This window comes from Papaver somniferum, chromosome 4 (assembly GCF_003573695.1).
Source record: "Papaver somniferum cultivar HN1 chromosome 4, ASM357369v1, whole genome shotgun sequence".
Taxonomy (NCBI): Eukaryota; Viridiplantae; Streptophyta; class Magnoliopsida; order Ranunculales; family Papaveraceae; genus Papaver; species Papaver somniferum.
Genome location: NC_039361.1, coordinates 7,176,869 through 7,248,252, shown reverse-complemented (window position 1 = coordinate 7,248,252; position 71,384 = coordinate 7,176,869). Strand labels below are relative to the sequence as shown.

At 36.6% G+C, this 71,384-nt stretch overlaps 8 protein-coding genes across 8 annotated transcripts; 1 reads left to right on the top strand and 7 right to left on the bottom strand.

Moving 5' to 3' along the window:
- Positions 1-12,118: 12,118 nt before the first annotated feature.
- On the bottom strand, positions 12,119-13,032 carry LOC113271913. Its single transcript, XM_026521837.1, has 2 exons — positions 12,390-13,032; positions 12,119-12,153 (listed from the first exon to the last, which is right to left on the bottom strand). The coding sequence occupies exons 1-2, from the start codon at positions 13,030-13,032 to the stop codon at positions 12,119-12,121; spliced, it is 678 nt and encodes a 225-aa protein (XP_026377622.1).
- A 12,413-nt stretch (positions 13,033-25,445) lies between these two features.
- LOC113274682 lies at positions 25,446-27,495 on the bottom strand. The gene is made up of 6 exons (XM_026524077.1): positions 27,489-27,495; positions 27,294-27,392; positions 26,945-27,190; positions 26,703-26,852; positions 26,555-26,610; positions 25,446-26,453 (listed from the first exon to the last, which is right to left on the bottom strand). Exons 2-5 carry the CDS (start codon positions 27,351-27,353, stop codon positions 26,578-26,580), a joined length of 489 nt encoding a protein of 162 aa, XP_026379862.1. The 5' UTR covers positions 27,354-27,392; positions 27,489-27,495; the 3' UTR covers positions 25,446-26,453; positions 26,555-26,577.
- A 9,078-nt stretch (positions 27,496-36,573) lies between these two features.
- LOC113271912 lies at positions 36,574-38,585 on the bottom strand. The gene is made up of 8 exons (XM_026521836.1): positions 38,509-38,585; positions 38,173-38,290; positions 37,978-38,076; positions 37,629-37,874; positions 37,387-37,536; positions 37,239-37,294; positions 37,082-37,136; positions 36,574-36,729 (listed from the first exon to the last, which is right to left on the bottom strand). The coding sequence occupies exons 1-6, from the start codon at positions 38,583-38,585 to the stop codon at positions 37,262-37,264; spliced, it is 723 nt and encodes a 240-aa protein (XP_026377621.1). The 3' UTR covers positions 36,574-36,729; positions 37,082-37,136; positions 37,239-37,261.
- Positions 38,586-46,869: 8,284 nt separating this feature from the next.
- Positions 46,870-49,324, bottom strand: LOC113271911. The gene is made up of 8 exons (XM_026521835.1): positions 49,248-49,324; positions 48,912-49,029; positions 48,718-48,816; positions 48,369-48,614; positions 48,127-48,276; positions 47,979-48,034; positions 47,823-47,877; positions 46,870-47,470 (listed from the first exon to the last, which is right to left on the bottom strand). The coding sequence occupies exons 1-6, from the start codon at positions 49,322-49,324 to the stop codon at positions 48,002-48,004; spliced, it is 723 nt and encodes a 240-aa protein (XP_026377620.1). The 3' UTR covers positions 46,870-47,470; positions 47,823-47,877; positions 47,979-48,001.
- Positions 49,325-56,869: 7,545 nt separating this feature from the next.
- On the bottom strand, positions 56,870-58,776 carry LOC113273486. Its single transcript, XM_026523191.1, has 4 exons — positions 58,665-58,776; positions 58,344-58,433; positions 57,769-58,140; positions 56,870-57,633 (listed from the first exon to the last, which is right to left on the bottom strand). The coding sequence occupies exons 3-4, from the start codon at positions 58,138-58,140 to the stop codon at positions 57,154-57,156; spliced, it is 852 nt and encodes a 283-aa protein (XP_026378976.1). The 5' UTR covers positions 58,344-58,433; positions 58,665-58,776; the 3' UTR covers positions 56,870-57,153.
- Positions 58,777-63,618: 4,842 nt separating this feature from the next.
- On the top strand, positions 63,619-65,033 carry LOC113271910. The gene is made up of 3 exons (XM_026521834.1): positions 63,619-63,714; positions 63,833-64,144; positions 64,987-65,033. The coding sequence occupies exons 1-3, from the start codon at positions 63,657-63,659 to the stop codon at positions 65,031-65,033; spliced, it is 417 nt and encodes a 138-aa protein (XP_026377619.1). The 5' UTR covers positions 63,619-63,656.
- Positions 65,034-68,136: 3,103 nt separating this feature from the next.
- LOC113271909 lies at positions 68,137-68,553 on the bottom strand. The gene has a single exon (XM_026521833.1). It carries the CDS (start codon positions 68,551-68,553, stop codon positions 68,137-68,139), a length of 417 nt encoding a protein of 138 aa, XP_026377618.1.
- Positions 68,554-68,671: 118 nt separating this feature from the next.
- On the bottom strand, positions 68,672-69,130 carry LOC113271908. Its single transcript, XM_026521832.1, has one exon. The coding sequence runs from the start codon at positions 69,128-69,130 to the stop codon at positions 68,672-68,674; it is 459 nt and encodes a 152-aa protein (XP_026377617.1).
- Positions 69,131-71,384: the final 2,254 nt, after the last annotated feature.

The window sequence follows — 71,384 nt, the reverse complement described above, 5'->3', positions numbered from 1 at the left end:
ACTTGTATTTCGCTTGAGATTAATAAATAAATTTAAATTTTTGTGTTATCATGTCTTAGACCTTATTCACTTTCCATTTGGGTGTGTTGCTGGATTTCGAGTAATCACAATAATTTTGTTGTAACTCATTTTAATGTTGGTTTTAAAAAGAGTAGCCCATGATAGGAGAAGAACTTTTGCATTTTGGCATAGTTGTTCCACATTATTCTCCTCAAATGTTGTTGCATTCCTTTTGTTCCAATTTATTCAGAGCGCATACTGCAGGGATAAGAAACCATATTTTCTTGTCTATCACGGGAGATCCGTAAGCGCCCCATGATTGCAGCAAAACCAAGATAGAAGATGGCCCATATATTGTTAATTCCAGAAGATGGCAGAAGGCAGTTCCAGATCCTTTTAGATAGGGGACAATCGAAAAACAGGTGCTTGATACATTCTTCAGCATTGTTACCAGGAAGACAGTTGTTTACGTGATGAAAACCCCACTCTACGAGCTTGTCAATTGTAATTAATCTATCATGTGCAACAAGACATAAGAAAAAACAAATTTTGATAGGGACTTTATTGTTCCAAAATGTTTCATGTCGGAATTGTGTGATAAACAGTAACTATTAGTATTCAGTTTACTCCAGCATCTTATCACTTCCTTTCCTATAAAGATTTAGCCATTACCTCAGTAAATCAATGCAATAAATGATGAAAGGTCTCTTGTGTCGGGCCATGGCCAAGAAATCGCTCACCAATAGGGTATATCTTCCATACACATCATAATCAATAATACTTGTGGAACCACTGGTGCCATCGACTTCAATTGGTAAACTAATGAAGTGCCTAAGGAAGCTAGGGAGGCTTAATCTCTGCCTAACGTTGGTAATAGGTCCGTGGAACGTTGGAATTTTTGGTGGGGATTTTATTGTTCCAAATCTAGTTTACTCCAACATCTTATCACTCCCTTCCCTGTAAAGATTTATGCATGAACTATGTTACTATGGTAAAGTCCAACGTTGTTGTTCCTATATTCTAAAACCAAAACCGATAAAATCAGTATTTCGCATGCTATACCGACAAATGAAGTATCACATAATGTTCATGAAAATTGAGTAGCACGTTTTTATGGTTGATTCTGTTAGCCACACAAATTCTTCACCCGACACCCCGGTTCAAAGAGTAAGTGATATTTCAAAAGATATTTTAGCCCGATTTGAATGTTATAGTGTTGCATTAATTACCGATTCAACAACGAAATTTACTCTCTTCAGGTCACAGTTTGCTTTCTCTCTATTAGAAATCAAATCAAAGAATTAATTTACAATCTCAGTTAAAAACTGAGAAAATGTCAACAGTCAACTGTGTTGATCATAGTCAAGTGAGAGAGTGGTTGGCATGTATCGGCAGTCATCCTCAAAATTTGCTCAAAATCATAATAGCCAGATTACGAAAGTGACACGGCAATAATATATAGTACAGTGTTTAACGGTATGAATGTTTCCATGTGATCACCATTGTGAGGCTCTTAGATATTCCTCCGTAAATAAAAATAATGATTTATTCTATTTATGGAACATATTTATCTTTTTGGTACGTACGGCTTTGCTTAAGTACCACAAACATGAAGGCCTTCCAAAATCTATCAACATAAGAAGCAGCAGCCTTTCCTGTAACCAATCAAAAACAATCAATCATATCTGTACTTGAAATCTCGATACATATTTATCTGTGCTGCGAAGCTACAAACTTTCGATGTATCATCTGTTTGTCATTGTTTGGGCAATGTCCATTATGGCTGCAAGTAACCCAAAATTTCCAAAGTTCATTCTACTGATGATATTTTACACTTAAAGTACCATCGGGATATTCATTTTCTTCGTTCTTGAAATTCTTGGTTTCGTCAAATTTGCTGATTCCGAAGACATAGTATTTTCTCATACGTACCCGCGTATAGAACCTCATCATGCGGTTGCAGCTTCGGAGAAACTTATCAGAAGAACTCTACCGGTTGTGAAATTTGAGGACTTGATTCTAGCAAGTGAATATAATGTGCGTTGTCAAGATTGTTGTGCAATTTGTCTATGCGAGTATGAAGGTCAAGATGAAATAAGACCCTTGATGAATTGTCGTCATATTTTCCATGGAAGTTGTTTAGATCGTTGGATGATTAATAATCAAAGAAGTTGTCCACTCTGTAGATCGTCTTCAGTACCGGTTCAAATGAATGGGGATTTTAAAGAGATCGATTTGAATGAATCATCACTAGACTTGTGAACTGTTAGCTATCATTTTATTTGTAGCACAAAGTGAAGGGTTTAAAGTTAAGTTCAAATACTGGGATGTTTCTTACTCACCAGGTGTGAATAAGGCCATACAAGTCTATCTCATTCTGAATTTCATTGATAGAGCGAGTATATTTTGCTCGTGGGTTGAGAATTCTTGAACGAGCAGCAACCTATCATTTTTGAAAGGTTCTATTGATTATACTTTCAAACAAAGATTTTAAAAAAAAAAAAAAGTTCATACACATCGAAAAATATTCCTGAAATTTGTTTCTGTTGAACTTTACGTGTTAAAGTGCCAGAACATCATCTAGGTGAAGTACAAAAAATCTGCATTTGTGATTTTCTCTAGTTTAGTTAACCATCCAGGGTTACATAAATTTGATTGACAGACAAATTGCTTAGGGGCTGGGTTGCACAGACGCGGACACGACACGGCGCGGACGCGGACACTACAAAATTCTCAAAAAATTAGGACGCGGACACGTATATACATATTTTATTTATATATTATTTATATATATAATCATGTATTTATACAGCAAAGTCAAGCATTTCGATTCTAAAAATTAGAAAATGATGCTCCATGTGTATAAATTTCAAAAGAAAAGAAAATATCGTTTGTTTATACACGCCGAAGGTCAAACAATCAGTCACTATTAAACACATGGTACAATCAAAATGCATTCTTAGAACAACACATGTCGTGCTAAGGGTATAGGTGATGTCATTTCCAATTACAAAACCCTAATAAAGACCTAAATTATTGATCTAAATGTTTGTCTTTCTTCATTTGGTTAATAATAGTAAAAATAAAGGAAGAAGTTTAAATGAAAATGAAAAAAATGCGTCGGACACGCATCATCACTGCGTCCAAACCAGACGCGTGCAGGACGCGCAAATTGGTGCGTCTTCAAAAAATGGAGCGTCCGTGCAACCCAGCTTAGGAGCATATTGCTTGATTGTACAAAATAAATGATGTTTTGTCTTATGTGGATCTGGTAGACCCCAAGTAAGCAATGTTGATGTTTTTGCAAGATACATATACAGTTTTTAAAGTTTTCACTATTGTATTCGACATTTTTTTTTGTTATATACCGAAGGAGTATATAATAAGTTCAAAACATCATTCATTCATTCGGCTGAATTTAAGAGGCCACGCTGAATCTACTATTCAATTTTTGTGTTGTCTTTCAAGGATAGAAAACTCTATCTTAAGCATAATCCTATAAATTCACAAATCGGAGAATAAATACTGTAACTATTAATATTTAGTTTACTCTAACATTTTATCAATTCCTATAGAGATTTACTCATGAACTACGGAAAGTTCAACGTTGCTGTTTCCTTGAACCGGAGGCGGAGTCAGTGTATAGCAATTGCACACCCTACTCAACTGGTTCCAGAGCCCAAAATTCTTAATATGTTGGGGTTTTAAGCCCATTTTATCATGCTTGCACCCCTAAAATATTTTTCTACCCCTTAGATTTCTGGCTTCTCCCCTTGAGCTGAGTTGAGGCAAGTAATCACTAATAAGGGTATTTATATTCTAAAACCAAAACCAAAAAATCAGTATTTCGCATCCTATACCGACAACTAAAGTATCACATAATGCCCATAAAAATTGAGTAAGCACATTTTTATGGTTAATTCTGTTAGCCACACAAATTTTTCATCCTCGCTCAAAGAGTGAGTGATTTTTATGGTTAATTCAAGAGATAATTTAGCCCCATTTGAATAAACATAGAGCTGCATCAGTTGCGGATTCAACAACGAAATTTTCTCTCTCCAGATCATATATATTTTGCTCTCTCTATTTTAAATCAGAGAATTAGTTTACAATATCAGTTAAAAACTAATCAAGAGTATTTTAATTAGTTTACAATCTCAGTTAAAAACAAATTAAGAATATTTTAATTAACACTCCCTCCGTCCTAGTTTACTTGTCAAAATTGGGGATTTTTTTTGTCCTAAATTACTTGCCAAGTTTTATATTTTTCCATTTTTTATCCTAATTTACCCCTCTGTTGGAATCAGGTCATATTATTGAGAATTGTGTAATTCTATTTCCTGTACACAATTTTAAATTCTCCTCTCTATATATCCTTTATTTTTATTTATTTTTTTGAATTCTTCAAGTAAAGACCAGAAAACTAGATATGTAAAAATTATGTATCTTAAATACTAGCTTGGGGTAATTTTGGAAAAAAATCTACTCTCTCTACATTTCTTAATCTGTGTGCAAAAACCAATTTTGGCAAGTAAAATAGGACGGAGGGAGTATACACTGCGTATATGTCAACAGTCAACATTGTTGACCATAGTCAAGTGACAGAGTTGTTGGAATGTGTCAGCAGTTATCCTCAAATTGTCACACTAGACTAGACTCACTAGACCAATCCTATTTGCTCACAAACATAATAGCCAGATTCCGACAGCGACCGGGCAGTAAGGCTAACCCTTATGGGCTAGATTGGATTGATAGATTGGTCAAAAAGTGTTGTAAATCAAGAAAAAAGTGTGGGAAAAAAGTTAACAATCTATCTGGCTACTTCTCTCTCCTAGCATTTGCTCGCAGTTTAACTATCAGCGAGATTGAAACGCTGAATAGTGCGGCGCTCAAAAAGTGACAGAAACGCTGGATGATTCGGCGTTATGCGAATATTCCAGAGAATCAACGCCGAACTGTTAGGCGCTAGTTTGGAAGTTGTTCCATTCGGCGTTCGTCTCTGACGCCGTACCATCCAGCGCTTGACTCTTTTTTTAACCAACGACTATTTTTCCCAGAATTCTATTTCTACATGTTTTGCAATTTCTTTCAATCATACTTTGTTTCAAAATTTGAACATTTATCAAAGTAAATGTAGCCGTTTGAGAATTTGTAATCTTCCATTACATTGCAAAACAAAATTACAATGTTTAGAAGAAATTTAAAAAATACATTAAATTAAAATAACTTAAAACATAAAAAGCTACATTGAAATCGAAATCCTACTTCTAAATAACTTAAAACATAAAAAAATATATTGAAATTGAAATCCTACTTCTAAATAACTTAAAACATTATCACTTTAGTTTAGGGGATAGGGTCCAATCCATAACGGGCTAAAATCTCGTTCTTCCATAATTTGTAGACGGGTCTCTCACATTCTTGTAATTCATCCAAGGGTTGTCGTAGGATCTTCATGTCCGATTCTCTTTGTTGCGTTTGTGCCAAGATTGAAGTGTTTTCCATGTTCTTTTTTAGATACTCTTCCTCTTTTTCATACTTTGCTTCTCTTTGTGCTTGTGCGTTTTCAAGAAGTTCGATGAGTTTGTCCATTTTTTCATCTGATTTCTACGATGCTTTAGCCTCACGAGCCCTTTTCTTTGCTTGATCTCTACCTTCACTTCTAACATCACCGGTTTGTTCGAAATAGCGTCTTGTCTTTGATATATCCGAGGTTTCAGAATTATGAGTAGATGAAGTGCTACCAAACCTTGCCATATTTTCCAAATCATCATCCATATTATCATCTTCATCATTATTCACCGTCGGGTTGTAATCGGGTTGATAAGTCTTCAGGATTTGGAAAATCGATTCGTACCTCCATTGTTTTCCAGTCGATGCTTCATATTTCTGTTTTCCACGATGATACTGGGGAAAAAATAAAAGGAAAAATTTAGAGAAAGAAAGAAAGAGAGGAAAATGGAAGAAAGAAAACATTAAAAAAAATTGAGGTACTTACATAATCCGCCTCGGTCATCCCCGTAGGTTTGTTTCGGAAGTAGGGCCTAACAAATGAAATATATTTCTTCACTTTGGTTCTCATTGTGTTTCACTTTGTTCGCAATGCTTTTTTATCTCTTTCGACACCATTGAGACCTTTTCTTTTATTGTATTCTTCAATGATCTTAATCCAAAACATTGCACCTTTTTTATCTTTTCCATGAATTGGATCGTTGCTTGCTATGACCCAACCATAAAAAAAGAACTCTCTTTTTGGATACCTCTAGTGCATACTCATATTGGTCTCCCGCAGCATACTGACTCTCTGCCCATGGTTGCCAAATACATTATTCCCTTGTTCTAGTGTCAATCTGTATTCTTGCGCTTTTGACTGAGTGTTTCATCGTATCCTTTTGGCCTTCTCGATGTCCTATCTTCCTTGATGCAATCCTAATCTTTTTGAAGAGACTAATCTTTGGGAAAACATCATGATGTCCTTCAGGTGACTGACAAAGCAAGGGTTGCATGTTGCGGAAGTAGTAATAGTACCAATACCCAAGTACCACAACCATGCCAACTAAATATGTACACTTGGTTGACCAATCGTCGACATATCTATAGGTATTACCTAACAAAGCTAAACCCCAATCATACTCCCCAACTCTATCTAAGTCGGCCAATAACATAACCCAACGTTTATCTACTTTTCCAGTAGAATGCGCTAGAAGAAAATGACCAAAACACCATATAAAGAATGCTCGTGTCAATGTCATTGCACATTCAATATTATTATGGTCTTTTCTACTTTAAATGTACTTTTTCAAGACAATTAAGGAAATTGTATTAGTCTTAGAGTCCCATGTACCATGATTTTTGATATCCGAAAAATACAAATCATCCAAAGCAGGATACGTTAGTTCATTACCCAACATCGGCATAACTACTGGTCGTTTACTAGGGTCACCGGTGAGAATTCCCGTTAACATGTACCAATCTAAAGGAAGGAGGCCAATCTCAAACTCCCGAAAATGAAAGCTCCTGATACTTTTCCACCATCTCTCAGCTATATATGGCTTCAACTAAGGCGCTATCCCCATTGGCGAAATCAAACTCAAAAACGGAGGAAAAGTCACAATTATCACAAAATTGTTTTGCTACCGGATTATCTTGCACTACAATTTTATAATACTTTTCAATATCTTTGAAACTACCTCTAAAGCTTACACTGCGAGACTCTTTCGTAACATCTTGACATACATGTCTATCACATTTCTTTGTCGAAACTATATCCAACTGGTCTAGCAATTCATCCATACTTGTACTAAAATCAATAACAAAGATGAAAAAATATATCATTATCATTCATTTTCATCCATTTTAATCATACTAATTATCATTATAATTCATTATCATTCATCTCATACAACTAAAATATCATTATCATTCATTTTCATCCATACTCAATTCATCCATATCAAACTATCATACAAATTCATTATCATTCATTTTCATCATATAACTAATCAAATTATCATACAAATTCATTATCATTTATTTTCCTCATACAACTAATCAAATTAGCATACAAATTATAATTCATTTTCATCTCAAAAATCAAAATTTCATTTCTATTCATCACACATAATCAAATTAAATCCCTAAAAAAAAACATCACAAATAATCAAATTAAATCATACACATATCATCTAAATACCAAATATCAATCATCAAATTCATTGAAATCGCACAAAAAATCAAAAATCATAAACTTTAAACCTAAAACTTAAATTTCTTACCTTGAATTATTTCGTGGATGGAATCGCACCAAACCACTTCCAATCAATCACAAATTTGATAATGCACAAACCGACTGGAGGAATTCGTAAACCAACTTCTAGAACTCAAGATCTTTGAGAATCATTTCCGGTAGAGAAAGGGGATATTTTTGTGAGAAGAACTGAGAATGGAGGAAAGGTCGAGTTTCTGTGAATGTATCGACTCTTCTCCATGCCGAACAGAGCGGCGCGACAACTTAGCTGACTATGGTCAAAAGTCACTTGGTTCGGCATTTCTCAAACGCTCTACTGTTAGGCATTTAACGCCGAATTGTTAGGCGTTTCGCTGCTAGATTGGTCATCCGATAGGGGTTAGGAGGTTGCGCATGCTGACGTGGATGGCCAATCTAACAGATGAATATCTAGCCCATAAGACTAAGCCTAATATATAGTACATTGTTTAACGGTATGAATGGTTCCACGCGATCACCATTGTGAGGGCCCAGATATTTCTCTCTAAATGGAAATAATGATTTATTCTATTTATGGAGCATATTTATCTTTTTGTTACGTACGGCTTTGCTAAGTAACACAAACATGGAGGCCTTACAAAATCTATCAACATAAGAAGCAGCAGCATTTCCTGTAGACTATCAAAAATAATCAAGCATATCCATACTTGCAATCCTGATACATATTCATTTGTGCTGCCAAGCTAAAAACTTTCTATGTATCATCTGTTTGTCATTGTTTGCGCAATGTCCAGTGTGGCTGCAAGTAACCCAAAATTTCCAAAGTTTATTTTATTGATTATATTTTACATTCTAAGTACCATCGGAATATTCATTTTCTTCGTTCTTGAAATTCTTGGCTTCGTCAAATTTGCGGATTCAGAAGACATAATTCTTTCTCATACGTATCCGCAGATAGAATCTCATAATGCGGTTGTAGCTTCGGAAAAACTTATCAGAAGAAGTCTACCAATTGTGAAATTTAAGGACTTGATTCTAACAAGTAAAATTGATGTGCGTTGTCAAGATTGTTGTGCAATTTGTCTATGCGAGTATGAAGGTCAAGATGAAATAAGACCCTTAATAAATTATCGTCATATTTTCCATGGAAGGTGTTTAGATCGTTGGATGACTAATAATCATACAAGTTGTCCTCTCCGTAGAACTTCTCTTGGATTATGGTAAAACTCTCGTCCCCTTCCTAGAGGAAAAAGGGGCAATATATATTATTATTATTATTATTATTATTATTCAATGAGAATATTATGGGTCCTATAAATATGGCAAAATATAATCTATTACACCCCCTTAGTCTTAGCGGGAGAGGAACAAACGCTTAGATTAGTACGAAAACGAATAAATAATTGTCTAGGAAGACCTTTTGTAAAAATATCAGCATACTGATTTTCAGATGGAATGTGCAACACTCGAATGTCTCCAATACGTACGCGTTCACGAACAAAATGAATGTCGATTTCCACATGTTTTGTGCGTTGATGTTGAACAGGATCACCAGACATGTAGACAGCACTCACGTTGTCACAATACATGATAGTAGCGCGTCGTAGTGGTATATGTAGCTCAAGAAGTAAATTCCGGAGCCAAGTTGTCTCGGCCATAGCATTGGCCACGCCCCGATATTCAGCTTCAGCACTAGAGCGAGAAACAGTTGCCTGACGTTTGGAAGACCAAGAAACAAGGTTGTCACCCAGAAAGATGCAGAAACCAGAGGTTGATCACCGTGAATCAGGAAAGCCTGCCCAATCAGCATCGGAGTATGCATGGATGCCAGAAATGGTGGATACAGATAAAAACAATCCATGATTGATAGTGCCCTGGAGGTACCGAAGTATACGCCGAAGCGCCTGCATGTGAGGTTCTCTAGGGTCGTGCATGAATAAACATACCTGTTGAACCGCGTAAGATATATCCGGTCGAGTAAAAGTAAGATATTGTAATGCCCCGGCCAAACTTCGGTATAAGGTAGGATCCTTAAGAGATGGTCCAAAGGTAGCGCTAAGCTTGGAGTTGGTGTCGACCGGAGTGGCTACTGGGTTGCAGACAGTCATGGATGCACGAGAGAGGATGTCTTTCGTATAGAGTGACTGAGATAAAAACATCCCGGAAGATGACCGAGTAGAAGTAATTGCCAAAAAATGATGTAATGAGCCAAGATCAGTCATACAGAACTCTCGCTTCATCATGTCAATAAAACGGGTGAGAAGAACATCAGTTGAGGCAGTGAGTATGATATCATCAACATACAGTAATAAGTATGTGGTGTCCTGTCCTGACCGATAAATAAATAGAGATGGATCACATACACTACCCTGGAAACCACAGCTAATGATGAAAGTCGCAAACCGCTGAAACCACGCCCGAGGCGCCTGTTTTAGACCATAAAGAGATCTACGAAGGAGGCAAACATGATCCGGGCGAGTAGGATCAACAAATCCCGGAGGTTTATGCATATAAACTGTCTCATCTAGATCCCCATGGAGAAAAGCATTCTTGTCGTCCAATTGGTGAATGGGCCAATATTTGGAGGTAGCAATGGTGAGGACTGTGCGGATAGTTGCGGGCTTGACGACCGGACTAAACGTCTCAAAGCAATCAACTCCAACTTGTTGTGATTTACCGTTGGCGACAAGACGGGCTTTGTGACGTTCCACGGTACCATCTGCATGAAACTTGTGACGAAATAGCCACATGGAGCGAATGACATGAGAACCAAGAGGTCTCGGCACTAGATCCCAAGTGTGAGTTTTCAACATTGCAATGTATTCATCTATCATGGCTTTCTTCCAGTTTGGGTCCCTAAGGGCATATAGGTGAGACTTTGGGAGTTTGGAAATTTGTTTTTGGATTTGAACATGGAGATTTAGCTTGTGAGAGGGACGGAAAATCCCATGGGACGCCCGAGTGGCAAGGCGAGAAGGAGCAACAGGAGTGTTGCTCGGACTGGAACTGTTGGCAGACATGGAAGGTACAGTGGGACCTGGAATGGAGATGTGTGATGGGGGGAGATGTTGTGCTGGAGTGAATGAAGACCTGGGTGGAGTTGGTTGAGAAGGACCTGGAGTGGTATTTGGGGTGGAGGAAAACTCGGTGTGTTGTGCTTTACGGGACCGGGCAGGAGAATTGGAGGAGATGAAGGGAATGTCCGTGTCCATGAGCGACGGACAGGGAGAGGGAGAACAGGATAGTGGAAGTGGGGAGACAGCGGAAGGAGGTGGTCGTTGACGGCGATGAGGTGGGGTATAGAGTTGGTGAGAGATAGGAGAGGACGGCTGTGTAGTAGGAGGAGATGGGTATACCAGTGGAAGTTGGAACATAGGAGAAATGGATTGGGGAGAGGGATCGAGATTTTGAGAGTGATTATTGGAAGGAGTGCGGAAGGGGAAAACGTTTTCATCAAACGTTACATGTCGAGATAAAATAATTTTGTTAGTGGCTAGGTCGAGACAACGATAGCCACGATGATGGGAAGAAAAACCAAGGAAAACACATCTAGAGGACCGAGGGGAAAGTTTGTGTGGGGTGGTGGCGGAAAGATTAGGATAACAAAGGCAACCAAACGTACGTAGGTGATTATACGTCGGTTGGCGTTGGTAAAGAATTGACACAGGTGAGGCGAAGTGAAGAACGGTTGAGGGGAGGATGTTATGGAGATAGACTGCCATATGGAGTGAATCGGCCCAATATTTGTATGGGATAGAAGCATGGGACATGAGAGTGCGGGTGATGTCGTTAACAAGACGAATCATACGCTCCGCTTTCCCATTTTGAGATGAAGTGTGAGGACAGGAGAAATGAAAGACTAAACTAGCGGTTTGAGAGAAATTGTGAAAAGAAGAGTTATCAAATTCACGTCCCATGTCGGACTGAAAGCATTTAATATCACGCTCAAATTGAGTTTTGACAAAAGACCGAAACTCCAAGAATTTGGAGTAGACTTGAGATTTGAGTTTCAAGGGATATACCCATAGATAATTAGTATAGTCATCCAACAATATAAGATAATAGCGAAAACCAGTATCAATATGTGAAGGACAAGTCCATAAATCACTATGAATAATATCAAAAGGAGTAAAAGTGAAAGAATTTGAGTCATAGAAAGGTAGACGAACATGTTTACTACCTTGACAAGAATGAAAAAGTTTGGTAGACTGTTTCTTATTACATTGAATTAAAGAGTGGGAACGTAAATTATCTAAAATAGCTTGTCAAGGATGGCCAAGACGGCTGTGCCAGACATCAAATGAGCAGGCGGTAAGAGACAGGGGAGGAGACTGGGATGGTTTTGAAGTGGGCACGGCAGAAGCTGTGAGAGGATAAAGTTCCCCAGAGCTATCACAGCGAAGAAGGATCGTCCTCGAATTCAAATCCTTCACAGAAAAACCATATGGATCAAATTCAACAGACACATGATTATCAGTAGTGAATTTACGAACGGAAATAAGGTTTTTGATAATATCAGGAACAACGAGAGTATCTTTGAGGTGAAGAGTTCGGGAAGATAGATTTATAGAGTGGGTACCACTTTCCGTAACTGGGATAGAGTTGTCGTTGCCAACTAAGATGGATTTAACATTGCGAGTGTTGAAAACAGTGTGTGCCGTACCTGGATCCGCAGTAATATGTGAGGTTGCACCAGTGTCCATATAGAACGTGTCGTCCGGTGACTGCAGACTCATGGAGCTGTAAGCTTCCGCAAAGTCCGAAGGATGCAACATCTCTGTGGAAGGAATGGCATATGCTTGGGCATGTCCATAGGAAGCAGCTCGTGGACGCTGTTGGGTTTGGCGGGAGCGAGCTGGAGAAGGCCCGCGGAGAGGAGCAGTGGGATGCCAGTGGGGGACGGTATGGTATGGGCTTGGAGGTGCAGCCCAGTAAGGCATATAGGGTGTTGGGTATGCTGGGTTTCGGTAGACTGTAGCTCGTGGGTTATTGGGCTGACGGAACTGGGCCGGGGTTGGCAGAAGTGGGGGTTCTGCTGAAAGTTGTTGGGTTTGAGGGCGTTGATGGTGCTGATTCCGCTTGTTGTAGCCGGAGCGCTGAGGACGCTGTCCTGGGGAGGAACCGGTGGCTTCTAGGGTTGTATAAGACGCCATGGAGGTTTGTTGCGTATGACGAATTTCTTCGGTGCGCAGTTGTGAACGGGAAGCATCAAACGTTGGCATAGACTGTTGAATGAAGGACGCAACAGTGTTGTATTCCTCCGGAAGACCATTGACAAGTTGGATAACCAACCGTTTGTCATTCATGGGGAAGTCAAGATCAGTCAATCAATCCGACAATGACTTAAGCTTGTCACAGTAGTCATCAATGCTAGCACAATCAACAAACTTTAGATTGAAAATTTTACTTTCAAGGGTTGCAGCACGATTACCTTTGTTATCTTGAAAAAGCTTTTGAAGATAATCTCAAAGTTCTCTAGCGGTTTTTCCGGATTTCAAAACCGTGAGCATCAAGTCCTTGGCCATGGTGGAGAACATCCATTGACGGCACAAAGCGTCGAGTTGAGTCAAGATATTTTTGTCAATCTCCGTTGGTGGTGCGGATCCATCAATGAGGAATAGAATACCGTGAGCTTGAAGATGTAGTTCAAAGAGAAAAACCCATGAAGAATATTCATCCTGTTTGATATCAAGGGGAATAGGGATTAGGGTTTTTATGTTTGTCACAGCAAAGGCTGAATGCAGGAATTTTTTATCACCTGCCATGGATTTTCTAGGATTCTAGGGAAGAAGAAGAAGAAGGAAAAGAAGGAGAAGAAGGATCGGTTTTAGGATCGTGATACCATCTTGATTTATGGTAAAACTCTCACCCCCTTCCTAGAGAGAGAAGGGACAACATATATTATTATTATTATTATTATTATTATTATTATTCAATGAAAATATTCTGGACCCTATAAATATGGCAAAATATAATTATTAACTTCTTTTGTTACGGTTCAAATGAACAGGGATTTTAAAGTGATCAATTTGAATGAATCATCACTAGATGTAGAATCTTGAATTATTCTAATTCGACAAGTTTTTTTGTTGAGATTTATCTAACCAACCAGATTCAATTTGAATTTTTTGTTGAGATTTATTTAACTAACCAGATTCAATTTGAATGCCACATGAAAATGCAGTGGATTACTATGTGGTCTGTTTAATCGGTTAAATGCACTTTTACACTATTATTTCCCTACACAGGTCCTGGTGAAAGAACTAGAGATTTCACTTCTTGGCTAACTGAAGTTTATTTTTTGCCAACGTTTGAGGTCGAGCAACCCATAACCGACGGACAAATGTGAGAATACTAAAAAAGCATACCAAAACCATATTAAATTACTCAAAAGTAAAAGATTGACTCAGATGCCGGATAGCTCGAAATTTATGGATCGTCAAGAGAGGGACTCCCTCCGAGGGCGAGGGAGCATTGAAACTGCATGTGCACATATTCTACACTCAGCTATGTTATGTTTTAGAGGTACCACACCATTCTCATATCTGTGCAGTGTACATTCTATATCCAATCTTGTTTCCTGGAAAGTCCAATTTTGGGCGCTTCTTCTACACTATAAACTACAGAAAATTTTAATTAGGATGTACGTTCTGTACCCATCCATGAATTCAACATTTATTAAAACTTTTCCCTAAACACCTTTTTTTTTTAGTGAAGTGGAATCCAGCCTCAGTACGGCAGGTGGATCCAATTGCCTATCGACTCTCTCGGATGCTATTACTTAGAATGGTCTTTGAGCTTTAGATCAACCCTAGCTTGTGCCATACTGAAATTTACTGATAAACCAATTCATACACTCATTTTTTCCCGAGTATAAGACTAGGCGACTAATAAAATTGATTAAGCACATTCAACAATAAGCTAGAAGAGCTCACATAAAATAATCCCAACAATCCCTCGATCAGATATATGTTACTTGAGATAGTATTTCATAACGTTCCAGATACCAACCAAAAATTAGAACAAAGAAATGATCTTCTAAACACTCATATAAAATTTTATATAAACATAAAGTTTCATTTCTTAAATGAACATAAGCTTAGCACCATAGACATAGTTCTTCTGAATCGAGTAAACAACTTATTGGGTACGTATAGATGTGTTTAATTTGCTCCAACATCTACTAGTTTTCTCCTGTACCCCTGAAATATAAAACTCTGACATAACTGTTTCATTGAGTGAAACAAGTAGTACTTACTCAAAAGAGTATTTTTTGCTTTAAAGGGGGACAATAAATCAATTCTTGGGTGTAGTATGCAAGGAGAATTAAGTGAATTGTTCATTAATATTGAGTTTGCAGCACTTGATTTACTTGATTTTATTGTGGCTCGAAAACCCACAATAAAATACTGCAAGTGCACAGCGTCTAATTAGTAGACAATGACAAGTACAGGTCATTCCCACGAGGAGTATGAAATACGACTACTGACTAAAACCAACAATTAACTAACCGAATAAGATGATGTTTTAACGATGTTTAAGATAATTGGGACGAAATAAAATAATAATGATTCTGACAATACACAAAACATGAAAGGGTTACTAGGGTTTTCGATTTCCATCAATTCAATCATATAAAACTCTACTAATCTCTATTTATTACTCAAGACAAATTTCGAAATCAATCTCATGTCCCGGAAGATGTTATATTAAATTCTAAAGTATACTTTCTCCGCTGTAACTTCCTTCGCTTCATGGGTAGTGATTCTAAAGCATTACCTATCAATCCTTGCATACCTCGTCTAGGGATTTAACCGAAGTACGAAATATCAATTCAAAAGCATAAATAATCTAGAAAATCACATGAACGATAAAACACCAAGTCATATGAAGAGAAATCACTAATCAATGAATCATTATTAGAAATATAATCGTAGAGTTCATATAAATAAATTGGTTTCTATCTAAACCCTACATGGCTCTAGCTAGCCATGGCTTTCTCAAATGCCATAAACAAAATGGAAAAATCAACACTAGCCAAGCAAAAACGAAAATGGGAGAAATTAATCCTCAAACCCTACTCCCTCTTCACGGCTCTGTGCCGCGGCCGTCCACCTTCTCTCTTTCTCCAAGTTGCGGCTCCTCCAGCCTCTGTCACCGGCCTGCCCCTTCTTATGTTTCTTTTCAGTTCATATAGGTGTTGCGATAAATCAGACCTAGCGAATTTCTGCAAGGCCCAGTGAACCGCCGGTCCATTACTAGCTCCAGCACCTAAGCCCAACTTTTGTCTATCCGAACACCACTTCAGCCAACACACAGCGTCATCGCCACGAAGTACTACTGCTGGCTAAACTAATAATTATCACCGAAACAAACCCATCTTGACTGATTCATAATCGAGATCATCTCAGTCCAAAACTCACAGCAGCACTTCGTCTCTTAATCTCGAGAGCTCACCAACGAAACCCATCTTGACTGCTCCACCGTGAACAATCGCTTCAGCTTCTGAGAAATCTACACGAATTCGAGGTCTTACATTACGACCGTCCTGTGGTAAAATTCAGTAACATAATTAAAATACAGTTCTCCTAATTTCATGAAGATTATACGAAGAAACATTCCTGAGAAGACCCTGGAGACGATTTTCGTTTATCACCAGAGAGATACTTCAATCTTGGTCGACCAGAAATCATCTCAGTAGAAAGAGGATCCTTCACTGGAGGCTGACCAGCCATCACGTAATCACGCAATCGCTAAAGTTGTTGATCCCAAAAGTCTACATAACCTGGAGTTACATATGCAAATCTCTCGGAGCAAGGGAACCAGTAATTACTTCCTTCCACATGAGTATGGTCTAAATGGGTTCTAAGTTGTTCAACTGATGGCTTCCTCCTTCGAAAAGTCGGAATACACTGATCCATACCCATTTGTCGAGCTGCTCTGTCAATATCATATTCCTCCACTGAGAGTCCTCCGTATATAGCCGATATCAAATAACCAGGGATGCAACTCAACATGAAAGATCTTTCGTCATCACTCAGATTTGCACCAGACATCAGCATCACACTCTCTCCAGTATTGAAAGTTGTTGGCTGGGAAACATAAGAAGGAACTGACACCCATGGGCGGAAGTTGAACTCATATTCATCATCCAACACATCAATGAGGCGTGCTTTAGACCGAGGCTGCTTTGTAGACCAACGCATGATCCTGGCATTATCTTTTTCAGAGAAAATGTGACGAGCATCAACATTCGCCCTTACAAAATATTACGTGGAATAGGCTCATAATTCTTGAAGTGCTCCCACATAAAAGATTTAAGAAACATCGTATTGGCATAACACTCAATCTTCATAAAGCCATTCGATACACTGGAGTCTATAACCAAGGAGTCTAAGTTATAATACAAAGAACCCAGGAACAGGCTACCTATTGGGAGTTGCTCACCTTGAGCCATCTTGATATCAAAGGGGATCACGAAGGGCTTCAACAAGTTTCCACTGTCTTCAAATATGTCTCTCGACAACCATAAATATAAGAAAGAAGCAATGGGTAACATACCGTCGATGGGTTTATCAGAAATCTCGTCCTTTGGCCACCAGCGTGTCAACCAATGAGCATAGCACCCTTTACTGGCAGATGCCTTATTCACTTCCTCCATTGCAGCTGCCAAAATGTTAGAAACCATAGTCTCCTCATCTGAAAGATCCCCAGGGAGATTTACCGTGATTGGGAGATGCATCAAAGCAGTCACGTCCTCTAAGGTAACGTTAAACTTACCCATCTTCATATAAAGGTGTGAGTGGGAATACACCAACGAGCAAGTAGAGCCACCATACCTCTCGCATGATGGAAAATGAATAAGTCTCCAGAAGCCTGAATATCTCTCGTCACTTGTGCCTGATCAATCATAGCCCTGACATGAGGGAAACCCAGCATATGTTTCGCCCTTCCATAGAATTTTTCCAAAGGTCGCCGAGAAAGCTTAAATTCTATGATTGATGCAAGGAAGATACCTCGTTCAAGACAAAACCGAATCACTGTCTTAGGAGTCACCAATTTCTTCTGAGTAACATTTCTGGTATTTAACAGAAGACGACACGCTGGAGATTTGAGATGTTTTTCAGCTTCCTCCTGAACCTCAAAAAATGCATCATCCACATTAGGAACATTCTTAATTCCAAGGGCTTCATCCTCTTCTTCGCCAACGGAAGTCTCATCCATACATGTCTCATCTCTGGAGATATCATCATCAATACACATTTCATCTCTCGAAGTGTCATTAGCCTGGGAGTTGGACATCTTTGTGAAGTAGCTGTAAAATTCACACTGCATTCTACTTCAGTATATCATCCGGATATGATTCAACAAGATGATGAAGTCATGCAAATGGAAATGCTAGAATCTGAAAAAATGGTAACTCTTAACTCTTACCTTTTACGCTTCCACTAACGATAGTGATAGTAATGCTAGAGTTAACACCTCAAAACTAGTTCGTTTCTTCGAAACCTACAAAAAACGTACGAAGCTCAGATTTTCGTGAAATCATGAACATTTCTACTGTGTGAACATTCACCATGGAATTATGAAAACTAAAACATTATTTCATCATAAATAATTGTTTACTTTGAATATTACTCGAAATCAAACTTGGTTTTTGAAAATACATATTTACGAAAACGGGAACAATAACTCACGTTTTCGTTTTGTGAGTTACAACTCACGCAGAAACAAAAAAAGAACTTTTCCGTGGAGCATGTCACGGTTTTGTTTACAAAAATATTTTCATGGACTTACATAAAAAAAAAATCTTTTCCTTCGTATCGTCATCATTTGTCTTTAAAACGAAGGTTTATTTCAGTTTTGTGAAAGCTCACACATTATAGGATAAAGTTTTGAATTACATGAAAGTTCATAAACAAAATTTTATCACTGGACACAAGTATACATAAAAAAAAAACTTTTTCCTTCGTATTATCGTCATTCTTTAAAACGAGGGTTTATTTCGGTTTTGTGAGAATTTACTCCTTTTACGATAAAACCTTGGTTCTCATGAAACCTCATAAACGAAGTTTTATCACTGTACCTAAGTTTATACAAAAAAAAATCTCTCCTAAATCAGGGATTATTATTAGTTTCTCAAACTAACGATCAAACGAACACACGTTTTCAAAAACGAGGGTTTTCAACGAAACTCACACTCATATATGCACATGTATATAATTTTATTATGATCAAGGCATGAACAACTCATGAAAATCATAAACATCAGCAAAAAAAAAAAAAAAAAAAAAAAAAACGGGCTTACCTGGTCGGTGGCCGGAATTGGCCGGACGGACAATCAGCGGCGGTCGGACGGCGGCGAAGCTCCGGCAATTTTTTTTACTTTCTCTGCTCGGGCGTGAAGGAGTTAGAGGTATTAATTCCTCTAACTCCCAAAAAAGGGATTAATTCCTTTATACCAAATTTTATTTCCAAAAACCTAATTTTACAAGGATTTCCTTATTGGGCCCGGCCCACGAATCCTAAACGACCAAGGTCCCGTCGTCCAAACCAGCGGTTCAACACCAATTTATGCTCATTAAATGATGCTCTATCATGCCACTGATATCTTCATTCAAGTCATGGTTTGCTCGTACTATCAAAATCCGATAACGTCTTAACTTACGACTAAGTTCAATTACTTATATTGTTATGACCGGAAAATCACCATTCAATGCTGACTGAGGAACACGGCTTTCCTCACTAAGCAGGGGACTTAATGTAGATGGTGGATTTTCTACAAAGGCTAAAATCATAACCCATAATTATATGAACTTCTGATCCAGTAATCATACGCAAGTATTGAGACACGAGTCTCTCATCGAATCTCTGACTGAGAATACTTTCTCTCAGAGTACATGCGGATATGTAGTCTCTCGGATGGACAACGGTATATCTCATGAATACTGAACACTTCAGTAATTATTTCTATATAGAATCACGAGATTGACGGCTCCTAGACAGCTTGCGCTGCTAGTATAGAGCGATAACGTCTTCAGGATACAAACAACAAGTTTTCCCTGACTATATAAAGGATATGAAGCTCTAGCAAGCTCATGTCAGAATAATTAATGCTCCTAGATATCTTGCTAGTACAGAGCCATCAGTTAATTATTCTTAAATTCTTGGATTCATCCACTAAATTTCCGAAAATATTCAAATATTTTCGCAATATTTCGTTACTTCAATCTATGGTTCTTCCCAACAGAATTCCATGGGTTAATAATAAATATTCAACGCACGGGTATCTGAGCTACCTCTGAGTAAGCCCCGGCTCAAAAGGTGCAAGTGTACTCAACGATGATACACTAACAATCACCACACGAACGAGTATTTCAAAATACGACGAAACGATGAACCTATGCAAAATACGAAAGAAAACAATAAATAATTAAAATATTGACCAAGGTGCCAGGGGATTGGGCTCATCGACCGGCCGACCGTGATTGTTGGCCAACCGGCCATGCCTTGATCCCGGCCGGCCCCATACCTCATGATTCCTCATTATTTTATTATTATTTCCCTAATCTCATGAAAACTCCTTCATCTCATGGTATTTTCACAAATCCATGAAAAATAATATAAAATTATGACGATCGCATGATCATTATTCTTATTTATTATGCTCGGTTCAACTAGCAGTATACCAATTAATGTTTTATTTTGGTCACGCTACCAATAATTTATCAGACGAGCAATATTTGCTCAAACCAAGGAATATTGGTTCAACTATCAATATTCAACAATTCATCGAATGAGCAATACTTGCTCACCTCAACGTGAGAATTACACCTCTGTCTCAACGGACACGTTCAATTCATGAGTTTCAGAACATTTTGCAGAATCATGTTCAACTCAGCAAATACATGGACTCATCGTCCCATGAAGTCAACAACTGACTAATTTATCACGAGACGTCAATCGTGTCACTTGGGGGATATTAACTAGGATTTTGGTCTGGCGGTTTACGGCACGTGTGTTCATACACACGATGGAATGTGAGCAAGTCGTGCAATCAGTTGAAGGAGTTAACAAAGTAGTGGATGGAAAATCGACCAAGTCTCCGCACGATGAGCAACTGGTTTCAAACACGATTTCCACTTCCCCACTCTTTGATTCCATCAACTGTCACACTTCATTGGATCATAGTGTTTACAATTCCAGCAATATAAATAAGTCTCGGAATCATGATTAAAAACAGTGGAAAAATCTTTTAATTTGTATTTGTAAAGCAACCCGTGCATGGATGTATATATCTTGATTCCTGATGTAAACTAACGAGGTATGTCAATGTCATGTGAAGATTCCGACTTCACAAAATATTAAGATTTTGGTAAAATTTTCTGACTGTCGCCCTATTCAGCACCAGGAGATAATGAGCCAAGTAAAAGTAAATTCGGATCGGTTATCAACGTTGTCAAATTCTAAAATCACTCTAGACTGTCAGTGCAGTTATCTCATCCCTGTACAAGTGTATGTCTTCTTCAGAAGTGTGCACTATTTTATGGAAACTTTGGAATCGTGTGAGAATAGAGAATTTGAGATCACCACTAGCACCGGCCGGTTACTTACATTTCCTCCGTCTGGAAACCCCCACTTCATTAACCCTTGTGCAGTGTGTTTATTTACTTATTCTTGTCAATAGTTAGTTCAGTTACTTCTTCCCTTATAAGAAACTTCGGAGTCGTGAGAATTAAGAATGGAGTCGTGTGGTTATTTACTTATCCTTTTTCAAGAAATCCCCCAACTTCATTAACCCATGTGACCATAACTTAAATAAAAAAATTTAATACTTCTAGAACATGCGTAAAAAAAAAAAAAAAATTAAAAAAGAAGAAAGAGGTAACCCTCTTAATTTTCATTAATATAATAGATTTGCATACATCAGATTCAAGTACATCAAAAGTGAAATCCATGAGAAAATACAAAGATTTTGTATCATAAGAACAACAGTTGACTCATAATACATCTTAAGCATCAAAAACTTGAATTTCGAAGATGTTACTGATTGTATTCGAAGAATGGCTTGTGAATTGAAATTCTACCATTTTGATTTGGGTTCTCCATTGAGATCGAAATGTCCCGAAAGGAGAGTAATATGTGCAAATCATCTTTATCACGATCATTTCCAGTAGCCACTGATCTTCAAAGGATCGTAAAACCACATCATGTTGGAGTAGATTGCCCTTGATGAAATATTTGAAGCGATTGTCGCAATCGATGCCATTAAGGCTACAAGAACCATCTTTGAAAGTGTACCTTGAGTAATCTGATTGCCATGAATAATCTATTGAATCTTCCAAGTATTCACTGACTTCTCATAAAACACAAAAACACAAATAAAAAACTAAAGATGTGATTTTATTCAAACAAAATACTAGATTTATATGCAATAACTAAATTTATGCCCGGATCTTAAGATATAATCAAGATCCAGCCAGTAAATAGATTTGAAACTCTGTTGAAAATCAAAGAATCTAGGTTTGGAAGGAAAAAATTAAGGAAAAGAAAAAAACTGTTTCAACTTGTGACGAACTCCTCCCGAACATCCATAATTACACCACCTTTATTCATTCAATAATCACTTTTGATGTAGATCAAAAGTGTACACAAATTTTGATTCTGAACATGGAGGGTAATGGGCCCAATATTTTATTAATCAACCAATTAAAAGAACATGTCAAATATACACTCTTTAGAGGAGTGTGCATAAAATTGAACTCATTTTGAATCATCGTTCCATTGACCGAAATTAGAGAATTCGCATGCTAAATTTGGTATTCAATTTGTATATATGTGGCCTCCCTTTCAGTATGTGAGAAATTAACATCTTAAAACAAACACTGAGAGGAGCAAACAAGCTCTCCAAAATGTTACTCTATGAACACAACACCCTTGGATTTTGACGATCAAAAAACTCTCACCCTAATATTGTTAAATTGAAGAATAAACTCTCTTGTTTTTCTTTTCTTTTTTTTTGAAGCAATAAACTCTTCTTGTTGGAGAGATACAACAAAGCGTGCTTATTTTACTCCAACGTCTCAATTTCTTTTCTTTCTTTTGTGGATTTATTCATCAATTATACAGTATTGAAAATCCAACGCTGTTGTTTCATTCATCGAGCCGATGAAAGTAATTACTACCGAGAAGTATTTATACTTTAAAATCAAACCAGTATTTGGTGCACTATCGCAGCAAGTAAGTGAATCATGAAAATGCTGTTTACTTTTTTTTTTTATGATTAGCCACAAATACTTATTAGCCGCACTAATTCTTCATGCACGATTCAAAGAGACTCATAGTTTTATGGTTGATTCTAACTTCTACGGTTATATTAGCCAAGTTAGAAAACTATAACTCGTTCGAGTTATAAAATAATTATAGATCGCCCTATTCAGCATCTGGAGGCTGGAGCTGAGCCAAGTAAAAGTAAATTAGGTGACCTCGAATATTTTTCAACTCTATGATCAGCATTGTCAATTCCAGAACAACTTTCTCTAAATTCCTTGGGTGGCCCCCCAAACAATTTTTAACTGTATCAATATCAGCCAATAACCACTACAGAGTGTCAACTTTAGCTTCTTCCCAGACAAGAACAGAAACTTTAAGTGACCATTTTGTGGAAACTAATTATTTACTTTTCCTTCTTCTAGAACCCCCACTTCATTACGAAAATGATATATGGCACCCACTTCATTAGCCCATATCTTAGATTCTAGAGAACCATAAAAAAAAATGTTAGTAGTCAACAGTCTTGATCATATAGTCAAGTGAAGGAGTGGTGGCGTGTAGCCACATTCCGACAGTAATACAGTACAGTATTTTACGGCATGAATGCTTCCACGTGGCCACACTCCATTATGAGGCTCTTAGTTAATCTTCTAGAAAATAGAAAATTTTATCTTCCTTTTCTTTATTCAATTTGGCCATCCCATCACTTTTCTCAACCCTCACAGTTATTAGAAAATTATACCATCGTTTTCTAGTACTTGGCTTTGTTAAACACCACAAACTCGAACCTACAAAAATCTATAAAAATAAATAAGAAGCAGCCTTTAGTTGTTCTCAACTCAAATCAAAAACAATCAATAACCATATATACTTGTTATCTGTGCTGCAAAGATCTAAAGCATACAAACTGTATCTATCTGTTTGTCAATATTGTTTGTGCAATGTTGCCAATGTCCATCATGTCTGCAAGGAACCCGAAAGTTCCACAATGTATTGTTCTGATATGTTATATTTTAAGTATCATCAAAATACTCATCAACTTCTTTCTTCAAATTCTGGGTTTCGGCAAATTCACTGATACAGAAGAAGAAGTTATGTATCAGCAGACAGAATCTGATCAGTTGGTTGTAGCGTCAGCCAATCTCATTATAGCAGCTCTACCGGCTGTCGAATTTGAGGAATTGATTTTAGCAGGTAAAATTGACGTGCATGACCAAGATAGCTGTGCAATTTGTCTATGTGAATATGAGGGTGGAGATGAAATAAAACCATTAGTGAATTGCAGTCATATTTTCCATGGAAGTTGTTTAGATCGTTGGATGATTCATAACCAAACAACTTGTCCTCTTTGTAGAACTTCTTTAACTCCAATACAGATTGAGAAGGATTCTTTTTGAAGAGAGTTATGTACCATCATTAGAGATTTATATTAATCCTGAATCGTTCCGGTGATGCAGTTTTGTATGTAGTTGATACCGGAGAAACCAGTAGTATTCAACTGAGTTAGAAGTCGGAAGATGAATCAGGGATGATGGCTAATAACGTTCATCTCCTGAAACCAGTGTATTTTAGAAAACGTTTAGCATTTTGTTTTGTTGTCGACTGTCGAGCATACTGATAATCTGCAAACTCAAAAGTTTATAATAAATAAAAGCTTTCTATTGTTTACAGCAAGCTCGACTACATTGTGTTTCACCCAGATGAAGATGACTCTCTAGTTTAACTCGGGTACTTTCACTGTCAAGTCTGCATATAAAGTTGCTATTTAAGACCCTACCACTCCTTCATTTGGTCTAGAGATTGGCCTCAAGGTGGGTTTCTTCTTAAGGCAGTGGCAGTGTGTTTTGAACAGGCTCCCTACAACTGATAATCGGCAGATCGGTCAGTCCAAGTGGTAATCCTTTAATTGATCTTTGTTGTGTTTGCAAGATGGTTGCAGAAGGTAATTACCATATCTTCGTTAGTTGTGTGTTCTCGAAACGTATTTGGAATTACTTCTGTTCTGAATTTAACAAGCAGATGAATCTCAATGGTTCAACTAACTTGCCCTGCCTTCCATGTTTCAACGATATTAAGCTAACTGTTTTTCAGTGGGCTAGATACTCGCCTTCCATGTTCTTATTCCAATCAATGAGGTCATTGTAAATTGGAGGGATGTGTTTTTTAAACCTCCTTGGTGTTTTTCTGTTTTGAGGGTCTTAAAACCTGGCGATTAATAGCCGAAAGAGAACCGATCATTACTCATGAAGTGTTTAAGTAATTCCAACAACCCATCTTAATTTTTTTTCTTGCTATCTTTCTTAGAGTGATACAATTATTACGAGAATGGGAAGGCACAAAAGTGTTTTATGTGGTGCAACAATACGCAAATAGTCACCCCTGTGCATCCTCCGAACAGTCGGGGGTTTCTCAATCGAAACGGTGTGCAACTTGAAGACATATCACATGCCGTAGAGGGAAAAAATGCATTTAAGATTTCAAGATATGTAAAGTGGGCCTCGAACAGAAAGTTGGAGATTCACTCACTTGCCCAGCAATCCAAATTTCTCGCGAGTGCAGGAAGGATTGAAGCTGCCAACGCATTCTCCATACTGGGATAAAAACTTTGCTGTGTAGAGACATAAAAACTCTGTGTAGCCTACAATCATTTACATTCAGCAGCACTAAACTTTGCTTGTTCATCTATTTGTCACCAGCTCAGCAAGCAGTAAACATTACTTGTTCGTACATTTTAGTAAAAGAAAGAGAGCGACATCTAATACAGTGATAGATTGTGATAGGCGTGGCGAGGCAACAACTGAATTTTAGCCACTCTCTTATGAAATGAAACTTATAGAGCTACTTTGACATGGGACTTTTTTGGGAATAAAGGCTTGGTTGTTGTTGTTGATGTTTCCACCCATAACTTGCAGCAGAACTGAACTTGAATGACCATTTCAGTGGGACAGGAGGCAAGTAAAATGATCAAACTGGTAATGTTTTTAAGCCAGGCTGTCATTGAGATATACGGAACAAGATTCATACTTATCCGTCACTTGCTACAGCTCCTAAGCAAAATCAAGCATAAAATACACAAGATCAAGTCAAAAAAATCATTCATAGCTAAATCAAACAAAGTTAAAAGTGAACTTATCAGAGATGGAAGATGTAAAGTCACTGGATTGGAGACGGAGTACTTGTCATACAATTAAAGCATATGGAGAGAAGAAGAAACATTCATTGTACATACTCCCAGCATAAATGTTACAGTCACTCCTAGGTTGCAGACTATCAATAAATCGCCTCGCTAAGCTTCTAAGAAGACGTGACATACTCATCAGAGGATAAAGGGTAGTTATCAAACACCAAACGGTATCCAAAGCTTATTAAAGAGCATGCATACTAGATAGCAGAGCTTACCTCCTTTCTTCTTTTTCATAGTAGTCATGTCCAAGTCAGAGGTTCCTCGTGCCCGCTATGGTGGCAAAAAATGATGTAAGGTAAATTTCAATTTCAATCAATAAGCTCCCATTAAAAGTTGATATAAGTAGCAAACATACTGAGAAGAGTAATTACCTTGGCACTACTGACTTCTCGGGTCATAGTCTGATGATCACCATCTCGTTTTCCTCCTACACATACGGTGGGAAGAACTTTTGTTCAGTCAATTAAGCTTCCATTTCAAGATAATATACATGCCTGCAACAGTGAGCAGAATACTTACCTTGATGTTGCCGTTAGGGTTCACCAGATGTCTATATCTCAGTTTGGGCGTAATTCCCTTAATAAGACTACACGCGGTCTGACCACCACCGATACAATCTATATTTTTAAGCGGCATGTTATGAGCAGCCTTTAGTACTTTATGATACACCTGTGATGAGAAGAAGGTGAAGGAAGGAAAATTGAGAATCAGGTATACTCTATGAATGATGATTGATCTAGAAAACATGTGTGAGTTATTACCTCGAGCCGGCTTTTAAATCCATCTTCATCTTGAACCCTGATTGTTTCGGGAGTAATTATTTGTTTCTCGAGCTCAACCCCTTTGGCAGCTGCTGTAAACAGCACATCTCCTTCTCGAGCATTGGCAAAATGAAGGTAATCTTCCCAATCCTCGATATTTAGCTTCTCCATAATCCAAGCCCGGAAGTCAGCATCTGGAGAGATTGTACCTTGTCCCTTTAAGATACCGTCAAGATAGCGGAGCAGCTGTTGTAAAAGCAAAAAAAAAAAAGAAACAGCAGTACAAGAGATTACTTAGTACTACAGGGAGTATTTTAAGGACAAGAGTCTGAGTTATGACAAATCATACCATGCCTATTTTCTTAAGAGCGTAAGCGATTGCAATCTGACATCTAAAATGATTTCTCATGCCTTGAGCAACATCGAGTTCCAATAGAGTGACAAGTTTCTGAAAGTAAGATGCCCATAAACAGTTAAACACAACTCAATTAACAATGAAAACCACCCAAAAATGAAAACCACCCAATATCAGAATGCACATTACCTCTAGCAAATCCAATCGGCAAGTACCTCCGTTCCTTCATGAATTCCTACAGCTCCGTTCTGTCTTCATGAATTTGATAACAGTCATACGCTGATAAGGCGAGAATACGCGCTCCTTCTCTTTAAATGTCATATCATTTTTTTCAATCATCAAGGAGATGTTTCAATTCAACCCTGAAGTTTAAACAAATGAAATTCAATTGGATGTATATCTTAAAATTGTGACTATAAACAATAGCCCTCAACATCCAAACCCTAATTTATACCACAAAACAAAACCCTAATTACAGAGGGGGAAAAACCCAAATTAGATAAGATTTAGTGTTTTCATGAAATACCTTTGTTTCCGAAGTTTACTCCTCCAAATTTCTAAGGGTGAATCGGCTGATTTCACCGTTTCTTTCAAAATTTCCATCGTTTCGTCTCCGGACAATCAATAGAAATTAGGTGAGAGTGAGACCGTGAGACTGGGTTCTAACCTTTATATAGGGGATGGGATTTCCAAACCTGGTGCACCCCAAGCGCTACGTGTTTTTTTTCCGAGTCCTGTTAACAGGAGGGAAACAATGGATTTGAGGAGGGAAGGATTATGAGGAGGAAATACCCTTTGAAAAAACATTAAAATATCCATAATATGCTTGATATCCAATGTTATAGGTTGGAAATTCTGGTTCATATTTGCATATCTGCTATTATTCATATATAGGACACGGTATGCAGCAATTCAATCTGTAAATTGCGAGTTCACGATTTCAGTTTTTGTGAAAAGAAATGGACGTTAATATAAGCACATATATACCAGCTACTTGTACATCGTCAAAAGATAAATTATGTACTTGAATTTGCTCCAAGCATATGGTGGTCTGCTGATCTCGCACTATAATGTATTGTTAAGTTTGAAATGAAAACACGAAGAAAAGGAACAGAGAGATCCACGAAGGGTTAGGACTCTGGTTTTGGATTTATGCACACTTGGAACATATTTGGAGGAATGACTTCCACAAAACTTCTGTGGAGACTTTGGGTTGTATTTATACTCAAAAGAGATTAAATAATTTGTTACAACTCAAACTTATTCAAAACCCAAAGATAACTACTCCTCAGGTTACGTAACAGTTTGATTTGATTCTAAAGACTGGAACTGATTACTCGGTCTCTTGACTAACTCCGTTGATAGTCTTAAGGAAGACTCTCAACTGTATGCTTAACATGCACTGATATACAAATCTTAATAAAGACGAAACATGATTAGAGCCGTAGGATATGGTGTAGCATAGTTCCCAAAACAATATTCTTCAATGGAGATTCATGATTGATTAATGTAGTTGTTTGTCATCATACAAGTTTGGAGGCAAAGAAAAACCTTGCCAGCCCCGTAAGTTGTGTCTTCCATGATTTCTTAAAATAGTGATCATACTTGTAAGGTTGTTTGTTCAATTGCTTTTATGAAAATCTAGGGTTTTGGTTGCACGAAGAAGATGAATAACAATAGATTCTTGGGAGGGAGGCCGGAAATAAGGATCGGTTAAGTTAATAAGGGCGAGATTGGCATTTTATAAATATTTATTTCTTTTTAATAGATTTTTTTTGACCAAATATTGACTTAGATTTAGGAAATTTCCTTCCCTCCTCAAATCCATTATTTCCCTCCTAATAACAGGACTCGTTTTTCCCCTATGAGCATCTCCAAGAGAAGGTGCAAAAAATCTTATGTGGCTTTTCTATTTAGTCCTTTTATTTAGTAGGAAATACCAATTGGTCTTACAAATAATATATTAGAGAGAGTCTGGTCCAATTGACCTAGTCAATTGTCTGTTTGGTATTATTTGGTAATATAATTATATTTTGGTCCTAGAAATCATGGGCGGGAAAGATAATCCAGCCCTCAATTGGCCCACAGTAACGATCATCTTGTCGGCCTTCCAAGTATCCGACTGAATCCATTTATAGTTCAGTTCCATGTCCTGAGTAGCAGTAACATATGGACTCACAGAAGAATCAACAACAGGAGTTAGGGTTAAACCTATCTTTTGAAAATCCGCTTGGAATTGCTCAAAGGATTTGAGTGAGATAGTTGTGGAAAGCTTCTTGGGAGCCATGGTAATGAAAAGAGAGTAGAAGGTTGAGAAGGGTAGCAACAATGGCAGAAGATGGAGAAAGTGCAAAAACCAGATAAACGCAGAGCAAAGGGAGGAAGAAGAGGAAAAGAAACCCCAGACCTAAGTCAAGTTGGATATAAATAGCGCAAAGAAGGTGACTGGCTCAGCGGGTTGACGACACGTTCGAGGTATATTAACCGGCAATAGGCGGTTACCCAGAGAACGTGGTCACGTGGAGGCAGGAAAGTGGAGAACGTGGCGGCTAAGGGATCCAAAGCGGTTCTTATTCCATTCTCGAATGGCTCGAATAGAATAAGAAAATGCAAAATGTGGGTACACGAAATAGTCTCGCCACGTGTCGGACATAAAGGGAAGAAATATAGCTAGAGAATCTCACTTAGAGATCCCAGTCAGGGGCTTGTCAATTCGAATGTCAGAATTACCTCGTCACCGATATAGTTTTCAGGAATGAATATAGCTTTCAGGAATGAACTCTGGTTTGTGATGAAGATTTTGATAGTTTTTCTTGATGGAACGAACTCATCTTCTACTACTGTTGTTGCTGTCAAAGATAGATCTGTTTTGTTGAAGATTTAATTAGGTTTTGTTTTTCTTGATGTTTGCTGCGATTGGTGATGATGATGAAGATGAAGACGAACTCAGATAGATCTGCTGTTGTTGAAGATTTAATTAGGTTTTTTGGGTTTCTTGATGTTGCTGCGATTGGAGATGATGATGAAGATGAACTCGTCAAACCCTAGAAATATGTTGCTGTTGTTGAAGATGAAGATTTATGCGTTTTGTTGTTATTGCTGCTGCTGCTTAAGTTGAACTTCATTCCTGGAATGAACTTCATTACTGAAATGAACTTCATTTTTTGAATGAACCCTGTTGTTGATGAACATAATCGTTTATATAGGTTTTTATCAGGAGTTCATTCCAGAAATGAACTCTGGTTTATACAGGTTTTTATCAGGAGTTCATTCCAGAAATGAACTCTGATTTATATAGGTTTTTATCAGGAGTTCATTCCAGAAATGAACTCTGGTTTATATAGGTTTTATGAGGAGTTCATTCCAGAAATGAACTCTGGTTTATATAGGTTTTATGAGGAGTGGAATGAACTCTAGTTTATGTAGGTTTTTGTTCTTAATAATGAACTTTTTTGTAGAATTTTAATGAAATAATGAAGTTCGTTCATATGTGATTTAATTTGGTTTTTATTAGGTTTTCATTTGTAAGAATGAACTTTGATGGTCCATCACACAGAATGAATTGTTACAAGAAAATAAGTAAAAATTAACACAGAAGGGTATTTTTGTTTGTTCTATATTTTTAAATAATTATGGACCAAACAGTAAAGGCGTTTTCCAAAAGGACCAAACAGACATGGGCCCACCTAAAAAAGGGCCAAACGATATTTTTCCCTTTTATTTATGGGGTATATACATAGAGTAAATATAGGACCTCATATCTAAAAGACCATCTCTAAGAGCATCTCCAACAGAGGGTGTTGCTTTTTTAGTGACACATAGGATTTTAGACCCCCGTTTGGCATAAATCCATCTCCAATAGTAGGGTCCTACAAATTAGGGGACCAATTACTAAATATGAAGGTGTTCAAGAAAGTATTATCTACACCTTTGGCTCCACCTACACATTATATTTTCATTATTTTTTAAAAAGATTCTCTACTGTTGGAGATGGTTTTTTAGATATGAGGTTCTATACTTACTCTATGTGTAGACCCCATAAATTAAAGGACTAATAAAAATGCCACATAGGATTTTTTACACCTTCTGTTGGAGGTGCTCTAAAGGTAGGACAGCGTGACCACCTCCGGATTAGTTTTACTTTTTAGTTTTAAGTAAATCTTTGAAGCCACTCCGGGACTTGTTTGCTCCCTTGATCTGAAACTTTCTGACTTAATTTTTCCGGCATTCGATGCAAGTGAATAGATGGTCGACAATGTTTTCAAAGTCTTATCTTAATTTTACTTGCACCAGCTGATCGTGTTCCCAGAATGGACCTCCTACGCCTGAAACATGGATAGAAAAAAGAGTTGTAGATCTAGTGTTTTGGTGCAAAATTAATTACCTCAATAATCTTCGAAATCTGTGTAATTATGTTGCTTCAATCTTCTAGAAATTGTTGATGAAAATTGAGGGGTACCTACAAAGATACTCCGATGCTAAAGTCCAGTGAGAGTTCTGAACAGATGAATTATTGAGAAAAGAAATAGAAATTATGTCCTTTTAAAGTTAGATTTTGGCCTTTGTTAGGCAAAAACCAAATCTAGTAGTAGTGTATCCAAAATAACCATCTGGATTTGTACTTATCCTTTAATATTTGTATCTATCCTCGAAGATCCGAGTCAAGTGTATGTCTTCTTCAGAAGTGTGCACTATTTTATGGAAACTGGAATCGTGGAATCGTGTGAGAATAGAGAATTTGAGATCACCACTAGCACCGGCCGGTTACTTACATTTCCTCCGTCTGGAAACCCCCACTTCATTAACCCTTGTGCAGTGTGTTTATTTACTTATTCTTGTCAATAGTTAGTTCAGTTACTTCTTCCCTTATAAGAAACTTCGGAGTCGTGAGAATTAAGAATGGAGTCGTGTGGTTATTTACTTATCCTTTTTCAAGAAATCCCCCAACTTCATTAACCCATGTGACCAACTTAAATAAAAAAATTTAATACTTCTAGAACATGCGTAAAAAAAAAAAAAAAATTAAAAAGAAAGAAAGAGGTAACCCTCTTAATTTTCATTAATATAATAGATTTGCATACATCAGATTCAAGTACATCAAAAGTGAAATCCATGAAAATACAAAGATTTTGTATCATAAGAACAACAGTTGACTCATAATACATCTTAAGCATCAAAAACTTGAATTTCGAAGATGTTACTGATTGTATTCGAAGAATGGCTTGTGAATTGAAATTCTACCATTTGATTTGGGTTCTCCATTGAGATCGAAATGTCCCGAAAGGGAGTAATATGTGCAAATCATCTTTATCACGATCATTTCCAGTAGCCACTGATCTTCAAAGGATCGTAAAACCACATCATGTTGGAGTAGATTGCCCTTGATGAAATATTGAAGCGATTGTCGCAATCGATGCCATTAAGGCTACAAGAACCATCTTTGAAAGTGTACCTTGAGTAATCTGATTGCCATGAATAATCTATTGAATCTTCCAAGTATTCACTGACTTCTCATAAAACACAAAAACACAAATAAAAAACTAAAGATGTGATTTTATTCAAACAAATACTAGATTTATATGCAATAACTAAATTATGCCCGGATCTTAAGATATAATCAAGATCCAGCCAGTAAATAGATTTGAAACTCTGTTGAAAATCAAAGAATCTAGGTTTGGAAGGAAAAAATTAAGGAAAAGAAAGAAAAAACTGTTTCAACTTGTGACGAACTCCTCCCGAACATCCATAATTACACCACCTTTATTCATTCAATAATCACTTTTGATGTAGATCAAAAGTGTACACAAATTTTGATTCTGAACATGGAGGGTAATGGGCCCAATATTTATTAATCAACCAATTAAAAGAACATGTCAAATATACACTCTTTAGAGGAGTGTGCATAAAATTGAACTCATTTTGAATCATCGTTCCATTGACCGAAATTAGAGAATTCGCATGCTAAATTTGGTATTCAATTTGTATATATGGGCCTCCCTTTCAGTATGTGAGAAATTAACATCTTAAACAAACACTGAGAGGAGCAAACAAGCTCTCCAAAATGTTACTCTATGAACACAACACCCTTGGATTTTGACGATCAAAAAACTCTCACCCTAATATTGTTAAATTGAAGAATAAACTCTCTTGTTTTTCTTTTTCTTTTTTTGAAGCAATAAACTCTTCTTGTTGGAGAGATACAACAAAGCGTGCTTATTTTACTCCAACGTCTCAATTTCTTTTCTTTTCTTTGTGGATTTATTCATCAATTATACAGTATTGAAATCCAACGCTGTTGTTTCATTCATCGAGCCGATGAAAGTAATTACTACCGAGAAGTATTTATACTTTAAAATCAAACCAGTATTTGGTGCACTATCGCAGCAAGTAAGTGAATCATGAAAATGCTGTTTACTTTTTATTTTTATGATTAGCCACAAATACTTATTAGCCGCACTAATTCTTCATGCACGATTCAAAGAGACTCATAGTTTTATGGTTGATTCTAACTTCTACGGTTATATTAGCCAAGTTAGAAAACTATAACTCGTTCGAGTTATAAAATAATTATAGATCGCCCTATTCAGCATCTGGAGGCTGGAGCTGAGCCAAGTAAAAGTAAATTAGGTGACCTCGAATATTTTTCAACTCTATGATCAGCATTGTCAATTCCAGAACAACTTTCTCTAAATTCCTTGGGTGGCCCCCAAACAATTTTTAACTGTATCAATATCAGCCAATAACCACTACAGAGTGTCAACTTAGCTTCTTCCCAGACAAGAACAGAAACTTTAAGTGACCATTTTGTGGAAACTAATTATTTACTTTTCCTTCTTCTAGAACCCCCACTTCATTACGAAAATGATATATGGCACCCACTTCATTAGCCCATATCTTAGATTCTAGAGAACCATAAAAAAAAATGTTAGTAGTCAACAGTCTTGATCTATAGTCAAGGAAGGAGTGGTGGCGTGTAGCCACATTCCGACAGTAATACAGTACAGTATTTTACGGCATGAATGCTCCACGTGGCCACACTCCATTATGAGGCTCTTAGTTAATCTTCTAGAAAATAGAAAATTTATCTTCCTTTTTTTATTCAATTTGGCCATCCCATCACTTTTCTCAACCCTCACAGTTATTAGAAAATTATACCATCGTTTTCTAGTACTTGGCTTTGTTAAACACCACAAACTCGAACCTACAAAAATCTATAAAAATAAATAAGAAGCAGCCTTTAGTTGTTCTCAACTCAAATCAAAAACAATCAATAACCATATATACTTGTTATCTGTGCTGCAAAGATCTAAAGCATACAAACTGTATCTATCTGTTTGTCAAATTGTTTGTGCAATGTTGCCAATGTCCATCATGTCTGCAAGGAACCCGAAAGTTCCAAATGTATTGTCTGATATGTTATATTTTAAGTATCATCAAAATACTCATCAACTTCTTTCTTCAAATTCTGGTTTCGGCAAATTCACTGATACAGAAGAAGAAGTTATGTATCAGCAGACAGAATCTGATCAGTTGGTTGTAGCGTCAGCCAATCTCATTATAGCAGCTCTACCGGCTGTCGAATTTGAGGAATTGTTTAGCAGGTAAAATTGACGTGATGACCAAGATAGCTGTGCAATTTGTCTATGTGAATATGAGGGTGGAGATGAAATAAAACCATTAGTGAATTGCAGTCATATTTTCCATGGAAGTTGTTTAGATCGTTGGATGATTCATAACCAAACAACTTGTCCTCTTGTAGAATTCTTTAACTCCAATACAGCTTGAGAAGGATTCTTTTTGAAGAGAGTTATGTACCATCATTAGAGATTTATATATCCTGAATCGTTCCGGTGATGCAGTTTGTATGTAGTTGATACCGGAGAAACCAAGTATTCAACTGAGTTAGAAGTCGGAAGATGAATCAGGGATGATGGCTAATAACGTTCATTCCTGAAACCAGTGTATTTTAGAAAACGTTTAGCATTTTGTTTTGTTGTCGACTGTCGAGCATACTGATAATCTGCAAACTCAAAAGTTATAATAAATAAAAGCTTTCTATTGTTTACAGCAAGCTCGACTACATTGTGTTTCACCCAGATGAAGATGACTCTCTAGTTTAACTCGGGTACTTCACTGTCAAGTCTGCATATAAAGTTGCTATTTAAGACCTAACCACTCCTTCATTGGTCTAGAGATTGGCCTCAAGGTGGGTTTTTCTTAAGGCAGTGGCCGTGTGTTTGAACAGGCTCCCTACAATGCTATCGGCAGATCGGTCAGTCCAAGTGGTAATCCTTTAATTGATCTTGTGGTGTTGCAAGATGGTGCAGAAGGTAATTACCATATCTTCGTTAGTTGTGTGTGTTCTCGAACGTATTGGAATTACTTCTGTTCTGAATTTAACAAGCAGAGATGAATCTCAATGGTTCAACTAACTTGCCCTGCCTTCCATGTTTCAACGATATTAAGCTAATGTTTTTCAGTGGGCTAAACTCGCCTTCCATGTTCTTATTCCAATCAATGAGGTCATTGTAAATGGAGGGATGTGTTTTTTTTAAACTCCTTGGTGTTTTCTGTTTTGAGGGTCTTAAAACCTGGCGATTAATAGCCGAAAGAGAACCGATCATTACTCATGAAGTGTTTAAGATTCCAACAACCCATCTTAATTTTTTTTCTTGCTATCTTTCTTAGAGTGATACAATTATTACGAGAATGGGAAGGCACAAAAGTGTTTTATGTGGTGCAACAATACGCAAATAGTCACCCCTGTGCATCCTCCGAACAGTCGGGGGTTTCTCAATCGAAACGGTGTGCAACTTGAAGACATATCACATGCCGTAGAGGGAAAAAATGCATTTAAGATTTCAAGATATGTAAAGTGGGCCTCGAACAGAAAGTTGGAGATTCACTCACTTGCCCAGCAATCCAAATTTCTCGCGAGTGCAGGAAGGATTGAAGCTGCCAACGCATTCTCCATACTGGGATAAAAACTTTGCTGTGTAGAGACATAAAAACTCTGTGTAGCCTACAAATTTACATTCAGCAGCACTAAACTTTGCTTGTTCATCTATTTGTCACCAGCTCAGCAAGCAGTAAACATTACTTGTTCGTACATTTTAGTAAAAGAAAGAGAGCGACATCTAATACAGTGATAGATTGTGATAGGCGTGGCGAGGCAACAACTGAATTTTAGCCACTCTCTTATGAAATGAAACTTATAGAGCTACTTTGACATGGGACTTTTTTGGGAATAAAGGCTTGGTTGTTGTTTGTTGATGTTTCCACCCATAACTTGCAGCAGAACTGAACTTGAATGACCATTTCAGTGGGACAGGAGGCAAGTAAAATGATCAAACTGGTAATGTTTTTAAGCCAGGCTGTCATTGAGATATACGGAACAAGATTCATACTTATCCGTCACTTGCTACAGCTCCTAAGCAAAATCAAGCATAAAATACACAAGATCAAGTCAAAAAAATCATTCATAGCTAAATCAAACAAAGTTAAAAGTGAACTTATCAGAGATGGAAGATGTAAAGTCACTGGATTGGAGACGGAGTACTTGTCATACAATTAAAGCATATGGAGAGAAGAAGAAACATTCATTGTACATACTCCCAGCATAAATGTTACAGTCACTCCTAGGTTGCAGACTATCAATAAATCGCCTCGCTAAGCTTCTAAGAAGACGTGACATACTCATCAGAGGATAAAGGGTAGTTATCAAACACCAAACGGTATCCAAAGCTTATTAAAGAGCATGCATACTAGATAGCAGAGCTTACCTCCTTTCTTCTTTTTCATAGTAGTCATGTCCAAGTCAGAGGTTCCTCGTGCCCGCTATGGTGGCAAAAAAATGATGTAAGGTAAATTTCAATTTCAATCAATAAGCTCCCATTAAAAGTTGATATAAGTAGCAAACATACTGAGAAGAGTAATTACCTTGGCACTACTGACTTCTCGGGTCATAGTCTGATGATCACCATCTCGTTTTCCTCCTACACATACGGTGGGAAGAACTTTTGTTCAGTCAATTAAGCTTCCATTTCAAGATAATATACATGCCTGCAACAGTGAGCAGAATACTTACCTTGATGTTGCCGTTAGGGTTCACCAGATGTCTATATCTCAGTTTGGGCGTAATTCCCTTAATAAGACTACACGCGGTCTGACCACCACCGATACAATCTATATTTTTAAGCGGCATGTTATGAGCAGCCTTTAGTACTTTATGATACACCTGTGATGAGAAGAAGGTGAAGGAAGGAAAATTGAGAATCAGGTATACTCTATGAATGATGATTGATCTAGAAAACATGTGTGAGTTATTACCTCGAGCCGGCTTTTAAATCCATCTTCATCTTGAACCCTGATTGTTTCGGGAGTAATTATTTGTTTCTCGAGCTCAACCCCTTTGGCAGCTGCTGTAAACAGCACATCTCCTTCTCGAGCATTGGCAAAATGAAGGTAATCTTCCCAATCCTCGATATTTAGCTTCTCCATAATCCAAGCCCGGAAGTCAGCATCTGGAGAGATTGTACCTTGTCCCTTTAAGATACCGTCAAGATAGCGGAGCAGCTGTTGTAAAAGCAAAAAAAAAAAAGAAACAGCAGTACAAGAGATTACTTAGTACTACAGGGAGTATTTTAAGGACAAGAGTCTGAGTTATGACAAATCATACCATGCCTATTTTCTTAAGAGCGTAAGCGATTGCAATCTGACATCTAAAATGATTTCTCATGCCTTGAGCAACATCGAGTTCCAATAGAGTGACAAGTTTCTGAAAGTAAGATGCCCATAAACAGTTAAACACAACTCAATTAACAATGAAAACCACCCAAAAATGAAAACCACCCAATATCAGAATGCACATTACCTCTAGCAAATCCAAATCGGCAAGTACCTCCGTTCTGTCTTCATGAATTTGATAACAGTCATACGCTGACAACTTAAAACCAGAGTATTCAGATAAGGCGAGAATACGCGCTCCTTCTCTTTAAATGTCATATCATTTTTTTCAATCATCAAGGAGATGTTTCAATTCAACCCTGAAGTTTAAACAAATGAAATTCAATTGGATGTATATCTTAAAATTGTGACTATAAACAATAGCCCTCAACATCCAAACCCTAATTTATACCACAAAACAAAACCCTAATTACAGAGGGGGAAAAACCCAAATTAGATAAGATTTAGTGTTTTCATGAAATACCTTTGTTTCCGAAGTTTACTCCTCCAAATTTCTAAGGGTGAATCGGCTGATTTCACCGTTTCTTTCAAAATTTCCATCGTTTCGTCTCCGGACAATCAATAGAAATTAGGTGAGAGTGAGACCGTGAGACTGGGTTCTAACCTTTATATAGGGGATGGGATTTCCAAACCTGGTGCACCCCAAGCGCTACGTGTTTTTTTTCCGAGTCCTGTTAACAGGAGGGAAACAATGGATTTGAGGAGGGAAGGATTATGAGGAGGAAATACCCTTTGAAAAAACATTAAAATATCCATAATATGCTTGATATCCAATGTTATAGGTTGGAAATTCTGGTTCATATTTGCATATCTGCTATTATTCATATATAGGATTACACGGTATGCAGCAATTCAATCTGTAAATTGCGAGTTCACGATTTCAGTTTTTGTGAAAAGAAATGGACGTTAATATAAGCACATATATACCAGCTACTTGTACATCGTCAAAAGATAAATTATGTACTTGAATTTGCTCCAAGCATATGGTGGTCTGCTGATCTCGCACTATAATGTATTGTTAAGTTTGAAATGAAAACACGAAGAAAAGGAACAGAGAGATCCACGAAGGGTTAGGACTCTGGTTTTGGATTTATGCACACTTGGAACATATATTGGAGGAATGACTTCCACAAAACTTCTGTGGAGACTTTGGGTTGTATTTATACTCAAAAGAGATTAAATAATTTGTTACAACTCAAACTTATTCAAAACCCAAAGATAACTACTCCTCAGGTTACGTAACAGTTTGATTTGATTCTAAAGACTGGAACTGATTACTCGGTCTCTTGACTAACTCCGTTGATAGTCTTAAGGAAGACTCTCAACTGTATGCTTAACATGCACTGATATACAAATCTTAATAAAGACGAAACATGATTAGAGCCGTAGGATATGGTGTAGCATAGTTCCCAAAACAATATTCTTCAATGGAGATTCATGATTGATTAATGTAGTTGTTTGTCATCATACAAGTTTGGAGGCAAAGAAAAACCTTGCCAGCCCCGTAAGTTGTGTCTTCCATGATTTCTTAAAATAGTGATCATACTTGTAAGGTTGTTTGTTCAATTGCTTTTATGAAAATCTAGGGTTTTGGTTGCACGAAGAAGATGAATAACAATAGATTCTTGGGAGGGAGGCCGGAAATAAGGATCGGTTAAGTTAATAAGGGCGAGATTGGCATTTTATAAATATTTATTTCTTTTTAATAGATTTTTTTGACCAAATATTGACTTAGATTTAGGAAATTTCCTTCCCTCCTCAAATCCATTATTTCCCTCCTAATAACAGGACTCGTTTTTCCCCTATGAGCATCTCCAAGAGAAGGTGCAAAAAATCTTATGTGGCTTTTCTATTTAGTCCTTTTATTTAGTAGGAAATACCAATTGGTCTTACAAATAATATATTAGAGAGAGTCTGGTCCAATTGACCTAGTCAATTGTCTGTTTGGTATTATTTGGTAATATAATTATATTTTGGTCCTAGAAATCATGGGCGGGAAAGAAATCCAGCCCTCAATTGGCCCACAGTAACGATCATCTTGTCGGCCTTCCAAGTATCCGACTGAATCCATTTATAGTTCAGTTCCATGTCCTGAGTAGCAGTAACATATGGACTCACAGAAGAATCAACAACAGGAGTTAGGGTTAAACCTATCTTTTGAAAATCCGCTTGGAATTGCTCAAAGGATTTGAGTGAGATAGTTGTGGAAAGCTTCTTGGGAGCCATGGTAATGAAAAGAGAGTAGAAGGTTGAGAAGGGTAGCAACAATGGCAGAAGATGGAGAAAGTGCAAAAACCAGATAAACGCAGAGCAAAGGGAGGAAGAAGAGGAAAAGAAACCCCAGACCTAAGTCAAGTTGGATATAAATAGCGCAAAGAAGGTGACTGGCTCAGCGGGTTGACGACACGTTCGAGGTATATTAACCGGCAATAGGCGGTTACCCAGAGAACGTGGTCACGTGGAGGCAGGAAAGTGGAGAACGTGGCGGCTAAGGGATCCAAAGCGGTTCTTATTCCATTCTCGAATGGCTCGAATAGAATAAGAAAATGCAAAATGTGGGTACACGAAATAGTCTCGCCACGTGTCGGACATAAAGGGAAGAAATATAGCTAGAGAATCTCACTTAGAGATCCCAGTCAGGGGCTTGTCAATTCGAATGTCAGAATTACCTCGTCACCGATATAGTTTTCAGGAATGAATATAGCTTTCAGGAATGAACTCTGGTTTGTGATGAAGATTTTGATAGTTTTTCTTGATGGAACGAACTCATCTTCTACTACTGTTGTTGCTGTCAAAGATAGATCTGTTTTTGTTGAAGATTTAATTAGGTTTTTGTTTTTCTTGATGTTTGCTGCGATTGGTGATGATGATGAAGATGAAGACGAACTCAGATAGATCTGCTGTTGTTGAAGATTTAATTAGGTTTTTTGGGTTTCTTGATGTTGCTGCGATTGGAGATGATGATGAAGATGAACTCGTCAAACCCTAGAAATATGTTGCTGTTGTTGAAGATGAAGATTTATGCGTTTTGTTGTTATTGCTGCTGCTGCTTAAGTTGAACTTCATTCCTGGAATGAACTTCATTACTGAAATGAACTTCATTTTTTGAATGAACCCTGTTGTTGATGAACATAATCGTTTATATAGGTTTTTATCAGGAGTTCATTCCAGAAATGAACTCTGGTTTATACAGGTTTTTATCAGGAGTTCATTCCAGAAATGAACTCTGATTTATATAGGTTTTTATCAGGAGTTCATTCCAGAAATGAACTCTGGTTTATATAGGTTTTATGAGGAGTTCATTCCAGAAATGAACTCTGGTTTATATAGGTTTTATGAGGAGTGGAATGAACTCTAGTTTATGTAGGTTTTTGTTCTTAATAATGAACTTTTTTGTAGAATTTTAATGAAATAATGAAGTTCGTTCATATGTGATTTAATTTGGTTTTTATTAGGTTTTCATTTGTAAGAATGAACTTTGATGGTCCATCACACAGAATGAATTGTTACAAGAAAATAAGTAAAAATTAACACAGAAGGGTATTTTTGTTTGTTCTATATTTTTAAATAATTATGGACCAAACAGTAAAGGCGTTTTCCAAAAGGACCAAACAGACATGGGCCCACCTAAAAAAGGGCCAAACGATATTTTTCCCTTTTATTTATGGGGTATATACATAGAGTAAATATAGGACCTCATATCTAAAAGACCATCTCTAAGAGCATCTCCAACAGAGGGTGTTGCTTTTTTAGTGACACATAGGATTTTAGACCCCCGTTTGGCATAAATCCATCTCCAATAGTAGGGTCCTACAAATTAGGAGGGACCAATTACTAAATATGAAGGTGTTCAAGAAAGTATTATCTACACCTTTGGCTCCACCTACACATTATATTTTTCATTATTTTTTTAAAAAGATTCTCTACTGTTGGAGATGGTTTTTTAGATATGAGGTTCTATACTTACTCTATGTGTAGACCCCATAAATTAAAGGACTAAATAAAAATGCCACATAGGATTTTTTACACCTTCTGTTGGAGGTGCTCTAAAGGTAGGACAGCGTGACCACCTCCGGATTAGTTTTTACTTTTTAGTTTTAAGTAAATCTTTGAAGCCACTCCGGGACTTGTTTGCTCCCTTGATCTGAAACTTTCTGACTTAATTTTTCCGGCATTCGATGCAAGTGAATAGATGGTCGACAATGTTTTCAAAGTCTTATCTTAATTTTACTTGCACCAGCTGATCGTGTTCCCAGAATGGACCTCCTACGCCTGAAACATGGATAGAAAAAAGAGTTGTAGATCTAGTGTTTTGGTGCAAAATTAATTACCTCAATAATCTTCGAAATCTGTGTAATTATGTTGCTTCAATCTTCTAGAAATTGTTGATGAAAATTGAGGGGTACCTACAAAGATACTCCGATGCTAAAGTCCAGTGAGAGTTCTGAACAGATGAATTATTGAGAAAAGAAATAGAAATTATGTCCTTTTAAAGTTAGATTTTGGCCTTTGTTAGGCAAAAACCAAATCTAGTAGTAGTTGTATCCAAAATAACCATCTGGATTTGTACTTATCCTTTAATATTTGTATCTATCCTCGAAGATCCGAGTCAAGTGTATGTCTTCTTCAGAAGTGTGCACTATTTTATGGAAACTTTGGAATCGTGTGAGAATAGAGAATTTGAGATCACCACTAGCACCGGCCGGTTACTTACATTTCCTCCGTCTGGAAACCCCCACTTCATTAACCCTTGTGCAGTGTGTTTATTTACTTATTCTTGTCAATAGTTAGTTCAGTTACTTCTTCCCTTATAAGAAACTTCGGAGTCGTGAGAATTAAGAATGGAGTCGTGTGGTTATTTACTTATCCTTTTTCAAGAAATCCCCCAACTTCATTAACCCATGTGACCATAACTTAAATAAAAAAATTTAATACTTCTAGAACATGCGTAAAAAAAAAAAAAAAATTAAAAAAGAAAGAAAGAGGTAACCCTCTTAATTTTCATTAATATAATAGATTTGCATACATCAGATTCAAGTACATCAAAAGTGAAATCCATGAGAAAATACAAAGATTTTGTATCATAAGAACAACAGTTGACTCATAATACATCTTAAGCATCAAAAACTTGAATTTCGAAGATGTTACTGATTGTATTCGAAGAATGGCTTGTGAATTGAAATTCTACCATTTTGATTTGGGTTCTCCATTGAGATCGAAATGTCCCGAAAGGGAGTAATATGTGCAAATCATCTTTATCACGATCATTTCCAGTAGCCACTGATCTTCAAAGGATCGTAAAACCACATCATGTTGGAGTAGATTGCCCTTGATGAAATATTTGAAGCGATTGTCGCAATCGATGCCATTAAGGCTACAAGAACCATCTTTGAAAGTGTACCTTGAGTAATCTGATTGCCATGAATAATCTATTGAATCTTCCAAGTATTCACTGACTTCTCATAAAACACAAAAACACAAATAAAAAACTAAAGATGTGATTTTATTCAAACAAAATACTAGATTTATATGCAATAACTAAATTTATGCCCGGATCTTAAGATATAATCAAGATCCAGCCAGTAAATAGATTTGAAACTCTGTTGAAAATCAAAGAATCTAGGTTTGGAAGGAAAAAATTAAGGAAAAGAAAGAAAAAACTGTTTCAACTTGTGACGAACTCCTCCCGAACATCCATAATTACACCACCTTTATTCATTCAATAATCACTTTTGATGTAGATCAAAAGTGTACACAAATTTTGATTCTGAACATGGAGGGTAATGGGCCCAATATTTTATTAATCAACCAATTAAAAGAACATGTCAAATATACACTCTTTAGAGGAGTGTGCATAAAATTGAACTCATTTTGAATCATCGTTCCATTGACCGAAATTAGAGAATTCGCATGCTAAATTTGGTATTCAATTTGTATATATGTGGCCTCCCTTTCAGTATGTGAGAAATTAACATCTTAAAACAAACACTGAGAGGAGCAAACAAGCTCTCCAAAATGTTACTCTATGAACACAACACCCTTGGATTTTGACGATCAAAAAACTCTCACCCTAATATTGTTAAATTGAAGAATAAACTCTCTTGTTTTTCTTTTTCTTTTTTTTGAAGCAATAAACTCTTCTTGTTGGAGAGATACAACAAAGCGTGCTTATTTTACTCCAACGTCTCAATTTCTTTTCTTTTCTTTTGTGGATTTATTCATCAATTATACAGTATTGAAAATCCAACGCTGTTGTTTCATTCATCGAGCCGATGAAAGTAATTACTACCGAGAAGTATTTATACTTTAAAATCAAACCAGTATTTGGTGCACTATCGCAGCAAGTAAGTGAATCATGAAAATGCTGTTTACTTTTTATTTTTTATGATTAGCCACAAATACTTATTAGCCGCACTAATTCTTCATGCACGATTCAAAGAGACTCATAGTTTTATGGTTGATTCTAACTTCTACGGTTATATTAGCCAAGTTAGAAAACTATAACTCGTTCGAGTTATAAAATAATTATAGATCGCCCTATTCAGCATCTGGAGGCTGGAGCTGAGCCAAGTAAAAGTAAATTAGGTGACCTCGAATATTTTTCAACTCTATGATCAGCATTGTCAATTCCAGAACAACTTTCTCTAAATTCCTTGGGTGGCCCCCCAAACAATTTTTAACTGTATCAATATCAGCCAATACCACTACAGAGTGTCAACTTTAGCTTCTTCCCAGACAAGAACAGAAACTTTAAGTGACCATTTTGTGGAAACTAATTATTTACTTTTCCTTCTTCTAGAACCCCCACTTCATTACGAAAATGATATATGGCACCCACTTCATTAGCCCATATCTTAGATTCTAGAGAACCATAAAAAAAAATGTTAGTAGTCAACAGTCTTGATCATATAGTCAAGTGAAGGAGTGGTGGCGTGTAGCCACATTCCGACAGTAATACAGTACAGTATTTTACGGCATGAATGCTTCCACGTGGCCACACTCCATTATGAGGCTCTTAGTTAATCTTCTAGAAAATAGAAAATTTTATCTTCCTTTTCTTTATTCAATTTGGCCATCCCATCACTTTTCTCAACCCTCACAGTTATTAGAAAATTATACCATCGTTTTCTAGTACTTGGCTTTGTTAAACACCACAAACTCGAACCTACAAAAATCTATAAAAATAAATAAGAAGCAGCCTTTAGTTGTTCTCAACTCAAATCAAAAACAATCAATAACCATATATACTTGTTATCTGTGCTGCAAAGATCTAAAGCATACAAACTGTATCTATCTGTTTGTCAATATTGTTTGTGCAATGTTGCCAATGTCCATCATGTCTGCAAGGAACCCGAAAGTTCCACAATGTATTGTTCTGATATGTTATATTTTAAGTATCATCAAAATACTCATCAACTTCTTTCTTCAAATTCTGGGTTTCGGCAAATTCACTGATACAGAAGAAGAAGTTATGTATCAGCAGACAGAATCTGATCAGTTGGTTGTAGCGTCAGCCAATCTCATTATAGCAGCTCTACCGGCTGTCGAATTTGAGGAATTGATTTTAGCAGGTAAAATTGACGTGCATGACCAAGATAGCTGTGCAATTTGTCTATGTGAATATGAGGGTGGAGATGAAATAAAACCATTAGTGAATTGCAGTCATATTTTCCATGGAAGTTGTTTAGATCGTTGGATGATTCATAACCAAACAACTTGTCCTCTTTGTAGAACTTCTTTAACTCCAATACAGATTGAGAAGGATTCTTTTTGAAGAGAGTTATGTACCATCATTAGAGATTTATATTAATCCTGAATCGTTCCGGTGATGCAGTTTTGTATGTAGTTGATACCGGAGAAACCAAGTAGTATTCAACTGAGTTAGAAGTCGGAAGATGAATCAGGGATGATGGCTAATAACGTTCATCTCCTGAAACCAGTGTATTTTAGAAAACGTTTAGCATTTTGTTTTGTTGTCGACTGTCGAGCATACTGATAATCTGCAAACTCAAAAGTTTATAATAAATAAAAGCTTTCTATTGTTTACAGCAAGCTCGACTACATTGTGTTTCACCCAGATGAAGATGACTCTCTAGTTTAACTCGGGTACTTTCACTGTCAAGTCTGCATATAAAGTTGCTATTTAAGACCCTACCACTCCTTCATTTGGTCTAGAGATTGGCCTCAAGGTGGGTTTCTTCTTAAGGCAGTGGCAGTGTGTTTTGAACAGGCTCCCTACAACTGATAATCGGCAGATCGGTCAGTCCAAGTGGTAATCCTTTAATTGATCTTTGTTGTGTTTGCAAGATGGTTGCAGAAGGTAATTACCATATCTTCGTTAGTTGTGTGTTCTCGAAACGTATTTGGAATTACTTCTGTTCTGAATTTAACAAGCAGATGAATCTCAATGGTTCAACTAACTTGCCCTGCCTTCCATGTTTCAACGATATTAAGCTAACTGTTTTTCAGTGGGCTAGATACTCGCCTTCCATGTTCTTATTCCAATCAATGAGGTCATTGTAAATTGGAGGGATGTGTTTTTTAAACCTCCTTGGTGTTTTTCTGTTTTGAGGGTCTTAAAACCTGGCGATTAATAGCCGAAAGAGAACCGATCATTACTCATGAAGTGTTTAAGTAATTCCAACAACCCATCTTAATTTTTTTTCTTGCTATCTTTCTTAGAGTGATACAATTATTACGAGAATGGGAAGGCACAAAAGTGTTTTATGTGGTGCAACAATACGCAAATAGTCACCCCTGTGCATCCTCCGAACAGTCGGGGGTTTCTCAATCGAAACGGTGTGCAACTTGAAGACATATCACATGCCGTAGAGGGAAAAAATGCATTTAAGATTTCAAGATATGTAAAGTGGGCCTCGAACAGAAAGTTGGAGATTCACTCACTTGCCCAGCAATCCAAATTTCTCGCGAGTGCAGGAAGGATTGAAGCTGCCAACGCATTCTCCATACTGGGATAAAAACTTTGCTGTGTAGAGACATAAAAACTCTGTGTAGCCTACAATCATTTACATTCAGCAGCACTAAACTTTGCTTGTTCATCTATTTGTCACCAGCTCAGCAAGCAGTAAACATTACTTGTTCGTACATTTTAGTAAAAGAAAGAGAGCGACATCTAATACAGTGATAGATTGTGATAGGCGTGGCGAGGCAACAACTGAATTTTAGCCACTCTCTTATGAAATGAAACTTATAGAGCTACTTTGACATGGGACTTTTTTGGGAATAAAGGCTTGGTTGTTGTTGTTGATGTTTCCACCCATAACTTGCAGCAGAACTGAACTTGAATGACCATTTCAGTGGGACAGGAGGCAAGTAAAATGATCAAACTGGTAATGTTTTTAAGCCAGGCTGTCATTGAGATATACGGAACAAGATTCATACTTATCCGTCACTTGCTACAGCTCCTAAGCAAAATCAAGCATAAAATACACAAGATCAAGTCAAAAAAATCATTCATAGCTAAATCAAACAAAGTTAAAAGTGAACTTATCAGAGATGGAAGATGTAAAGTCACTGGATTGGAGACGGAGTACTTGTCATACAATTAAAGCATATGGAGAGAAGAAGAAACATTCATTGTACATACTCCCAGCATAAATGTTACAGTCACTCCTAGGTTGCAGACTATCAATAAATCGCCTCGCTAAGCTTCTAAGAAGACGTGACATACTCATCAGAGGATAAAGGGTAGTTATCAAACACCAAACGGTATCCAAAGCTTATTAAAGAGCATGCATACTAGATAGCAGAGCTTACCTCCTTTCTTCTTTTTCATAGTAGTCATGTCCAAGTCAGAGGTTCCTCGTGCCCGCTATGGTGGCAAAAAATGATGTAAGGTAAATTTCAATTTCAATCAATAAGCTCCCATTAAAAGTTGATATAAGTAGCAAACATACTGAGAAGAGTAATTACCTTGGCACTACTGACTTCTCGGGTCATAGTCTGATGATCACCATCTCGTTTTCCTCCTACACATACGGTGGGAAGAACTTTTGTTCAGTCAATTAAGCTTCCATTTCAAGATAATATACATGCCTGCAACAGTGAGCAGAATACTTACCTTGATGTTGCCGTTAGGGTTCACCAGATGTCTATATCTCAGTTTGGGCGTAATTCCCTTAATAAGACTACACGCGGTCTGACCACCACCGATACAATCTATATTTTTAAGCGGCATGTTATGAGCAGCCTTTAGTACTTTATGATACACCTGTGATGAGAAGAAGGTGAAGGAAGGAAAATTGAGAATCAGGTATACTCTATGAATGATGATTGATCTAGAAAACATGTGTGAGTTATTACCTCGAGCCGGCTTTTAAATCCATCTTCATCTTGAACCCTGATTGTTTCGGGAGTAATTATTTGTTTCTCGAGCTCAACCCCTTTGGCAGCTGCTGTAAACAGCACATCTCCTTCTCGAGCATTGGCAAAATGAAGGTAATCTTCCCAATCCTCGATATTTAGCTTCTCCATAATCCAAGCCCGGAAGTCAGCATCTGGAGAGATTGTACCTTGTCCCTTTAAGATACCGTCAAGATAGCGGAGCAGCTGTTGTAAAAGCAAAAAAAAAAAAGAAACAGCAGTACAAGAGATTACTTAGTACTACAGGGAGTATTTTAAGGACAAGAGTCTGAGTTATGACAAATCATACCATGCCTATTTTCTTAAGAGCGTAAGCGATTGCAATCTGACATCTAAAATGATTTCTCATGCCTTGAGCAACATCGAGTTCCAATAGAGTGACAAGTTTCTGAAAGTAAGATGCCCTAAACAGTTTAAAACAACTCAATTAACAATGAAAACCACCCAAAAATGAAAACCACCCAATATCAGAATGCACATTACCTCTAGCAAATCCAAATCGGCAAGTACCTCCGTTCTGTCTTCATGAATTTGATAACAGTCATACGCTGACAACTTAAAACCAGAGTATTCAGATAAGGCGAGAATACGCGCTCCTTCTCTTTAAATGTCATATCATTTTTTTCAATCATCAAGGAGATGTTTCAATTCAACCCTGAAGTTTAAACAAATGAAATTCAATTGGATGTATATCTTAAAATTGTGACTATAAACAATAGCCCTCAACATCCAAACCCTAATTTATACCACAAAACAAAACCCTAATTACAGAGGGGGAAAAACCCAAATTAGATAAGATTTAGTGTTTTCATGAAATACCTTTGTTTCCGAAGTTTACTCCTCCAAATTTCTAAGGGTGAATCGGCTGATTTCACCGTTTCTTTCAAAATTTCCATCGTTTCGTCTCCGGACAATCAATAGAAATTAGGTGAGAGTGAGACCGTGAGACTGGGTTCTAACCTTTATATAGGGGATGGGATTTCCAAACCTGGTGCACCCCAAGCGCTACGTGTTTTTTTTCCGAGTCCTGTTAACAGGAGGGAAACAATGGATTTGAGGAGGGAAGGATTATGAGGAGGAAATACCCTTTGAAAAAACATTAAAATATCCATAATATGCTTGATATCCAATGTTATAGGTTGGAAATTCTGGTTCATATTTGCATATCTGCTATTATTCATATATAGGATTACACGGTATGCAGCAATTCAATCTGTAAATTGCGAGTTCACGATTTCAGTTTTTGTGAAAAGAAATGGACGTTAATATAAGCACATATATACCAGCTACTTGTACATCGTCAAAAGATAAATTATGTACTTGAATTTGCTCCAAGCATATGGTGGTCTGCTGATCTCGCACTATAATGTATTGTTAAGTTTGAAATGAAAACACGAAGAAAAGGAACAGAGAGATCCACGAAGGGTTAGGACTCTGGTTTTGGATTTATGCACACTTGGAACATATATTTGGAGGAATGACTTCCACAAAACTTCTGTGGAGACTTTGGGTTGTATTTATACTCAAAAGAGATTAAATAATTTGTTACAACTCAAACTTATTCAAAACCCAAAGATAACTACTCCTCAGGTTACGTAACAGTTTGATTTGATTCTAAAGACTGGAACTGATTACTCGGTCTCTTGACTAACTCCGTTGATAGTCTTAAGGAAGACTCTCAACTGTATGCTTAACATGCACTGATATACAAATCTTAATAAAGACGAAACATGATTAGAGCCGTAGGATATGGTGTAGCATAGTTCCCAAAACAATATTCTTCAATGGAGATTCATGATTGATTAATGTAGTTGTTTGTCATCATACAAGTTTGGAGGCAAAGAAAAACCTTGCCAGCCCCGTAAGTTGTGTCTTCCATGATTTCTTAAAATAGTGATCATACTTGTAAGGTTGTTTGTTCAATTGCTTTTATGAAAATCTAGGGTTTTGGTTGCACGAAGAAGATGAATAACAATAGATTCTTGGGAGGGAGGCCGGAAATAAGGATCGGTTAAGTTAATAAGGGCGAGATTGGCATTTTATAAATATTTATTTCTTTTTAATAGATTTTTTTTGACCAAATATTGACTTAGATTTAGGAAATTTCCTTCCCTCCTCAAATCCATTATTTCCCTCCTAATAACAGGACTCGTTTTTCCCCTATGAGCATCTCCAAGAGAAGGTGCAAAAAATCTTATGTGGCTTTTCTATTTAGTCCTTTTATTTAGTAGGAAATACCAATTGGTCTTACAAATAATATATTAGAGAGAGTCTGGTCCAATTGACCTAGTCAATTGTCTGTTTGGTATTATTTGGTAATATAATTATATTTTGGTCCTAGAAATCATGGGCGGGAAAGATAATCCAGCCCTCAATTGGCCCACAGTAACGATCATCTTGTCGGCCTTCCAAGTATCCGACTGAATCCATTTATAGTTCAGTTCCATGTCCTGAGTAGCAGTAACATATGGACTCACAGAAGAATCAACAACAGGAGTTAGGGTTAAACCTATCTTTTGAAAATCCGCTTGGAATTGCTCAAAGGATTTGAGTGAGATAGTTGTGGAAAGCTTCTTGGGAGCCATGGTAATGAAAAGAGAGTAGAAGGTTGAGAAGGGTAGCAACAATGGCAGAAGATGGAGAAAGTGCAAAAACCAGATAAACGCAGAGCAAAGGGAGGAAGAAGAGGAAAAGAAACCCCAGACCTAAGTCAAGTTGGATATAAATAGCGCAAAGAAGGTGACTGGCTCAGCGGGTTGACGACACGTTCGAGGTATATTAACCGGCAATAGGCGGTTACCCAGAGAACGTGGTCACGTGGAGGCAGGAAAGTGGAGAACGTGGCGGCTAAGGGATCCAAAGCGGTTCTTATTCCATTCTCGAATGGCTCGAATAGAATAAGAAAATGCAAAATGTGGGTACACGAAATAGTCTCGCCACGTGTCGGACATAAAGGGAAGAAATATAGCTAGAGAATCTCACTTAGAGATCCCAGTCAGGGGCTTGTCAATTCGAATGTCAGAATTACCTCGTCACCGATATAGTTTTCAGGAATGAATATAGCTTTCAGGAATGAACTCTGGTTTGTGATGAAGATTTTGATAGTTTTTCTTGATGGAACGAACTCATCTTCTACTACTGTTGTTGCTGTCAAAGATAGATCTGTTTTTGTTGAAGATTTAATTAGGTTTTTGTTTTTCTTGATGTTTGCTGCGATTGGTGATGATGATGAAGATGAAGACGAACTCAGATAGATCTGCTGTTGTTGAAGATTTAATTAGGTTTTTTGGGTTTCTTGATGTTGCTGCGATTGGAGATGATGATGAAGATGAACTCGTCAAACCCTAGAAATATGTTGCTGTTGTTGAAGATGAAGATTTATGCGTTTTGTTGTTATTGCTGCTGCTGCTTAAGTTGAACTTCATTCCTGGAATGAACTTCATTACTGAAATGAACTTCATTTTTTGAATGAACCCTGTTGTTGATGAACATAATCGTTTATATAGGTTTTTATCAGGAGTTCATTCCAGAAATGAACTCTGGTTTATACAGGTTTTTATCAGGAGTTCATTCCAGAAATGAACTCTGATTTATATAGGTTTTTATCAGGAGTTCATTCCAGAAATGAACTCTGGTTTATATAGGTTTTATGAGGAGTTCATTCCAGAAATGAACTCTGGTTTATATAGGTTTTATGAGGAGTGGAATGAACTCTAGTTTATGTAGGTTTTTGTTCTTAATAATGAACTTTTTTGTAGAATTTTAATGAAATAATGAAGTTCGTTCATATGTGATTTAATTTGGTTTTTATTAGGTTTTCATTTGTAAGAATGAACTTTGATGGTCCATCACACAGAATGAATTGTTACAAGAAAATAAGTAAAAATTAACACAGAAGGGTATTTTTGTTTGTTCTATATTTTTAAATAATTATGGACCAAACAGTAAAGGCGTTTTCCAAAAGGACCAAACAGACATGGGCCCACCTAAAAAAGGGCCAAACGATATTTTTCCCTTTTATTTATGGGGTATATACATAGAGTAAATATAGGACCTCATATCTAAAAGACCATCTCTAAGAGCATCTCCAACAGAGGGTGTTGCTTTTTTAGTGACACATAGGATTTTAGACCCCCGTTTGGCATAAATCCATCTCCAATAGTAGGGTCCTACAAATTAGGAGAGACCAATTACTAAATATGAAGGTGTTCAAGAAAGTATTATCTACACCTTTGGCTCCACCTACACATTATATTTTTCATTATTTTTTTAAAAAGATTCTCTACTGTTGGAGATGGTTTTTTAGATATGAGGTTCTATACTTACTCTATGTGTAGACCCCATAAATTAAAGGACTAAATAAAAATGCCACATAGGATTTTTTACACCTTCTGTTGGAGGTGCTCTAAAGGTAGGACAGCGTGACCACCTCCGGATTAGTTTTTACTTTTTAGTTTTAAGTAAATCTTTGAAGCCACTCCGGGACTTGTTTGCTCCCTTGATCTGAAACTTTCTGACTTAATTTTTCCGGCATTCGATGCAAGTGAATAGATGGTCGACAATGTTTTCAAAGTCTTATCTTAATTTTACTTGCACCAGCTGATCGTGTTCCCAGAATGGACCTCCTACGCCTGAAACATGGATAGAAAAAAGAGTTGTAGATCTAGTGTTTTGGTGCAAAATTAATTACCTCAATAATCTTCGAAATCTGTGTAATTATGTTGCTTCAATCTTCTAGAAATTGTTGATGAAAATTGAGGGGTACCTACAAAGATACTCCGATGCTAAAGTCCAGTGAGAGTTCTGAACAGATGAATTATTGAGAAAAGAAATAGAAATTATGTCCTTTTAAAGTTAGATTTTGGCCTTTGTTAGGCAAAAACCAAATCTAGTAGTAGTTGTATCCAAAATAACCATCTGGATTTGTACTTATCCTTTAATATTTGTATCTATCCTCGAAGATCCGAGTCTATCTTCCCTATATTTATGTTTATCTTGAAAAATTCTTGTATATCTTCACAAGATTTGAGTCTATCCCGGAAGATCCTTGTATATCTTCACAAGACTTGAGTCTATCTTGGAAGATCCATATTTATCTTCTCAAGAATTATGTCTAACTCCGCAACATTTGTATTTATCTTGAATGTTCCATGTTGGCAAGATTTGATTCATCAAGCAAATGCAAAGATTAATATGTTATACAACATGCAAACCCAGTCTTGCACTTCTACGTGTAATGGCTTAAACAGTCAGTTTGAACACTTAAAATAAGTCACTCATTAAAGAAAAGTCGTAATCTTTTTGTTGCACTTGTTGTTCAGTCTTTTATCGATATAATTGATTTCCATCTTTGTGCGAGTTGTGCTCACTTCCTAATTCATCGCTCATAGATGCACAATTTCTGATGGAGCACCTAAAATTTTCAACACCGTTAACAACAGCTAAGCTGGTAATGTTTGCAGAGGAAATAGAAAACTATGTAGCCATACTAAAAACAGAATCCAACAACAACAACAAAAAACAATAACAGATTATCATACACCGATACACAAGAATGTAATGAATCTAAAAGAACGAAATAGCATCTTGAGCTCCAACTTAATTTTACTATCCCCATGACACATTTTATGCTTTGGACAATGAATGCAAAAATGATTCAGGGAAGGTGCAAAAAATGTAAAATAGTTGTAAAAAGTAATGTACTTATGAATATCATCGATATATTGTTTAATCATATGTATTTTTATTTCAGAAAAAATCTAAGCTTAATGGCATGCTATCAAATAGACCCTGGTACCAATAATATTTTTATGTAAAATCCGCCTGATCCAGTCTAGATGGTGGATTGAGATATAGAAGATCCGTTGGATGGAGGATTGGATTATGCAAATTTTTCCATTAAATGAACTGTAGTTGTTTCTGAACTTTGATAGAAAACAGACAATTGTTAGCAAATCTTACTCCTAACTCCCAATTTTAAGCAAAAAATTTGTATTCTCGAGATGAAAATATTTTAGGAATCATAGAAACATCGCGAGCCTTCTGGAAATAGAATATGCCACCTTAGTCTAACTCGTAAAAGTAGTTGGAACCAGTCCTAGTAATCGAGTTGATTACGATTTTTTTTTTCTAGGATCTTTTTTTGGCTCTCCTTCTAACAAAAATCTTGATAATTCACATTATATTTGGTATAACATATTTTTGTTTATTTTTGTTTTTTTGATCGATTGGAGTAACATATTTTGACTATCTCTCATTTTATTGTTATATCAAACTTAAGACCCATGCAACCAAATGAATCAAGACTCTACCCGAATGAACTAAAGTAACAACATTATCATTGCAAAATACATCTTGCCAAAAAAAAAAAACGTTTGATTGGTGAGTCGATTGATTGATTATTCAATTATTTTGTAATTCTCAGTTGGTAGTTCTATTATAAAGAAAGAGGTCGTAGCCATTTTGGTGGATGTAGAAAATATATACACATCGTGTATATTGTTAAACCACGTTAAATCTGTGGATGTTTTACTTACTTATTTTTTTTATTTATGGCTTGCATCTGTGTGGTTCTCTTTCTCTTCTTCTTATCCTAGATCGTACTAAGGTTCTTGGAGCAATCCGAGAGATCAAGTGTTGTTTCTTGATAGCTAGTTTATTTCTGCAAGATTAATTAGCATGTGTAGATGGCTCTGAACCCCAACAATTGGTATCAGAGCCCTAGGTCGGATAGAAGATTTGAAGAGAGAAGTTTTGGGTTTTCCGGTGGCAAAAAATTTTGAAGACAAAAAATTTGATGTTAACATCTTCCGAAGATGCAGAGTTTGATGTTTTCAAGTATATGTGGACTTTGATTTCCTCGGTTTCGGGAACAACGCAAAGTAAAGCGTACTTCTAAAGGAATAGGATTATCTCAGGTGATCTGCATTCGAAATGGTTAAGATGGAAGATCTTGACGTTTGCGGTGCTCTACATTGGAGATTTGACATTGATACTTATTGGAGCGTAAACCCTATGTATGCCTTCAAGTAATTTAATTTATTCTTTATACTTCGTACCATATTCTTGTGAACTGTTTGAAAGACCGTAGATTGTTTTTCAATTAATTTTGTTTGCTTAGCAACACAAAATAAGGAAAGAATATCGTAGTTGGGATAAAAGAAAATTGTTTGTATATTGTTGGAATTAACTATTGAGATATTAGCATGTCAAAGTCTCATTATTGTCCCAAACCAAGGGAAACAATAATTTGGTTATCAATCGTCATCAGTTGGATCATGTTGTTGTTTTTTTCTTTAACCTGAATTTGAAGAATGTCAAGATGAATTCATACTCGTTCTGCCTTAATTGTTTGTTACAATAAGGATTTGGGAAATCTCTTCGTAGGTTTCGGTTTGGAAGTGTTTGTCGTTGGCCAGGATTTGATACGTTCTGGATGTGTGAAGAGTTTGATTTCCAGTCTTAGTATTTGAAGCGTGTGGCTGCAAATAAGTTGCAGGACATGGATCGTTGGATGAGAAGCAATCCGAGAGATCAATACGTTCTGGTTATGGTGGAGCTATGGTTTCTTATTTTTGTATAAGAAGCAATTTTTCGACACATAATTTGTCGAAGAATAATTATACATACTAAAGAATATGTGTGGTGGTGTGCCTATGAAAAATAATGTATACTGCTTGGAGAAAACACGGCGCATGAATTTGAGAGGGCTACAATTTCGGCGTGTTTTTCGTCAACCTTTATTATCCATTGGCTATATTACTTTCCGATGATCAATGTGAGACTTTCTGTTGGTGAGAGCTACATTATAGCAATGATAATATTTGGGGGTTTGCTCGTCTGCTACAGTTATTGAAATTGATTTCAATAGTGACAGAACCTGTGGAGATGAAGGTAAAAAAATTTATTGAGAAATCTGGTTCAACAACGGTATAGTTTTCTGTCAAGTTATTTTCTCTACATAGCATGAGAAGATAAACACAACAGATTTTGAATTGCTTGGAGCTTGAGGAAGTTACCAAAAAGGTTTCAGATTATGGGTGGGTGTGATTGGTCTTTGTGTGAAGGACGTATTATCAGATTTCGCAATGTTGGTGTACGTTTGGAGCAAGATTGGGAAAGGGATACACACAAGATGGAATGTGTAATGTTATGCATTGATACGATGGCAACAATGAATTCTTCGACGTTAGTCACAATTCTATCCGAGTCTGATTGTGTTGTTGTTTGACTGTCGCGAAGTTTGAACTACATGCTCACAGCTTGTTAAGAAATTGATAACAGACTAGATTGACAATTAAGTTAAAGCCCGTAAAAGGACATTGTTGTCAAAGCCCGCCGAGGTTGCTGAAATGGTGTAGAAAGCTATGATGTGCCAGCTGTCCAAGTCTCTGTGAATGTTTGGTGTTTTGGTATGTATACAATAGTTCAGTATGCGATGAACTTTTATGGATGAATAAAACTCAATTGATGATATATGGTCGTTGAATGTCGTTTTAGACTCAGTTATGCCATGTTTTAGATGCAGCATGCCGTCCTTACATCTTGTACATTCTATCTCGAATCGTGTTTCCAGGAAACCCATTTGAGGGCGATTCTATATTACAGTCTAGAGAAATGTTCGCATCTGTATGTACATTCTATATCCATCCATCCATCCCACTCTGGTAAATAAACAGCTTCCTAAACCATCTGAACTGATCCTGCCTTGGAAGTCCCACTTCCTCTAATTGTTTAGTTGACTAAGCAGCCATGAGTTCTTGAGCTGTAGATCTGCAATTTCCCCAAAACATTTAGCCTTTATCAAGCAGAAGTGAGTGCAGAATCCTAATAATGACCCGATTCGACATGTCTTGAGAATGTAGCATGAGGAAGCAGAATGAACTCCTCTACCCTGGATCACGACCCCCCATGTTGTTGTGTTGCTGCTGCTAAAGTTGGTCATATTGGGAGTTTCAACTTTGATACCATTGTAGCTGTCGTTGTCTACATTTAGTTGTTCGACCAGGATAATCCCATCAGGGACGGGATTTCCTTCTTCCCATCTCCTAGTAACACCAACCCAGATGTCCGGATCAGCTTTCTTTTCTTCAATTATGGGTATTGGTATGGCAGTAAGTGGGGATCCTACTGGTGATATTCCTCCCTTATCCTTTGATGAGTAAATGTGCACAAGAAGAGGCATCTCGCTAATGTTCTTCACAATCTGTCGATGTTTGAGTACAAAAGGGGAAATCCAGTTCAGTTCGTATAAAAAAGGTACCTAAAGAAAATCAATTCCAATGCAACTTATATGAGCCAAGATTAATTTCCTGCAAAGTCAAAAGAAAGGAATATATACCTCGGACACTGAATATGTCATCCACTCATGTAGTTTTTCTGCCGATATGGGAGGTGCCTGCTCCTGACAAACTTCAACCTTATTTTCCCTAACTGCATTGTCCCTTCGCTGTTGCTTCTCCAATTTGTGGCGGACCAACTCTAAATCAGTATCCAAGTATGCTGCAGAAGAGGAACCCACTGCTGCTCTAATGCTGCGACCAATTTTTGAAATCGAGCATGCTTGTTTGTTGAATTTGAGATGATGACGATGCAGAAGAACATTAGTCGACTGTGCCTCAGTTAACCATCTCAACCTGGTCTTTACTTTTACTTCTGCTTTCTGAAACAAGAATGTATTGCCACATCGCATGCCTAATGACGATGCTGCCATCTGACAATTAAAAAAATCCAAAGAAGGTCAAGATTCCGAAACTAATAACACAAAAAATATCCAGCAACAAATGTTAACAAGCCATATGTACAAGCTCATTCAGAATCAAATACGAATGCCAATCCTAATCCTAACAAATTCATAAAATGAGTCTTAATTATATGCATGCTAGTGCTTCCTAAATGGAGTAGGTTATCACTTACACTAGCAGAAGATGTTATCTCATCAATTGTTCGGCCAAAAGATGGTTGTTTGTCGTACCCTGACTTTCTTGAAGCAAGCAAAAACTTATCCTTCCATAAAATATTTTTTATTACTCATTTTGGTTATGACTAATTAAATAAATAGCTAGATTGACCAAAAAAAACCCAACTCAAGAAGGATGAAAAAAACACACTTTCAGGGAATATAATCTGAACCTAGCTAGCTTAGTTACATCCAACAGCCAATTAATTCTAGACAAATTTAATAATCACTGTCAAAATAAATCAAACAAAAACAAAGAAAAATACTGAATTCCGAACCTTGATATATGCAGAAGTCCTCCTCTTCCTCTTTTTCCGGTGAGTTGAAAATTCTGAAGAAAGAATTAGAATTATTATGGGGGTTTTGAAAGAAATGAGTCCAGCGTTTTCATCTTAGCTGGGTCTTTAATAATACAACAGGATTAGGATTCTATGTTTATCTTAAATTGTTGGTTTTCCGTTTGAGAAATCTGAGGTGGCAATGCCATGCCTCATGGAGTCATTTTCCACGTTCCCGCCCGCGCTTGTCTTAAACTTTCCTTATTTAGTGCTTGTTCCCTCCACACTTAGGGCTGTCAAGTGCCACTAGCACTACCTCGGCGGACTGGGCATGACAATGTATAGTTGGTGGGCTTGTCGGACGACCGAAGGGAGTCCCTTCTATACTGTCACTATGGGGTCTAAAAATGCGCTCTTTGCAACTCTTTTTTTTCATTTTTAATCGATTCAATTGAATGGGTATTGGTCGTTTTTTCTCGAAATTGAATCACAAATCGGAAGTTATCGTCCCCGACTACGGTTAGGAACAATGAAAATGAATCGAAGTCAACCCCATTGACAGCTAATACGACATGAAAATGGTCAAAAAAAGTCATCTAAACTTTTAATTTTAATCTTGATCGTTGATTGCCAATAAAATTCAGCCATCAAATCTAAAATTGTTACAGAAACGTTACAAAATATGTTACAAAATTGTTACAATATAAGTATTACAGGAATATAATGTTATAAATGTTACAAAATCATTGTTACAGAAATTATTGCAAAAACTGCTACAAATTGCGTCTCAAAAAACAAGCCACCTACTTTGATCGTCCCAGCACTGCTGAAGCATTCATCTAGTCACTAAGAAAAGTTTTACAGGTTACAGCGAGCTGAATAACATGTCTGTAAATTTTTACATTCATGGCAAAAGTCAAATATAACACGCACGCTCGAATAGCTCAGGCCGAGCATTGGAATTGTGTACTACTCTGTCCGTCTCTAAAAAATAGGCAAGTTTGTGTGTAAATTACTCCGTCCGTCTCTAAAAGATAGGCAAGTTTGTGTGTAAATTTACACACAAACTTGCCTATCTTTTAGAGACGGAGGTAGTACAATTTTCATCAAATCCTTCGGACGTATGCAATACCTTTGTATTGGGTAATCGAATTACTCATTCTGTCATCCTCAATTTTGTTGAAATCTCTATTAAAACCAAAGAAAATCTTTCTGATAGAATCACATGCCTGTTCGAAAATCCAATCAGATAAAAACTTCCCATCTCTAAATAATTCAACGACATGGAAAAACAATTCGTAAGTGTTGTTTTCATTCTCCACAGAGCATTCATTTCCGATTCCAACTCTTCAGACAACCTTGCAATCCTTGCTTTGGCATCCACAACAGCATCATTAGTGGGAATCACGATGAAGTTCATATATACAATCTTCGAAGAATTAGCAAAATCAATGTACAGAGGCAAATGGACCGAGTGTCCCTTTAGAGGAAATTGAATAAATACCCTTCCTTTTCAGGGATTTTCACAACTATCCCTAAGGACTTCACAAATACTTCTATAGGGTATATTTTAAGTTTTTAGGATATAGTTTTTGGCACATCTAAAGTTATATTAAGTCAACGCATCCTCCGGAGGTTGGATTGACGTTTTCACGCGTTAAGAACATACTAATTCATTTCATTATCCAAAGAAGTACAAGTTCATTTTCATTATCCATTTAAAAAATGAATCCTATTATTGGGGCTATAGGAGAGAGAGATTTTGGGGGCTTAAAATGATAGTTAAAAATCAAACCAAGGATAGGGGGGACCTTATCCATATGAAAAGTCCAATTTACCCTTATACATAAATAAAATCATAATCACACTATTCATCGGGGAAGAAAAAAGCTAAATTAATTATCTTCTCCTTCTTCTTCCCCTTCTCTTCTCATTAATCAAATGTAATGAAAATGATGATCATGTTTTCATCATGATGATCATAAGAATAAAACTAAAACTATTATCTTTTCATTCTTCTTTTTTACAAAACATGATGAAGATGACGATCATGATATCATGATGATGATGATGATGATGATCACAAAACTATTATATTCTCCTTCTTCTCTTCTCATTCATAAATCACGACGAAGATGATGATCATAATTTTATCATGATGAAAATGATGATCCTAAAACTAAAAAATAAAGGAAACCCATTATTTATTTTTGCTTGTGAATGACTAAGAAATCTAATTCGATTAAATTCGGGCAATTTTTTTTAGTTTTTGTAGTTGTTTACGGCTGGGAGTTCTTATTTTCCAACCGCGAATCTCATATTACGGGTAGAAAATAGAATTTCTAGTCGTCGAATAGGTATACGGTTGAGAAGATTTTATTTCCCAGCCGTAAATACTTGTTCAAGGTTAGGATTTCCTAGCGTCGTAAGTAATTCTGATAATCACAGAAAAAAAACAAAAAAAAACAAAGGTCTGCTTTCGGCTAGGTTTTTCCAGCCGTTGCAGTACACTCGTCCGGGTTTCCCAGCCAAAATTACCAATTACGGCTAGGAAAAACTAGACGTAACTTGTTCTGATAATAAGAAAAAAAATCACTTGTTGAGTACGGCCAGATATTCCAAGCCGTAACATGAGTTTCGGCTAGGAAAAATGCTAGGAAAATGTAGCCGTAATTTGAACCAAGCCGTAATACAGACACAGGCGATCCTGGAAGAGCTTACGGCTAGAAGTTCTTTATTTCCCAGCCGTAAGCTGTTGTTTACGGTTTGCAATCCTTTTATTCCAAACTGTAAACACTATTCATGGTTAGGTCGAGTATTATATCCCAGCCGTAATTTTTGAAAAACCCATATTTTGATCTTGATTTCGGAGAATTTGAATTAACAAAATTGAGATTGGGAGAGGTATACAAGACTTTTTTCTGACTATTTTCATGATCTTTTTCATCAGTTTCTTCCAAAGTTTTCAAAAAAAGTACTTCAAAATCATCCATCTCCTTCTATTAAATCAAAAGAAAAAAATTGATTTAAAAAAAATTAGTCGGATGATTAGTTTAGTTAATCATTCACTAATTATGATCAACACTAATTAAATCGAGGGAAAATCAGGTATCATATAAAATAGGATGATAAGGGGTCATAAGGATTACTATTTCATGACCCCATGCAGCACCCAAATTCCCTCCTTTTTAAAGCCCCGATAACATGATTCTAAAAAATACCCTTTAAAAGCCTGGCATATTCAGGAGCGACCCCGAAAGAATTAGGGGCGACACAAAAAGACAAAATAAGTTGAAAATACTTATATATCCCTTCATAATCAGTAGTTTAGTATATTTTTATCTACCGATTGTGACCATATATTTTTTTTTATCTACCACAATCGGCAGATAAATAACATTACGAAACAACCGATTATCGTAGGATTTTGGCAAAATCTCATTTTGGGGCTACTCTATATTCGGTAGTTATATGAACTATCTTGACTAACGATTATGGTTTGCAAAGAGAGCCATTGTGTAATCGGAAGTCAAGATAACTTCATTTACTACCGATTATAGGCTCCACCAAAATTCAAAAAATAGAGGGTTTTTGCAAAATCTCATTTTGGGGCAACTCTATATTCGGGAGTTAAATAACCTAAATTCACTACCGATTATGGTACCATTTTTGCCAAAGGTCTATTGTATAATCGGGAGTTAGGATAACTTTATTTACTGCCGATTATAGGCTCCACCAAAATTCAAAAAATAGAGGATTTTTGCAAAATCTCATTTTGGGGAGACTCTATATTCGGGAGTTAAATAACCTAAATTCACTACCGATTATGGTACCATTTTTGCCAAAGGTCTATTGTATAATCGGGAGTCAAGATAACTTTTATTTACTACCGATTATAGGATAATCAAAATTAAAAAAAATAGAGGATTTTATTTAGGGAATACTATTATATTCGGAAGTTATATAAACTAAATTGTCTCCCGATTATGGATTAACTTCCGATTGTAAAATTATCTACCGATTGTGAAGGGTAGTTTGACCATAACGAAAAACGGGATTTAAAGTTATCTACCAATTGTGGATTAACCTCCCGATTGTGACCTATTTTGTCTTTTTGTGTCGCCCCTAATTCTTTTGGGATGGACCCTAAATATGTCAGTTTTAAAAGTATTTAAATAAAATGGGCAAAGATATTTATGAAAGCCTCGTGCATTCGAGGAGTATTTAATTAATGTTCACGTCACTTTATCAGCACTAATACCTTTGTTCCAGAGAGATGACATATATCCTAACGACTACATCAATAATATACGGGACAATTATGATCACCTCTCATCCAATAATGTACGGGATAATTTTACAATTCATAAAAGAATATATGGTCACTTCTCGCCCAATAATGTAAGGGATAGTCTTACAATTCATAATCAACATATAGTCTCTAAAAGAGTTGAACATAATTCTTTCACGGGAAGGGAACTTTGTTTTTTGCAAGTGCATTCTGATGCGAAAAGCAAAGTTACTACCAGGGGCGGAGCTACACGTAGATTTGTGGGGTGGCTTAAGCCAACCCAAAGTCTAGAAAACTCTAAATTTTGCATTGGTTAGCATAAAAAATCATGCCTAAATCATAGGCTTAAACCACCCCCAAATCCAATAATTTTTTCAAGTCACCCAATCTTTATTTTTCAGTTTCGCCACTGGTTACCACATGTCGGGAGCGGAGTGTAGGCTGTGTAGCACGGTCATATATACCATTATATACATTCAGCACCTCATGCTGCCTCCGTTGGCAATTAATGCAGGGTGAAAAAGGCTGGAAATTATTAATTACCTTAAAGTCAAGATTCTCTAGATGCATAGCATTAATTTCCTAAGATTTCTTCATGAATGTACCATTCATCATCTCAAAATTAGAAAATCGATACCGCGAGGCTGTAACTGTATCCTTTCTTGTTATACTTTCACAAACGTACTGAGAGCATCAAAACGATGGCATCCTTTCTGAAAATCTGTTTAGTTTTTCTCGTAATCAATATCCTCTTCCAAGGTGAGTATATATCATTAACATATTTTTGCTCTTATTATATACCACACGTACTAGTTTTCGATTTCGATTAACTACTCAAATTGTTGTATTTTCAACCTTGTTTTGTTGTGTTTGTTAGGTTTGTGCAATGCTTATCATCCATGTCCTTTGAACAAGATGAAAGTAACTCAAAAAGCAACAGGAAAACTACTCAGTGGGAAACCTGAATATTCTGTGGACGTAATCAACGGATGCCAGCCATGTGCGCAAGGGCAAATCTATTTGCGATGTGGAGGATTTGAAACAGTAGAAAAACCTGATCCGCAGGATCTCATGGTGAATGAGAAGAGTGATTATCGTCTTCTAAATTATGGCAAGCCTGTTTATGATTTCGTGCGTTTCAAATATGCTTGGGACACTCAATATAACTTGTTGGAATATTTTCAACGCCGCTAACCAAAGGGGGGTCCTGGGGGGCATCGCCCCCAGGCTGTGGTCGACCTGACAGGTCAGGTCGTGGGGGTCCAGGGGAGACCGCCCCTGGTGGGGGTTTCAAGGGGGCAACGCCCCCGGAAGAATTTTTTGAACTGAAGGTTTTATTTGGCCGATAAAAGCCTGTTCGAAAATTTCGAATCCAAAAGACACCATTGATGTCTGTTGATGAAGGAACCTGACGTTTCGTGAATAGAAACCTGTTGGCGAATAAAAAACCTATTCCCAACAGGTGCAAAACCTTTTATAAATAGCTTCTCCCAGTTTCGTTTAACATATAAGAAAAATCAATCTGTTTTCTCTATTTCAAAAAGCATCATCAGAAATCAGAAATCTCTTTGTGTGTTCTTGATTGAATCAAGAGGTACAAACCTTGAATTCAGTTTTTGTTGCAGGGCTTTCATTGTATCCTGAAGGCAATATTTCGCATACCTGTTGTAATCGCCAATTGTTATTGGAAGGGTAGAAATATTTGTCTAAAAGAAATTTATACAAGCCTTGAAAGTTTTGGAGTGCAACACTTTCTTCTCTGTGTCATTCATCCTTTGTGAAACCCTTTTTTTTCCAACATAACTTCACTGTGTTTCAAGCTGAATCTAGTTGTTAATTAACCACCGATTATCACTATTCATCTCCCTAATAGTAAAATGATTTGAGAACAGTTGTCGAAAGATTTTCCGTATGACTTTTCTTAATTTGATAGATGATGAAAAGGGGTTTATGATATTTATTTATTTTTCTTATTCATCAACAGGACTTAGTCTTTTTCACCCACTGAGTTGACTTTTCTTGATTTGATAGATGATGAAAAGGGGGTTATGTTAAAGAAAATTAACATCCACAGGTGATGATTCCAACGGCCACAAAGAATAAAAAAATCATGGATAAAAAAAAACTTACCAGCCAACAGTCTTTTTGTCTCGAACTCGTCGGTATCGAAGAAGAAAACTATGGACAGAAATAAAAGTTATTTGGTTTTTGGTACCAAAAATTAGGTTGGTTTAACATGCGTTCCGTCTAAAGTTCAATGTTGACCCTCGTTGACCCTTAATGATCATACTTTAATTAATTTTATGAGCCGCGAGTTATAACCCCAAAGATGTCACTATCCATGTACAAAAACTCCATCAAAACAAATTGTTCACAAATACCCCATTTAACATAGACTGTTTATATTACCCTTCTACTATTTAAATCACCCCAACAAAAATCAACCCCACCTTTAAATTTTATTATATTATCATAACCAACAACAACACCACCACCACTGACCACCACCGCGCAACCACCACCGCCGAATTGGATTTCTTAATGAAAACACATGGACAAATAGCATTATTGGTATATTCCTCTTTCAATAAATATTCACTGAGGCGATTATACCACATTCTTCCAGATTGCTTTAGTCCATATAGAGCTCTTTGAAGCTTTATTGAGTATACACTACGATCTTTGGACTTTTCTGCTTCAGGCATAAGAAATCCCTCGGAAGTTTCATATAAATGTCACTATCAAGTGACCCATAAAGATAAGCCATAACAACATCCATAAGACGCATTTCAAGCTTTTCTGAAGCTGTCAAACTAATAAGAAACCTGAATGTGATGGCATCCATCACTGGAGAATAAGTTTCTTGATAATCATAACCTGGTCTTTGTGAAAAACCTTGTGCAATGAGTCGAGCTTTATATCTCACAATTTCGTTTTTCTCGTTACGTTTTCGTACGAATACCCATTTGTATCCGACAGCTTTTACATTTTCAGGAGTTACAACAACATGACCAAGGACTCCACGTTTTACTAATGAGTTGTACTCTGCTTGGATTGCAACCTCCCACTTAGACCAATCTTTTTTACGACGACATTCTTCGATTGACTGTGGTTCAGGATCATCAATATTTTCAATGACATCCAAAGCAACTGTAAAAGCAAATTTACTATCAGGAATAATTGTATTATTATCCCAGTTTTGTCTTGTACCAACATAGTTTATAGAGATCTCATTGTTTTGAGGTACATGTGCCTCTTCAGGTGCAACTTGTGTGTCAGTATATGATCGATCAATCAATGTTTCAGAGTGAATGGCTTTTTCCGGAATTCCAACTACTGATCTCTTTTTCCGCTGAACTAAATCCTTTGCACCAAGAGGTCTTCCACGCTTGAAGCGTATCGTGGACTGATTATCATGATGTCCTTCTGGGATACTTACTCTCGCAGGAGTATTTGTAGCAGGTATATGTGATTTTGTTACCTTACCTGTATCAGTAAATGCATCAGGCATTTGATTTGCAATATTTTGCAAATGTATCACATTGTTTTGTACGAGGATCAAAGTGGGCTAATGATGGTGTATTCCATGAAATTTCACGGCGTTCCTCAAGTTTTGGCTTATCTCCCCCTAACGACGGTAAATTTGATTCATCAAATTGGAAATCAACAAATATTGCTTTAAAACATCTCCTGTTTGAGGTTCTAAATACCGGATGATAGATGGAGAGTCATAGCCAACATATATGGTGAGTCTATGTTGAGGACCCATTTTCGCTCTCTGTGGTGGAGCAATGGGAACATACATAGCACAACCAAAAGTTCGAAGATGAGATACATTTGGTTGATGCCCATATTCGAGTTGTACATGTGAGTATTTTTGATAGTTGGTTGGTCTTATACGGACCAATGCTGCAGCATGTAATATTACATGACCCCATGCTGAAAATGGCAAGTTAGACCTTAAGATTAATGGTTGGGCAATCAATTGTAAGCGCTTAATAAATGATTTTGCTAAGCCATTTTAAGTGTGCACATGAGCGATGGAGTGTTCAACATCAATGCCAATTGACATGCAATAATCATTAAATGTTTTAGAGGTAAATTCACCAGCATTATCAAGACGAATAGTTTTAATAGGAAAATCTGGAAACTGAGCTCGTAACTTAATAATTTGTGCAAGAAGTCTTGCAAATGCAACAATACGAGTCGAAAGTAAGCAAACATGTGACCATCGTGTTGAAGCATCAATAAGAACCATAAAATAACGAAATGGTCCACATGAAGGGTGAAATGGTCCACATACATCACCTTGAATTTGTTGCAGAAAATTAGGTGATTCGATGCCAACTTTCATCAATGGTGGCCTAATAATCAATTTTCCTTGATAACAAGCGACACATAGATAATCATTAAATGATAAGACTTTTAGTCTATTTAGAGGATGTCCATATGAGTTTTCAATAACTCTACGCATCATAGTTGATCCCGGATGACTCATGCCAAAGTTTAAAAATACCAGGATCAGAAGTCTTAGAATGACTCACAAGATGTGATTCAATTAGGATAGTGTGATATAATCCAGAAGATAGAGATGGAAGCTTTTCTAAGACTTGCTTCTTACCTGAGACAATGGCAGTAATGCATATATACTCTTTGTTAGCTTCGTTTGTTGTCTCAATATGATACCCATTAAGACGAATGTCTTTAAAACTCAACAAGTTGCGTTTGGATCTTGTAGAAAATAAGGCATCCTGGACATGGATTTTTGTACCATTAGGGAGTATTATCGATGCTTTTCCATGTCCCTCAACAAGATTAGAAGTCCCTGAAATTATAGTAATATTGGCCTTAGCTAACGTCAAATGAGAGAAAAATCTTTTGTTACGAAAGATTGTGTGCGTTGTTGCACTGTCAACAAGACATATATCTTCGTCATTTGGTTTCGGCTTTCCATTAGCAATATCCATATCCCTTTAGATAAATAAAGACAATAATATAAGTTATGGAGAATAAATACTAAGAAAATAATTTCATTACTAAAGAGAATTTCAATAACTAATACATTAGAATCAACTTCCTAAAAGAAAAATAATCTCTAAAAAATATGACAAAACATTATCACTTGTTCAAACCAAACTACTACTCAATCTATTAAAAGAACTGATAATAAAACAAATAAACTCAGATATCCTTGAAAATGGAATCCATGTCTTCAATCTCATTTCCATCATTCTTGAAGTCAGAAATATCAAGATGGGCAATATCCATTGGTATGTCATATTGGGAAAAATTGGTTTCAGCCTTCTTTTCATTTCCCTTAATAGACGCCTGATAAAGATCAACAAGGTGCCTTGGAGTAAGGAAAACATTTTCCCAGTGCCCTGGTGAACCACAACGGTGGCAGACACTTTCATGGTGATTTGAATGACTTTGTGAGCTTTTGTCTTTGTGTTTTGGAAACACGTTCTTCTTCCCCTTCTGATAATGGGAATTATGACCAGCCTTCTTCTTGAAGTTGGGATTTTTAGGACCTAAGGAACGTCCCTGTTCTTTCCCACGGCTTCCAGCAGCATTGACACGACTTTCTGTAGCATTCATTTCTGGAGCAACTATTGAACCTACTGGGTGACTTTGATGGTTCTTGAGTAATAACTCATTATTCTGCTCAGCTACTAGAAGGAAAGAGATAAGCTATGAATATTTCTTAAACTGCCTTTCACGATATTGATGTTGAAGCATGAAAGGTGGAGTAAGTCTTCTCCAAAAGATCAGCATCAGTAACTGTTTCACCGCATAGTTTTAAACGAGAGACAATTTGAAAAAGTGTTGAATTGTATGCACTTACACTCTTGAAATCTTGGAGGCGCAGATGCATCCACTCATACCTTGCACGAGGTAAAATCACTGTCTTCTGATGATCAAAAGGATCTTTCAGCTCTGTCCACAGAGTGTATGGGTCTTTCACTGTAAGATACTGGGACTTCAAAGCCTCGTCAAGGTGATGACGGAGAAAAATTAAGGCTTTGCTGCGATCCTCAGGGGATTCTTTGTTGTTTTGAACAATAGTGTTTCCCAAAGTCTTGGCACTAAGGTGCACTTCTGCATCCAAAATCCATGACAAATAGTTCTTTCCAGTAATGTCAAGGACGAAGTCCAGGTTAGAGAGTTTGGACATCGTCTGAGTATAAAATAAAAAAAAATATTAAACATGGCACAATAAATAATAAAATTAAATTAAATTGTGAAGCACGCATATAAGAAAACAATAATAATAATAATTAAAAAAAAATCTTGGTTAGGCGGGATAGTCGGACATGACCAATAAATAATTAATATGCAGACACACACTTCAATCGCTTTTACAAACAATATCGATAAACAAGGACGCTATTCCAGGTGATATTACAGGTAACACTAGTAAGAAAGAAAAAAATAGGTAACTAATCATAATCAATAGGGACTATACAGGTTTTCCCCATATTGCTTACGTATGTAAACGCAACTACTGTGCAGGTCTGTACCAAAGAAAAGAGAACAGATCCTTGAAAAGTCCTATTGTTGTCATATAGAACAAAATAGCGTGTTTGTGTCTACAGTCTAGAGGTGAAAGTGATTTTCCAATGGGTTTCAATTGATTTTGAAGAAACACATCAGATACTTAGCCTAGGATTTTTAGGGGCCACCAAAAAAGAATTAGGGGCCAACAATAAAACAAAAAAGATCACTCGATCATAAATTGTGTTTACCCTTTATCTCCCATATTTTGTAATGACAAAATTACCCTTCGATATTCGGTAGTTTGAGCAGGATTCGGGTGATAAAAAAATTTGAGGGATTTTTTTTTTTCTTTTTTTTTGCTTTTTCGAACTTTGGTACAACCATAATCGGTAGTAAAGTGTGTTACTTTAACTTCCGAATGTATACTTGTCCGAAAATGAGATTTTTCCAAAATCCTTTAATTTTCGACTTTGGTACAACCATAATCGGTAGTAAAGTGTGTTACTTTAACTTCCGAATGTATATTTGCCCCAAAATGATATTTTGCCAAAATCCTTAAATTTTCGAACTTTGGTACAACCATAATCGGTAGTAAATTGTGTTACTTTAGCCTCCGAATATATTCATTTTTTGAATCTTAGTACTACCATAATCGGTAGTAAATTTAACTTCCGAATGTATATTGTCCCCAAAATGAGATTTTGCCAAAATCCTAAAATTTTCGAACTTTGGTACTACCATAATCGGTAGTAAAGTGTGTTACTTTAACCTCCGAATATACTAAATTTTCGAATTTTAGCACTACCATAATCGGTAGTAAATTTAACTTCCGGACGTATATTGGCCCCAAAATGAGATTTTGCCAAAATCCTAAAATTTTCGAACTTTGGTACTACCATAATCGGTAGTAAAGTGTGTTACTTTAACCTCCGAATATACTCAATTTTCGAACTTTTAGCACTATCATAATCGGTAGTAAATTTGATTTCCGAATGTATATTGGCCCCAAAATGTGATTTTGCAAAATTTTAAAATTTTCGAATTTTGGTACTACCATAATCGGTAGTAAAGTGTGTTACTTTAACCTCCGAATATATTCAATTTTCGAATATTAGTACTACCATAATCGGTAGTAAATTTGATTTCCGAATGTATATTGGCCCCAAAATGTGATTTTGCAAAATCTTAAAATTTTCGAATTTTGGTACTACCATAATCGGTAGTAAAGTGTGTTACTTTAACCTCCGAATATATTCAATTTTCGAATATTAGTACTACCATAATCGGTAGTAAATTTGACTTCCGAATGTATATTGGCCCCAAAATATGATTTTGCCAAAATCCTAAAATTTTCGAACTTTGGTACTACCATAATCGGTAGTAAAGTGTGTTACTTTAACCTCCGAATATACTAAATTTTCGAATTTTAGTACTACTATAATCGGAAGTGAATTGTGTTAATAAGTGATGCTTATTATCTGCCGATTGTGTTCATGGCCTCAAATTCAAATTTTCAAAACTTAACAAAAGTTTCAAAATTTTCTACTTTCACAATCGGTAGTTAATGGTGTTCATTATCTAACGATTGTGCGTAACTTTTTGTATAGAGAAATTTAATTTCTTAAGAACATCAACCATAATCGGTAGGTAAAGTAGATTATTATCTACCGATTATGTTTCTGCTAGTGTAAATCCAAGAACATCAACCATAATCGGTAGGTAAAATAGATAGTTATCTACTGATTATGTTTCTGCTACTGTAAATCCAAGAAAATTTTCGGATCAAATTTTTGATTTCAAGTAATCAAATCCTAATTTTGAATCACAACTACTATCACCTATTCGTTTTGTTTGTTGAACTCCTTTTTTTTTGATGTTCTAAGTTTCAACTTTAAGGTTAATGAATTTTGGGTTTTAATTTTAAACAATCA

Bases quoted from the DNA above. Each gene is read 5' to 3' on its own strand.
- LOC113271908 (XM_026521832.1), bottom strand. From the start codon at position 69,130: ATGTCCAAACTCTCTAACCTGGACTTCGTCCTTGACATTACTGGAAAG.
- LOC113271913 (XM_026521837.1), bottom strand. From the start codon at position 13,032: ATGAATGACAAACGGTTGGTTATCCAACTTGTCAATGGTCTTCCGGAG. The intron at 12,154-12,389 runs GTACGGCACACA...TTTTCTGTGAAG, and splicing joins ACATATTACTGCGGATCCAG to GATTTGAATTCGAGGACGAT.
- LOC113274682 (XM_026524077.1), bottom strand. From the start codon at position 27,353: ATGAGAAATCATTTTAGATGTCAGATTGCAATCGCTTACGCTCTTAAG. The intron at 27,191-27,293 runs GTATGATTTGTC...CTTTTACAACAG, and splicing joins CTCTTAAGAAAATAGGCATG to CTGCTCCGCTATCTTGACGG. The intron at 26,853-26,944 runs GTAATAACTCAC...TTCTCATCACAG, and splicing joins GATTTAAAAGCCGGCTCGAG to GTGTATCATAAAGTACTAAA.
- LOC113273486 (XM_026523191.1), bottom strand. From the start codon at position 58,140: ATGGCAGCATCGTCATTAGGCATGCGATGTGGCAATACATTCTTGTTT. The intron at 57,634-57,768 runs GTATATATTCCT...AAACATCGACAG, and splicing joins TGACATATTCAGTGTCCGAG to ATTGTGAAGAACATTAGCGA.
- LOC113271910 (XM_026521834.1), top strand. From the start codon at position 63,657: ATGGCATCCTTTCTGAAAATCTGTTTAGTTTTTCTCGTAATCAATATC. The intron at 63,715-63,832 runs GTGAGTATATAT...TGTGTTTGTTAG, and splicing joins AATCAATATCCTCTTCCAAG to GTTTGTGCAATGCTTATCAT. The intron at 64,145-64,986 runs GCTAACCAAAGG...TTGATTTGATAG, and splicing joins GTTGGAATATTTTCAACGCC to ATGATGAAAAGGGGGTTATG.
- LOC113271909 (XM_026521833.1), bottom strand. From the start codon at position 68,553: ATGAATGCTACAGAAAGTCGTGTCAATGCTGCTGGAAGCCGTGGGAAA.
- LOC113271911 (XM_026521835.1), bottom strand. From the start codon at position 49,324: ATGGAAATTTTGAAAGAAACGGTGAAATCAGCCGATTCACCCTTAGAA. The intron at 48,817-48,911 runs GTAATGTGCATT...TCTTACTTTCAG, and splicing joins CCGATTTGGATTTGCTAGAG to AAACTTGTCACTCTATTGGA. The intron at 48,277-48,368 runs GTAATAACTCAC...TTCTCATCACAG, and splicing joins GATTTAAAAGCCGGCTCGAG to GTGTATCATAAAGTACTAAA.
- LOC113271912 (XM_026521836.1), bottom strand. From the start codon at position 38,585: ATGGAAATTTTGAAAGAAACGGTGAAATCAGCCGATTCACCCTTAGAA. The intron at 38,291-38,508 runs GTATTTCATGAA...TGACATTTAAAG, and splicing joins AGTAAACTTCGGAAACAAAG to AGAAGGAGCGCGTATTCTCG. The intron at 37,537-37,628 runs GTAATAACTCAC...TTCTCATCACAG, and splicing joins GATTTAAAAGCCGGCTCGAG to GTGTATCATAAAGTACTAAA.